The sequence below is a fragment of the Pseudophryne corroboree genome, chromosome 12 (assembly GCF_028390025.1).
Source record: "Pseudophryne corroboree isolate aPseCor3 chromosome 12, aPseCor3.hap2, whole genome shotgun sequence".
Classification (NCBI taxonomy): domain Eukaryota; kingdom Metazoa; phylum Chordata; class Amphibia; order Anura; family Myobatrachidae; genus Pseudophryne; species Pseudophryne corroboree.
Window position 1 is genome coordinate 97,927,357 of NC_086455.1, and position 72,089 is coordinate 97,999,445.

Here is a 72,089-nt window from a genome sequence, read left to right on the forward strand (position 1 = left end):
ACTGTCAGTGTTTGACAGTCTGCTGCCCTCTGGAGCCAGGGAAGGGGTGGGGACGACCTCAGTTTGTCAAAACAGAGGCGCGTCACCGCCGATGGTGGGAAGAGGACAGGGATCTCCGTCCTAAGAAGGAGTTTTCCTGTCCTCTGCGGGGGGGCGGCTTTAGCGGCACCATGGGTGCCCTAAGCCCCCCCGATGGTGACAGCAGGAGGCGTTTGCTTGTAGCAGACGCCCCCTGCTGCATCGCCATGCGGAGCTATCCCTGCTGCTTCCAAGGAAGCAGCAGAAATAGCAAACTCCAACCACTTCTTAATTAACCCGCGAGAAGGGTTAGGCTGCGGTGGGAGGTTAGGGTTAGGCTGCGGAGAGGAGGGAGGCGGGCGGCGGGGTTTAGGTTCCGGTAGCGCCGCGGGGATGGTCAAGGTTAGGCACGATAGGTTTAGGTAGAATAGATAAATATTTTTAGAAGCTAGAATAGATAAAAAAAATAAGATAGAAATAAGATAAATACATATATTTTTATAAGGTAGGTAGGTAGATAGATAGATAGATATCGATAGCTAATTGTAGATATATAGGAAGATATAGAGTTCTAGGTAGCTAAGATAGAAAGAACCACGTATCGTTCGCATCGTTTAGCGTTGCAGGCACCGACGGTAAGTGATGCGCGTCCCCGCCGTCGGTTTTTTTTTTCCCCCCCATGCGTTAGTTTGGACCATCAGATAGGTAGATACACAGTAGGTTGCTATAGATGGCAATCTCTATTCTACCTATCTACTTTTCTCTAACGTCCTAGTGGATGCTGGGGACTCCGTCAGGACCATGGGGAATAGCGGGCTCCGCAGGAGACAGGGCACATCTAAAAAAGCTTTTTAGGTCACATGGTGTGTATTGGCTCCTCCCCCTATGACCCTCCTCCAAGCCTCAGTTAGGTTTTTGTGCCCGTCCGAGAGGGTGCAATCTAGGTGGCTCTCTTAAAGAGCTGTTTAGAAAAGTTTTTTTTTAGGTTTCTAATCAGTGATTCCTGCTGGCGACAGGATCACTGCAACGAGGGACTTAGGGGAGAGACTTGCAACTCACCTGCGTGCAGGAGGATTGAAGTTTTAGGCTACTGGACACTGAGCTCCAGAGGGAGTCGGAACACAGGTCAGCCTGGGGTTCGTCCCGGAGCCGCGCCGCCGATCCCCCTTACAGACGCTGAAGAACGGCAGAACGGAGGTCCGGAAACAGGCGGCAGAAGACTCCTCAGTCTTCATGAAGGTAGCGCACAGCACTGCAGCTGTGCGCCATTGTTGCTACACGGCTCACTGATCTCGGTCACGGAGGGTGCAGGGCGCTGCTGGGGGCGCCCTGGGCAGCAATATAGATTACCTTAGAGGCAAATAAATACATCACATATAGCCATTAAGGCTATATGTATGTATTTAACCCAGGCCAGTTTTCCTAATAACCGGGAGAAAAGCCCGCCGTGAAAGGGGCGGAGCTTATTCTCCTCAGCACTCAGCGCCATTTTCCTGACCAGCTCCGCTGGTGAGGAAGGCTCCCACTCTCCCCTGCACTACAGAAACAGGGTTAAAGAGAAGGGGGGCATAAATTGGCGATATAATTATATATTAAGAGCCCATATATAGAAACAACACCTTCTAGGGTTGTTATATACATTATGGCGCTTTTGGTGTGTGCTGGCAAACTCTCCCTCTGTCTCCCCAAAGGGCTAGTGGGTCCTGTCCTCTATCAGAGCATTCCCTGTATGTGTGTGCTGTAGGTCGGTACGTGTGTGTCGACATGTATGAGGAAAATGTTGGTGAGGAGACGGAGAAAATTGCCTGTAATGGTGATGTCACTCTCTAGGGAGTCGACACCAGAATGGATGGCTTACTTATGGAATTACGTGATAATGTCAACACGCTGCAAGCCGGTTGACGACATGAGACAGCCGGCGGACAAATTAGTATCGGTCCAGGCGTCTCAGACACCGTCAGGGGCTTGTAAAAACGCCCATTTACCTCAGTCGGTCGACAGACACTGACACGGACACTGACCCCAGTGTCGACGGTGAAGAAACAAACGTAGTTTTCCTTTAGGGCCACAAGTTACATGTTAAGGGCAATGAAGGAGGTGTTACGTATTTCTGATACCACAAGTACCACAAATAAGGGTATTTTGTAGGGTGGGAATAAACTACTTGTAGTTTTGCCTGAATCAGATAAATTAAATGAAGTGTGTGATGATACGTGGGGTTCCTCCGACAGAAAGTTATGGGCGGTATACCCTTTTTCCCGCCAGTAGTAAGGGCGAGTTGGAAAACACACCTTAGGGTGGACAAGGCGCTCACACGCTTATAAAAAACATGGCGTTACCGTTTCCAGATACGGCCGCCCTCAAGGAGCCAGCTGATAGGAAGCTGGAAAATATCATAACAGTATATACACACATACTGGTGTTATACTACGACCAGCAATCGCCTCAGCCTGGATGTGCAGCGCTGAGGGGGCTTGGTCGGATTTCCTGACTGAAAATTTTGATACCCTTGACAGGGACAGGATTTTATTGTCTATAGAGCATTTTAAGGATGCATTTCTATATATGTGTGATGCGCAGAGGCATATTTGCATTCTGGCATCAAGAGTAAATGTGATGTACATATCTGCCAGACGAAGACACGACAGTGGTCAGGTGAGGCAGATTCCAGACGGCATATGGAAGTATTGCCGTATAAAGGGGCGGTCCATTGGACCTGGTGGCCATGGCAACAGCTGAAAAATCCACCTTTTGTTACCCCGAGTCACATATTGGCAGAAAAGGACACAGTCTTTTCAGTCTCAGTCCTTTCGTCCCCATACGGGCAGGCGGGCGAAGGCCAGTCATATCTGCCCAGGGGGAGAGGAAAGGGAAGAAGACTGCAGCAAGCAGCTCATTCCCAGGAACAGAAGCTCCTCACGGCTTCTGCCAAGTCCGCAGCATAACGCTGGGGCCGTACAAGCGGACTCAGGTGCGGTAGGGGGTCATCTCAAGAGTTTCAGCAACACTCGCAAGGGAACTCCGGGATCCTACATGTAATATCCCAGGTGTACATTGGAAATTCGAGACGTCTCCCCCTCACACAATTCACAGGCTGTATTCCCAGCAGGTGATAATCAAAGTACCCTTCTTACAACAAGGAAGGGGGTAGTATTCCACACTATATTGTGGTACTGAAGCCAACCGGCTCGGTGAGATCTGAAATATTTGAACACTTACATACAAGCGTTCAAATCAAGATGGAGTCACTCGGAGCAGTGATAGCGAACCAGGAAGAAGGGGACGATATGATGTCACTGGATATCAGGGACGTTTACCTACAGGTCCAAATTTGCCCTTCTCACCAAGGGTACTTCAGGTTCCTGGTACAGAACTGTCACTATCAGTTCAGACGCTGCCGTTTGGATTGTCCACGGCGCCCCGGGTCTTTACCAAGGTAATGGCCGGAATGATGATTTTTCTTAAAAGAAACATGGACGCTTTCCTGATAAGGGCAAGGTCCAGAGAACAGTTGGAGGTCGGAGTAGCACTATCTTAAGTAGTTCTACGACAGCACGAGTGGATTCTAAATATTCCAAAATCGCAGCTTTTTCCGACGACACGTCTACTGTTCCTAGGGAAGATTCTGGACACAGTCCAGAAAAACGTGTTTCTCCCAGTGGAGAAAACCAGGGAGTTATCCGAGCTAATCGGGATCCTCCTAAAACCAGGAAAAGTGTCAGTGCATCATTGCACAAGAGTCCTGGTAAAAATGGTGGCTTATTACGAAGCAATTCCATTCGGCAGATTTCCCGCAAGAACTCTTCAGTGGGATCTGCTGGACAAATGGTCCGGATCGCATCCTCAGATGCATCAGCGGATAACCCTATATCCAAGGAAAAGGGTGTCTCTCCTGTGGTGATTACAGAGTGCTCATCTTCTAGAGGGCCGCAGATTCGGCATTCAGGATTGGATGCCGGTGACCACGGAGGCCAGCCTGAGAGGCTGGGGAACAGTCACACAAGGAAAAAATTTCCAGGGAAGTGTGATTAAGTCTGGAGAATTCTCTCCGCATAAATAAGCTTAGAGCAAATTTATAATGCTCTAAACTTAGCTAGACCTCTGCTTCAAGGTCAGCCGGTATTGATCCAGTGGGATAACATCACGGCAGTCGCCCACGTAAACAGAAGGGCGGCACAAGAAGCAGGAGGGCAGTGAAAACTGCAAGGATTTTTCGCTAGGCGGAAAATCATGTGATAGCACTGTCAGCAGTGTTCTTTCCGGGAGTGGACGACTGGGAAGCAGACTTCCTCAGCAGGCATGACCTCCACCCGGGAGAGTGGAAACTTCATAGGGAAGTTTTTCAACATGATTGTGGACCGTTGGCAAAGACCAAAGGTGGACATGATGGCGTCCCGCCCGAACAAAAAACGGGACAGGTATTCCGCCAGGTCATGAGACCTTCAGGCGATAGCTGTGGATGTTCTGGTAACACCGTGGGTGTACCAGTCTGTGTATGTGTTCCCTCCTCTGTTTCTCATAACCAGGGTATTGAGAATTATAAGACAGAGAGGAGTATGAACTATACTAGTGGCTCCGGATTGGCCAAGAGGGACTTGGTACCCGGAACTTCAAGAAATGCTCACAGAGGACTAAGGGCCTGGGGAGCTAAGAAGGGACTTGATTCAGCAAGTACCATGTCTATTCCAAGACTTACCGCGGCTGCGTTTGACGGCATGGCGGTTGAATGCCGGATCCTGAGGGGAAAAGGCATTCCATAAGAGGTCATACCTACCCTGGTCAAAGCCAGGAAGGAGGTGACCGCACAACGTCATCACCACATGTGGTGAAAATATGTTGCGTGGGTGAGGCCAGGAAGGCTCCACGACGGAAATTCAACTAGGTCGATTTCTACACTTCCTGAAAACAGGAGTGTTTTGGACCTCAAATTGGGGTTCATTAACATTTAAATTTCGGCCCTGTAGATTTTCTTCCAGAAAGAATTGACTTCAGTTCCTGAAGTCCAGATTGTAAAGGATGTATTGCATATACAGCTTTTTTGTGCCCCTAGGGGCACCGTGAGATCTCAACATAGTGTTGGGATTTCTTAAAATCATATTGGTTTGAACCGCTCAAATCTGTGGATTTGAAATATCTCACATGGAAAGTGACCATGCTGTTGACAAATATCTCACATGGGAAGTGACCATGTTGTTAGCCCTGGCCTCGGCCAGGCGATTGTCAGAATGGGCGGCTTTGTCTTACAAAAGCCCATATTAAAATTTTCCATTTGAACAGGACAGAACTGGGACTCGTCTCCAGTTTCTTCAAAAAGGGGTGTCAGCGTTTTCACCTGAAACAACCTCTTGTGGTGCCTGCGGCTACTAGGGACTTGGAGGACTCCAAGTTACTAGACGTGGTCAGGGCCCTAAAAATATATATATATATATATATATATATAGTTAGGACGGCTGGAGTCAGAAAGTCTGACTTGCTGTTTATACTGTATACACCCAACAAGCTGGGTGCTCATGCTTCTAAGCAGTATATTGCACGCTGGATTTGTAGTACAATTCAGCTTGCACATTCTGTGGCAGGCCTGCCACAGACGAAATATGTAGATGCCCATTCCACAAGGAAGGTGGGCTCATCCTGGGCGGCTGCCCGAGGAGTCTCGGCATTACAACTTTGCCGAGCAGCTACGTGGTCAGGGGAGAACACGTTTGTAAAATTTTACAAATTTTGATACTCTGGCTAAGGAGGACCTGGAGTTCTCTCATTCGGTGCTGCAGAGTCATCCGCACTCTCCCGCCCGTTTGGGAGCTTTGGTATAATCCCCATGGTCCTGACGGAGTCCCCAGCATCCACTAGGACGTTAGAGAAAATAAGAATTTACTTACCGATAATTCTATTTCTCGTAGTCCGTAGTGGATGCTGGGCGCCCATCCCAAGTGCGGATTGTCTGCAATGCTTGTACATAGTTATTGTTACAAAAATCGGGTTATTACTATTGTTGTGAGCCATCTTTTCGGAGGCTACTTCGTTTTGTTATCATACTGTTAACTGGGTTCAGATCACAAGTTGTACGGTGTGATTGGTGTGGCTGGTATGAGTCTTACCCGGGATTCAAGATCCTTCCTTATTGTGTACGCTCGTCCGGGCACAGTACCTAACTGAGGCTTGGAGGAGGGTCATAGGGGGAGGAGCCAGTACACACCATGTGACCTAAAAAGCTTTTTTAGATGTGCCCTGTCTCCTGCGGAGCCCGCTATTCCCCATGGTCCTGACGGAGTCCCCAGCATCCACTACGGACTACGAGAAATAGAATTATCGGTAAGTAAATTCTTATTATCTTTACATACAATATAGGGCATGTGGTTGGAGCTGCGCCCCCAGACTTGCAAAGTACCGTTTTATTTTCGGTACTTAACGCATGAGCAGGACCCCTTCTGCACGTGCGCGACCGGTCCCGCGGAGCAAACAGACTGTCAGTGTTTGACAGTCTGCTGCCCTCTGGAGCCAGGGAAGGGGTGGGGACGACCTCAGTTTGTCAAAACAGAGGCGCGTCACCGCCGATGGTGGGAAGAGGACAGGGATCTCCGTCCTAAGAAGGAGTTTTCCTGTCCTCTGCGGGGGGGCGGCTTCAGCGGCACCATGGGTGCCCTAAGCCCCCCCGATGGTGACAGCAGGAGGAGTTTGCTTGTAGCAGACGCCCCCTGCTGCATCGCCATGCGGAGCTATCCCTGCTGCTTCCAAGGAAGCAGCAGTGATAGCAAACTCCAACCACTTCTTAATTAACCCGCGAGAAGGGTTAGGCTGCGGTGGGAGGTTAGGGTTAGGCTGCGGAGAGGAGGGAGGCGGGCGGCGGGGTTTAGGTTCCGGTAGCGCCGCGGGGATGGTCAAGGTTAGGCACGATAGGTTTAGGTAGAATAGATAAATATTTTTAGAAGCTAGAATAGATAAAAAAAATAAGATAGAAATAAGATAAATACATATATTTCTCTATCGTCCTAGTGGATGCTGGGGTTCCTGAAAGGACCATGGGGAATAGCGGCTCCGCAGGAGACAGGTCACAAAAAGTAAAGCTTTACGATCAGGTGGTGTGCACTGGCTCCTCCCCCTATGACCCTCCTCCAAGCCTCAGTTAGATTTTTGTGCCCGGCCGAGAAGGGTGCAATCTAGGTGGCTCTCCTAAAGAGCTGCTTAGAAAAGTTTAGCTTAGGTTTTTTATTTTACAGTGAGTCCTGCTGGCAACAGGATCACTGCAACGAGGGACTTAGGGGAGAAGAAGTGAACTCACCTGCGTGCAGGATGGATTGGCTTCTTGGCTACTGGACATCAGCTCCAGAGGGACGATCACAGGTACAGCCTGGATGGTCACCGGAGCCTTGCCGCCGGCCCCCTTGCAGATGCTGAAGTAAGAAGAGGTCCAGAATCGGCGGCAGAAGACTCCTCAGTCTTCTAAAGGTAGCGCACAGCACTGCAGCTGTGCGCCATTTTCCTCTCAGCACACTTCACACGGCAGTCACTGAGGGTGCAGGGCGCTGGGAGGGGGGCGCCCTGGGAGGCAAATGAAAACCTATTTTGGCTAAAAATACCTCACATATAGCCTCCGGAGGCTATATGGAGATATTTAACCCCTGCCAGAATCCGTTAAGAGCAGGAGACGAGGCAGCCGAAAAAGGGGCGGGGCCTATCTCCTCAGCACACAGCGCCATTTTCCCTCACAGAAAGGCTGGAGGGAAGGCTCCCAGGCTCTCCCCTGCACTGCACTACAGAAACAGGGTTAAAACAGAGAGGGGGGGCACTAATTTGGCGTTAGAAATATATAATAAAGATGCTATAAGGGAAAACACTTATATAAGGTTGTCCCTATATAATTATAGCGTTTTTGGTGTGTGCTGGCAAACTCTCCCTCTGTCTCTCCAAAGGGCTAGTGGGTCCTGTCCTCTATCAGAGCATTCCCTGTGTGTGTGCTGTGTGTCGGTACGTGTGTGTCGACATGTAGGAGGACGATGTTGGTGAGGAGGCGGAGCAATTGCCTGTAATGGTGATGTCACTCTCTAGGGAGTCGACACCGGAATGGATGGCTTATTTAGGGAATTACGTGATAATGTCAACACGCTGCAAGGTCGGTTGACGACATGAGACGGCCGACAAACAATTAGTACCGGTCCAGACGTCTCAAAAACACCGTCAGGGGTTTTAAAACGCCCGTTTACTTTAGTCGGTCGACACAGACACAGACAGGGACACTGAATCCAGTGTCGACGGTGAATAAACAAACGTATTCCTTATTAGGGCCACACGTTAAAGGCAATGAAGGAGGTGTTACATATTTCTGATACTACAAGTACCACAAAAGAGGGTATTATGTGGGATGTGAAAAAACTACCGTAGTTTTTCCTGAATCAGATAAATTAAATAAAGTGTGTGATGATGCGTGGGTTCCCCCCGATAGAAAATTAGGGGCGGTATACCCTTTCCCGCCAGAAGTTAGGGCGCGTTGGGAAACACCCCTTAGGGTGGCTAAGGCGCTCACACGCTTATCAAAACAAGTGGCGGTACCGTCTATAGATAGGGCCGTCCTCAAGGACCAGCTGACAGGAGGCTGGAAAATATCATAAAAAGTATATACACACATACTGGTGTTATACTGCGACCAGCGATCGCCTCAGCCTGGATGTGCAGAGCTGGGGTGGCTTGGTCGGATTCCCTGACTAAAAATATTGATACCCTTGACAGGGACAGTATTTTATTGACTATAGAGCATTTAAAGGATGCATTTCTATATATGCGAGATGCACAGAGGGATATTTGCACTCTGGCATCAAGAGTAAATGCGATGTCCATATCTGCCAGAAGATGTTATGGACACGACAGTGGTCAGGTGATGCAGATTCCAAACGGCACAAAGGTGTATTGCCGTATAAAGGAAGAGGAGTTATTTGGGGTCGGTCCATCGGACCTGGTGGCCACGGCAACTGCTGGAAAATCCACCGTTTTTACCCTAAGTCACATCTCTGCAGAAAAAGACACCGTCTTTTCAGCCTCAGTCCTTTCGTCCCTATAAGATCATATCTGCCCAGGGATAGAGGAAAGGGAAGAAGACTGCAGCAGGCAGCCCATTCCCAGGAACAGAAGCGTTCCACCGCTTCTGACAAGTTCTCAGCATGGCGCTGAGACCGTACAGGACCCCTGGATCCTACAAGTAGTATCCCAGGGGTACAGATTGGAATGTCGAGACGTTTCCCCTTCGCAGGCTCCTGAAGTCTGCTTTACCAAGGTCTCCCTCCGACAAGGAGGCAGTATGGGAAAAAAATTCACAAGCTGTATTCCCAGCAGGTGATAATTAAATTACCTCTCCTACTACAAGAAAAGGGGTATTATTCCACACTATATTGTGGTACTGAAGCCAGAAGGCTAGGTGAGACTTATTCTAAAAAATTTTTGAACACTTACAAGGGTTCAAATCAAGATGGAGTCACTCAGAGCAGTGATAACGAACCAGGAAGAAGGGGACTATATAGTGTCCCGGGACATCAGGGATGCTTACCTCTATGTCCCAAATTTGCCCTTCTCACTAAGGGTACCTCAGGTTCGTGGTGCAGAACTGTCACTATCAGTTTCAGACGCTGCCGTTTGGATTGTCCACGGCACCCCGGGTCTTTACCAAGGTAATGGCCGAAATGATGATTCTTCTTCGAAGAAAAGGCGTCTTAATTATCCCTTACTTGGACGATCTCCTGATAAGGGCATAGTCCAGGGAACAGTTGGAGGTCGGAGTAGCACTATCTCGGATACTGCTACAACAGCACGGGTGGATTCTAAATATTCCAAAATCGCAGCTGATCCCGACGACACGTCTGCTGTGCCTAGGGATGATTCTGGACACAGTCCAGAAAAAGGTGTTTCTCCCGGAAGAGAAAGCCAGGGAGTTATCCGAGCTAGTCAGGAACCTCCTAAAAACAGTGCATCATTGCACAAGGGTCCTGGTAAAAATGGTGGCTTCCTACGAAGCAATTCCATTCGGCAGATTTCACGCAAGAACTTTTCAGTGGGATCTGCTGGACAAATGGTCCGGATCGCATCTTCAGATGCATCAGCGGATAACCCTATATCCAAGGACAAGGGTGTCTCTCCTGTGGTGGTTATAGAGTGCTCATCTTCTAGAGGGCCGCAGATTCGGCATTCAGGATTGGATGCTGGTGACCACGGAGCCCAGCCCGAGAGGCTGGGGAGCAGTCACACAAGGAAAAAATTTCCAGGGAGTGTGATCAAGTCTGGAGACTTTTCTCCACATAAATATACTGGAGCTAAGGGTAAATTTATAATGCTCTAAGCTTAGCAAGACCTCTGCTTCAAGGTCAGCCGGTATTGATCCAGTGGGAAAAACATCACGGCAGTCGCCCACGTAAACAGACAGGGCGACACAAGAAGCAGGAGGGCAATGGCAAAAACTGCAAGGACTTTTCGCTGGGCGGAAAATCATGTGATAGCACTGTCAGCAGTGTTTCATCCCGGGAATGGAAACTGGGAAGCAGACTTCCTCAGCAGGCACGACCTCCACCCGGGAGAGTGGAAACTTCATCGGGAAGTTTTTTCCACATGATTGTAAACCGTTGGGAAATACCAAAGGTGGACATGATGGCGTCCCGTCTGAACAAAAAACGGGACAGGTATTGCGCCAGGTCAAGAGACCCTCAGGCAATAGCTGTGGACGTTCTGGTAACACCGTGGGTGTACCAGTCGGTGTATGTGTTCCCTCCTCTGCTTCTCATACCTAAGGTGCTGAGAATTATAAGACGTAGAGGAGTAAGAACTATACTCATGGCTCCGGATTGGCCAAGAAGGAGTTGGTACCCGGAACTTCAAGAGATGCTTACAGAGGTCTTATGGCCTCTGCTGCTAAGAAGGGATTTGCTTCAGCAAGTACCATGTCTGTTCCAAGACTTACCGCAGCTGCGTTTGTCGGCATGGCGGTGGAACGCCGGATCCTAAGGGAAAAAGGCATTCCGGAAGAGGTCATTCCTACCCTGGTCAAAGCCAGAAAGGAGGTGACCGCACAACATTATCACCACATGTGGCGAAAATATGTTGCGTGGTGTGAGGCCAGGATGGCCCCACAAAGAAATTTCAACTCGGTCGTTTCCTGCATTTCCTGCAAACAGGAGTGTCTATGGGCCGCAAATTGGGGTCCATTAAGGTTCAAATTTCGGCCCTGTCGATTTTCTTCCAGAAAGAATTGGCTTCAGTTCCTGAAGTCCAGAAGTTTGTCAAGGGAGTATTGCATATACAACCCCCTTTTGTGCCTCCAGTGGCACTGTGGGATCTCAACGTAGTTCTGGGATTCCTCAAATCACATTGGTTTAAAACCAGTCAAATCTGTGGATTTGAAGCATCTCACATGAAAAGTGACCATGCTCTTGGCCCTGGCCTGGACCAGGCGAGTGTCAAATTGGTGGTTTTTTCTCAAAAAAGCCCATATCTGTTTGTCCATTCGGACAGGGCAGAGCTGCGGACTCGTCCCCAGTTCTCTCCCTAAGGTGGTGTCAGTGTTTCACCTGAACCAGCTTATTGTGGTGCCTTGCACCTACTAGGGACTTGGAGGACTCCAAGTTGCTAGATGTTGTCAGGGCCCTGAAAATGTTCCAGGACGGCTGGAGTCAGGAAAACTGACTTGCTGTTATCCTGTATGCACCCAACAAACTGGGTGCTCTTGCTTCTAAGCAGACTATTGCTAGTTGGATGTGTAATACAATTCAGCTTGCACATTCTGTGGCAGGCCTGCCACAGCCAAAATATGTAAATGCCCATTCCACAAGGAAGGTGGGCTCATCTTGGGCGGCTGCCCGAGGGGTCTCGGCTTTACAACTTTGCCGAGCGGTTATTTAGTCAGGGGCAAACACGTTTGTAAAATCCTACAAATTTGATACCCTGGCTAAGGAGGACCTGGAGTTCTCTCATTCGGTGCTGCAGAGTCATCCGCACTCTCCCGCCCGTTTGGGAGCTTTGGTATTATCCCCATGGTCCTTTCAGGAACCCCAGCATCCACTAGGACGATAGAGAAAATAAGAATTTACTTACCGATAATTCTATTTCTCGGAGTCCGTAGTGGATGCTGGGCGCCCATCCCAAGTGCGGATTGTCTGCAATACTTGTACATAGTTACAAAAATCGGGTTATTATTGTTGTGAGCCATCTTTTCAGAGGCTCCGCTGTTATCATACTGTTAACTGGGTTCAGATCACAGGTTGTACAGTGTGATTGGTGTGGCTGGTATGAGTCTTACCCGGGATTCAAAATCCTTCCTTATTGTGTACGCTCGTCCGGGCACAGTACCTAACTGAGGCTTGGAGGAGGGTCATAGGGGGAGGAGCCAGTGCACACCACCTGATCGTAAAGCTTTACTTTTTGTGCCCTGTCTCCTGCGGAGCCGCTATTCCCCATGGTCCTTTCAGGAACCCCAGCATCCACTACGGACTCCGAGAAATAGAATTATCGGTAAGTAAATTCTTATTTTTTATAAGGTAGGTAGATAGATAGATATCGATAGCTAATTGTAGATATATAGGAAGATATAGAGTTCTAGGTAGCTAAGATAGAAAGAACCACGTATCGTTCGCATCGTTTAGCGTTGCAGGCACCGACGGTAAGTGATGCGCGTCCCCGCCGTCGGTTTTTTTTTCCCCCCCCATGCGTTAGTTTGGACCATCAGATAGGTAGATACACAGTAGGTTGCTATAGATGGCAATCTCTATTCTACATATCTACTTATCTTTACATACAATATAGGGCATGTGGTTGGAGCTGCGCCCCCAGACTTGCAAAGTACCGTTTTATTTTCGGTACTTAACGCATGAGCAGGACCCCTTCTGCACGTGCGCGACCGGTCCCGCGGAGCAAACAGACTGTCAGTGTTTGACAGTCTGCTGCCCTCTGGAGCCAGGGAAGGGGTGGGGACGACCTCAGTTTGTCAAAACAGAGGCGCGTCACCGCCGATGGTGGGAAGAGGACAGGGATCTCCGTCCTAAGAAGGAGTTTTCCTGTCCTCTGCGGGGGGGCGGCTTCAGCGGCACCATGGGTGCCCTAAGCCCCCCCGATGGTGACAGCAGGAGGAGTTTGCTTGTAGCAGACGCCCCCTGCTGCATCGCCATGCGGAGCTATCCCTGCTGCTTCCAAGGAAGCAGCAGTGATAGCAAACTCCAACCACTTCTTAATTAACCCGCGAGAAGGGTTAGGCTGCGGTGGGAGGTTAGGGTTAGGCTGCGGAGAGGAGGGAGGCGGGCGGCGGGGTTTAGGTTCCGGTAGCGCCGCGGGGATGGTCAAGGTTAGGCACGATAGGTTTAGGTAGAATAGATAAATATTTTTAGAAGCTAGAATAGATAAAAAAAATAAGATAGAAATAAGATAAATACATATATTTCTCTATCGTCCTAGTGGATGCTGGGGTTCCTGAAAGGACCATGGGGAATAGCGGCTCCGCAGGAGACAGGTCACAAAAAGTAAAGCTTTACGATCAGGTGGTGTGCACTGGCTCCTCCCCCTATGACCCTCCTCCAAGCCTCAGTTAGATTTTTGTGCCCGGCCGAGAAGGGTGCAATCTAGGTGGCTCTCCTAAAGAGCTGCTTAGAAAAGTTTAGCTTAGGTTTTTTATTTTACAGTGAGTCCTGCTGGCAACAGGATCACTGCAACGAGGGACTTAGGGGAGAAGAAGTGAACTCACCTGCGTGCAGGATGGATTGGCTTCTTGGCTACTGGACATCAGCTCCAGAGGGACGATCACAGGTACAGCCTGGATGGTCACCGGAGCCTTGCCGCCGGCCCCCTTGCAGATGCTGAAGTAAGAAGAGGTCCAGAATCGGCGGCAGAAGACTCCTCAGTCTTCTAAAGGTAGCGCACAGCACTGCAGCTGTGCGCCATTTTCCTCTCAGCACACTTCACACGGCAGTCACTGAGGGTGCAGGGCGCTGGGAGGGGGGCGCCCTGGGAGGCAAATGAAAACCTATTTTGGCTAAAAATACCTCACATATAGCCTCCGGAGGCTATATGGAGATATTTAACCCCTGCCAGAATCCGTTAAGAGCGGGAGACGAGGCAGCCGAAAAAGGGGCGGGGCCTATCTCCTCAGCACACGGCGCCATTTTCCCTCACAGAAAGGCTGGAGGGAAGGCTCCCAGGCTCTCCCCTGCACTGCACTACAGAAACAGGGTTAAAACAGAGAGGGGGGGCACTAATTTGGCGTTAGAAATATATAATAAAGATGCTATAAGGGAAAACACTTATATAAGGTTGTCCCTATATAATTATAGCGTTTTTGGTGTGTGCTGGCAAACTCTCCCTCTGTCTCTCCAAAGGGCTAGTGGGTCCTGTCCTCTATCAGAGCATTCCCTGTGTGTGTGCTGTGTGTCGGTACGTGTGTGTCGACATGTAGGAGGACGATGTTGGTGAGGAGGCGGAGCAATTGCCTGTAATGGTGATGTCACTCTCTAGGGAGTCGACACCGGAATGGATGGCTTATTTAGGGAATTACGTGATAATGTCAACACGCTGCAAGGTCGGTTGACGACATGAGACGGCCGACAAACAATTAGTACCGGTCCAGACGTCTCAAAAACACCGTCAGGGGTTTTAAAACGCCCGTTTACTTTAGTCGGTCGACACAGACACAGACAGGGACACTGAATCCAGTGTCGACGGTGAATAAACAAACGTATTCCTTATTAGGGCCACACGTTAAAGGCAATGAAGGAGGTGTTACATATTTCTGATACTACAAGTACCACAAAAGAGGGTATTATGTGGGATGTGAAAAAACTACCGTAGTTTTTCCTGAATCAGATAAATTAAATAAAGTGTGTGATGATGCGTGGGTTCCCCCCGATAGAAAATTAGGGGCGGTATACCCTTTCCCGCCAGAAGTTAGGGCGCGTTGGGAAACACCCCTTAGGGTGGCTAAGGCGCTCACACGCTTATCAAAACAAGTGGCGGTACCGTCTATAGATAGGGCCGTCCTCAAGGACCAGCTGACAGGAGGCTGGAAAATATCATAAAAAGTATATACACACATACTGGTGTTATACTGCGACCAGCGATCGCCTCAGCCTGGATGTGCAGAGCTGGGGTGGCTTGGTCGGATTCCCTGACTAAAAATATTGATACCCTTGACAGGGACAGTATTTTATTGACTATAGAGCATTTAAAGGATGCATTTCTATATATGCGAGATGCACAGAGGGATATTTGCACTCTGGCATCAAGAGTAAATGCGATGTCCATATCTGCCAGAAGATGTTATGGACACGACAGTGGTCAGGTGATGCAGATTCCAAACGGCACAAAGGTGTATTGCCGTATAAAGGAAGAGGAGTTATTTGGGGTCGGTCCATCGGACCTGGTGGCCACGGCAACTGCTGGAAAATCCACCGTTTTTACCCTAAGTCACATCTCTGCAGAAAAAGACACCGTCTTTTCAGCCTCAGTCCTTTCGTCCCTATAAGATCATATCTGCCCAGGGATAGAGGAAAGGGAAGAAGACTGCAGCAGGCAGCCCATTCCCAGGAACAGAAGCGTTCCACCGCTTCTGACAAGTTCTCAGCATGGCGCTGAGACCGTACAGGACCCCTGGATCCTACAAGTAGTATCCCAGGGGTACAGATTGGAATGTCGAGACGTTTCCCCTTCGCAGGCTCCTGAAGTCTGCTTTACCAAGGTCTCCCTCCGACAAGGAGGCAGTATGGGAAAAAAATTCACAAGCTGTATTCCCAGCAGGTGATAATTAAATTACCTCTCCTACTACAAGAAAAGGGGTATTATTCCACACTATATTGTGGTACTGAAGCCAGAAGGCTAGGTGAGACTTATTCTAAAAAATTTTTGAACACTTACAAGGGTTCAAATCAAGATGGAGTCACTCAGAGCAGTGATAACGAACCAGGAAGAAGGGGACTATATAGTGTCCTGGGACATCAGGGATGCTTACCTCTATGTCCCAAATTTGCCCTTCTCACTAAGGGTACCTCAGGTTCGTGGTGCAGAACTGTCACTATCAGTTTCAGACGCTGCCGTTTGGATTGTCCACGGCACCCCGGGTCTTTACCAAGGTAATGGCCGAAATGATGATTCTTCTTCGAAGAAAAGGCGTCTTAATTATCCCTTACTTGGACGATCTCCTGATAAGGGCATAGTCCAGGGAACAGTTGGAGGTCGGAGTAGCACTATCTCGGATACTGCTACAACAGCACGGGTGGATTCTAAATATTCCAAAATCGCAGCTGATCCCGACGACACGTCTGCTGTGCCTAGGGATGATTCTGGACACAGTCCAGAAAAAGGTGTTTCTCCCGGAAGAGAAAGCCAGGGAGTTATCCGAGCTAGTCAGGAACCTCCTAAAAACAGTGCATCATTGCACAAGGGTCCTGGTAAAAATGGTGGCTTCCTACGAAGCAATTCCATTCGGCAGATTTCACGCAAGAACTTTTCAGTGGGATCTGCTGGACAAATGGTCCGGATCGCATCTTCAGATGCATCAGCGGATAACCCTATATCCAAGGACAAGGGTGTCTCTCCTGTGGTGGTTATAGAGTGCTCATCTTCTAGAGGGCCGCAGATTCGGCATTCAGGATTGGATGCTGGTGACCACGGAGCCCAGCCCGAGAGGCTGGGGAGCAGTCACACAAGGAAAAAATTTCCAGGGAGTGTGATCAAGTCTGGAGACTTTTCTCCACATAAATATACTGGAGCTAAGGGTAAATTTATAATGCTCTAAGCTTAGCAAGACCTCTGCTTCAAGGTCAGCCGGTATTGATCCAGTGGGAAAAACATCACGGCAGTCGCCCACGTAAACAGACAGGGCGACACAAGAAGCAGGAGGGCAATGGCAAAAACTGCAAGGACTTTTCGCTGGGCGGAAAATCATGTGATAGCACTGTCAGCAGTGTTTCATCCCGGGAATGGAAACTGGGAAGCAGACTTCCTCAGCAGGCACGACCTCCACCCGGGAGAGTGGAAACTTCATCGGGAATTTTTTTCCACATGATTGTAAACCGTTGGGAAATACCAAAGGTGGACATGATGGCGTCCCGTCTGAACAAAAACCGGGACAGGTATTGCGCCAGGTCAAGAGACCCTCAGGCAATAGCTGTGGACGTTCTGGTAACACCGTGGGTGTACCAGTCGGTGTATGTGTTCCCTCCTCTGCTTCTCATACCTAAGGTGCTGAGAATTATAAGACGTAGAGGAGTAAGAACTATACTCATGGCTCCGGATTGGCCAAGAAGGAGTTGGTACCCGGAACTTCAAGAGATGCTTACAGAGGTCTTATGGCCTCTGCTGCTAAGAAGGGATTTGCTTCAGCAAGTACCATGTCTGTTCCAAGACTTACCGCAGCTGCGTTTGTCGGCATGGCGGTGGAACGCCGGATCCTAAGGGAAAAAGGCATTCCGGAAGAGGTCATTCCTACCCTGGTCAAAGCCAGAAAGGAGGTGACCGCACAACATTATCACCACATGTGGCGAAAATATGTTGCGTGGTGTGAGGCCAGGATGGCCCCACAAAGAAATTTCAACTCGGTCGTTTCCTGCATTTCCTGCAAACAGGAGTGTCTATGGGCCGCAAATTGGGGTCCATTAAGGTTCAAATTTCGGCCCTGTCGATTTTCTTCCAGAAAGAATTGGCTTCAGTTCCTGAAGTCCAGAAGTTTGTCAAGGGAGTATTGCATATACAACCCCCTTTTGTGCCTCCAGTGGCACTGTGGGATCTCAACGTAGTTCTGGGATTCCTCAAATCACATTGGTTTAAAACCAGTCAAATCTGTGGATTTGAAGCATCTCACATGAAAAGTGACCATGCTCTTGGCCCTGGCCTGGACCAGGCGAGTGTCAAATTGGTGGTTTTTTCTCAAAAAAGCCCATATCTGTTTGTCCATTCGGACAGGGCAGAGCTGCGGACTCGTCCCCAGTTCTCTCCCTAAGGTGGTGTCAGTGTTTCACCTGAACCAGCTTATTGTGGTGCCTTGCACCTACTAGGGACTTGGAGGACTCCAAGTTGCTAGATGTTGTCAGGGCCCTGAAAATATGTTCCAGGACGACTGGAGTCAGGAAAACTGACTTGCTGTTATCCTGTATGCACCCAACAAACTGGGTGCTCTTGCTTCTAAGCAGACTATTGCTAGTTGGATGTGTAATACAATTCAGCTTGCACATTCTGTGGCAGGCCTGCCACAGCCAAAATATGTAAATGCCCATTCCACAAGGAAGGTGGGCTCATCTTGGGCGGCTGCCCGAGGGGTCTCGGCTTTACAACTTTGCCGAGCGGTTATTTAGTCAGGGGCAAACACGTTTGTAAAATCCTACAAATTTGATACCCTGGCTAAGGAGGACCTGGAGTTCTCTCATTCGGTGCTGCAGAGTCATCCGCACTCTCCCGCCCGTTTGGGAGCTTTGGTATTATCCCCATGGTCCTTTCAGGAACCCCAGCATCCACTAGGACGATAGAGAAAATAAGAATTTACTTACCGATAATTCTATTTCTCGGAGTCCGTAGTGGATGCTGGGCGCCCATCCCAAGTGCGGATTGTCTGCAATACTTGTACATAGTTACAAAAATCGGGTTATTATTGTTGTGAGCCATCTTTTCAGAGGCTCCGCTGTTATCATACTGTTAACTGGGTTCAGATCACAGGTTGTACAGTGTGATTGGTGTGGCTGGTATGAGTCTTACCCGGGATTCAAAATCCTTCCTTATTGTGTACGCTCGTCCGGGCACAGTACCTAACTGAGGCTTGGAGGAGGGTCATAGGGGGAGGAGCCAGTGCACACCACCTGATCGTAAAGCTTTACTTTTTGTGCCCTGTCTCCTGCGGAGCCGCTATTCCCCATGGTCCTTTCAGGAACCCCAGCATCCACTACGGACTCCGAGAAATAGAATTATCGGTAAGTAAATTCTTATTTTTTATAAGGTAGGTAGATAGATAGATATCGATAGCTAATTGTAGATATATAGGAAGATATAGAGTTCTAGGTAGCTAAGATAGAAAGAACCACGTATCGTTCGCATCGTTTAGCGTTGCAGGCACCGACGGTAAGTGATGCGCGTCCCCGCCGTCGTTTTTTTTTTTTTCCCCCCCATGCGTTAGTTTGGACCATCAGATAGGTAGATACACAGTAGGTTGCTATAGATGGCAATCTCTATTCTACCTATCTACTTATCTTTACATACAATATAGGGCATGTGGTTGGAGCTGCGCCCCCAGACTTGCAAAGTACCGTTTTATTTTCGGTACTTAACGCATGAGCAGGACCCCTTCTGCACGTGCGCGACCGGTCCCGCGGAGCAAACAGACTGTCAGTGTTTGACAGTCTGCAGCCCTCTGGAGCCAGGGAAGGGGTGGGGACGACCTCAGTTTGTCAAAACAGAGGCGCGTCACCGCCGATGGTGGGAAGAGGACAGGGATCTCCGTCCTAAGAAGGAGTTTTCCTGTCCTCTGCGGGGGGGCGGCTTTAGCGGCACCATGGGTGCCCTAAGCCCCCCCGATGGTGACAGCAGGAGGCGTTTGCTTGTAGCAGACGCCCCCTGCTGCATCGCCATGCGGAGCTATCCCTGCTGCTTCCAAGGAAGCAGCAGTGATAGCAAACTCCAACCACTTCTTAATTAACCCGCGAGAAGGGTTAGGCTGCGGTGGGAGGTTAGGGTTAGGCTGCGGAGAGGAGGGAGGCGGGCGGCGGGGTTTAGGTTCCGGTAGCGCCGCGGGGATGGTCAAGGTTAGGCACGATAGGTTTAGGTAGAATAGATAAATATTTTTAGAAGCTAGAATAGATAAAAAAAATAAGATAGAAATAAGATAAATACATATATTTCTCTATCGTCCTAGTGGATGCTGGGGTTCCTGAAAGGACCATGGGGAATAGCGGCTCCGCAGGAGACAGGTCACAAAAAGTAAAGCTTTACGATCAGGTGGTGTGCACTGGCTCCTCCCCCTATGACCCTCCTCCAAGCCTCAGTTAGATTTTTGTGCCCGGCCGAGAAGGGTGCAATCTAGGTGGCTCTCCTAAAGAGCTGCTTAGAAAAGTTTAGCTTAGGTTTTTTATTTTACAGTGAGTCCTGCTGGCAACAGGATCACTGCAACGAGGGACTTAGGGGAGAAGAAGTGAACTCACCTGCGTGCAGGATGGATTGGCTTCTTGGCTACTGGACATCAGCTCCAGAGGGACGATCACAGGTACAGCCTGGATGGTCACCGGAGCCTTGCCGCCGGCCCCCTTGCAGATGCTGAAGTAAGAAGAGGTCCAGAATCGGCGGCAGAAGACTCCTCAGTCTTCTAAAGGTAGCGCACAGCACTGCAGCTGTGCGCCATTTTCCTCTCAGCACACTTCACACGGCAGTCACTGAGGGTGCAGGGCGCTGGGAGGGGGGCGCCCTGGGAGGCAAATGAAAACCTATTTTGGCTAAAAATACCTCACATATAGCCTCCGGAGGCTATATGGAGATATTTAACCCCTGCCAGAATCCGTTAAGAGCGGGAGACGAGGCAGCCGAAAAAGGGGCGGGGCCTATCTCCTCAGCACACAGCGCCATTTTCCCTCACAGAAAGGCTGGAGGGAAGGCTCCCAGGCTCTCCCCTGCACTGCACTACAGAAACAGGGTTAAAACAGAGAGGGGGGGCACTAATTTGGCGTTAGAAATATATAATAAAGATGCTATAAGGGAAAACACTTATATAAGGTTGTCCCTATATAATTATAGCGTTTTTGGTGTGTGCTGGCAAACTCTCCCTCTGTCTCTCCAAAGGGCTAGTGGGTCCTGTCCTCTATCAGAGCATTCCCTGTGTGTGTGCTGTGTGTCGGTACGTGTGTGTCGACATGTAGGAGGACGATGTTGGTGAGGAGGCGGAGCAATTGCCTGTAATGGTGATGTCACTCTCTAGGGAGTCGACACCGGAATGGATGGCTTATTTAGGGAATTACGTGATAATGTCAACACGCTGCAAGGTCGGTTGACGACATGAGACGGCCGACAAACAATTAGTACCGGTCCAGACGTCTCAAAAACACCGTCAGGGGTTTTAAAACGCCCGTTTACTTTAGTCGGTCGACACAGACACAGACAGGGACACTGAATCCAGTGTCGACGGTGAATAAACAAACGTATTCCTTATTAGGGCCACACGTTAAAGGCAATGAAGGAGGTGTTACATATTTCTGATACTACAAGTACCACAAAAGAGGGTATTATGTGGGATGTGAAAAAACTACCGTAGTTTTTCCTGAATCAGATAAATTAAATAAAGTGTGTGATGATGCGTGGGTTCCCCCCGATAGAAAATTAGGGGCGGTATACCCTTTCCCGCCAGAAGTTAGGGCGCGTTGGGAAACACCCCTTAGGGTGGCTAAGGCGCTCACACGCTTATCAAAACAAGTGGCGGTACCGTCTATAGATAGGGCCGTCCTCAAGGACCAGCTGACAGGAGGCTGGAAAATATCATAAAAAGTATATACACACATACTGGTGTTATACTGCGACCAGCGATCGCCTCAGCCTGGATGTGCAGAGCTGGGGTGGCTTGGTCGGATTCCCTGACTAAAAATATTGATACCCTTGACAGGGACAGTATTTTATTGACTATAGAGCATTTAAAGGATGCATTTCTATATATGCGAGATGCACAGAGGGATATTTGCACTCTGGCATCAAGAGTAAATGCGATGTCCATATCTGCCAGAAGATGTTATGGACACGACAGTGGTCAGGTGATGCAGATTCCAAACGGCACAAAGGTGTATTGCCGTATAAAGGAAGAGGAGTTATTTGGGGTCGGTCCATCGGACCTGGTGGCCACGGCAACTGCTGGAAAATCCACCGTTTTTACCCTAAGTCACATCTCTGCAGAAAAAGACACCGTCTTTTCAGCCTCAGTCCTTTCGTCCCTATAAGATCATATCTGCCCAGGGATAGAGGAAAGGGAAGAAGACTGCAGCAGGCAGCCCATTCCCAGGAACAGAAGCGTTCCACCGCTTCTGACAAGTTCTCAGCATGGCGCTGAGACCGTACAGGACCCCTGGATCCTACAAGTAGTATCCCAGGGGTACAGATTGGAATGTCGAGACGTTTCCCCTTCGCAGGCTCCTGAAGTCTGCTTTACCAAGGTCTCCCTCCGACAAGGAGGCAGTATGGGAAAAAAATTCACAAGCTGTATTCCCAGCAGGTGATAATTAAATTACCTCTCCTACTACAAGAAAAGGGGTATTATTCCACACTATATTGTGGTACTGAAGCCAGAAGGCTAGGTGAGACTTATTCTAAAAATTTTTTGAACACTTACAAGGGTTCAAATCAAGATGGAGTCACTCAGAGCAGTGATAACGAACCAGGAAGAAGGGGACTATATAGTGTCCCGGGACATCAGGGATGCTTACCTCTATGTCCCAAATTTGCCCTTCTCACTAAGGGTACCTCAGGTTCGTGGTGCAGAACTGTCACTATCCGTTTCAGACGCTGCCGTTTGGATTGTCCACGGCACCCCGGGTCTTTACCAAGGTAATGGCCGAAATGATGATTCTTCTTCGAAGAAAAGGCGTCTTAATTATCCCTTACTTGGACGATCTCCTGATAAGGGCATAGTCCAGGGAACAGTTGGAGGTCGGAGTAGCACTATCTCGGATACTGCTACAACAGCACGGGTGGATTCTAAATATTCCAAAATCGCAGCTGATCCCGACGACACGTCTGCTGTGCCTAGGGATGATTCTGGACACAGTCCAGAAAAAGGTGTTTCTCCCGGAAGAGAAAGCCAGGGAGTTATCCGAGCTAGTCAGGAACCTCCTAAAAACAGTGCATCATTGCACAAGGGTCCTGGTAAAAATGGTGGCTTCCTACGAAGCAATTCCATTCGGCAGATTTCACGCAAGAACTTTTCAGTGGGATCTGCTGGACAAATGGTCCGGATCGCATCTTCAGATGCATCAGCGGATAACCCTATATCCAAGGACAAGGGTGTCTCTCCTGTGGTGGTTATAGAGTGCTCATCTTCTAGAGGGCCGCAGATTCGGCATTCAGGATTGGATGCTGGTGACCACGGAGCCCAGCCCGAGAGGCTGGGGAGCAGTCACACAAGGAAAAAATTTCCAGGGAGTGTGATCAAGTCTGGAGACTTTTCTCCACATAAATATACTGGAGCTAAGGGTAAATTTATAATGCTCTAAGCTTAGCAAGACCTCTGCTTCAAGGTCAGCCGGTATTGATCCAGTGGGAAAAACATCACGGCAGTCGCCCACGTAAACAGACAGGGCGACACAAGAAGCAGGAGGGCAATGGCAAAAACTGCAAGGACTTTTCGCTGGGCGGAAAATCATGTGATAGCACTGTCAGCAGTGTTTCATCCCGGGAATGGAAACTGGGAAGCAGACTTCCTCAGCAGGCACGACCTCCACCCGGGAGAGTGGAAACTTCATCGGGAAGTTTTTTCCACATGATTGTAAACCGTTGGGAAATACCAAAGGTGGACATGATGGCGTCCCGTCTGAACAAAAAACGGGACAGGTATTGCGCCAGGTCAAGAGACCCTCAGGCAATAGCTGTGGACGTTCTGGTAACACCGTGGGTGTACCAGTCGGTGTATGTGTTCCCTCCTCTGCTTCTCATACCTAAGGTGCTGAGAATTATAAGACGTAGAGGAGTAAGAACTATACTCATGGCTCCGGATTGGCCAAGAAGGAGTTGGTACCCGGAACTTCAAGAGATGCTTACAGAGGTCTTATGGCCTCTGCTGCTAAGAAGGGATTTGCTTCAGCAAGTACCATGTCTGTTCCAAGACTTACCGCAGCTGCGTTTGTCGGCATGGCGGTGGAACGCCGGATCCTAAGGGAAAAAGGCATTCCGGAAGAGGTCATTCCTACCCTGGTCAAAGCCAGAAAGGAGGTGACCGCACAACATTATCACCACATGTGGCGAAAATATGTTGCGTGGTGTGAGGCCAGGATGGCCCCACAAAGAAATTTCAACTCGGTCGTTTCCTGCATTTCCTGCAAACAGGAGTGTCTATGGGCCGCAAATTGGGGTCCATTAAGGTTCAAATTTCGGCCCTGTCGATTTTCTTCCAGAAAGAATTGGCTTCAGTTCCTGAAGTCCAGAAGTTTGTCAAGGGAGTATTGCATATACAACCCCCTTTTGTGCCTCCAGTGGCACTGTGGGATCTCAACGTAGTTCTGGGATTCCTCAAATCACATTGGTTTAAAACAAGTCAAATCTGTGGATTTGAAGCATCTCACATGAAAAGTGACCATGCTCTTGGCCCTGGCCTGGACCAGGCGAGTGTCAAATTGGTGGTTTTTTCTCAAAAAAGCCCATATCTGTTTGTCCATTCGGACAGGGCAGAGCTGCGGACTCGTCCCCAGTTCTCTCCCTAAGGTGGTGTCAGTGTTTCACCTGAACCAGCTTATTGTGGTGCCTTGCACCTACTAGGGACTTGGAGGACTCCAAGTTGCTAGATGTTGTCAGGGCCCTGAAAATGTTCCAGGACGGCTGGAGTCAGGAAAACTGACTTGCTGTTATCCTGTATGCACCCAACAAACTGGGTGCTCTTGCTTCTAAGCAGACTATTGCTAGTTGGATGTGTAATACAATTCAGCTTGCACATTCTGTGGCAGGCCTGCCACAGCCAAAATATGTAAATGCCCATTCCACAAGGAAGGTGGGCTCATCTTGGGCGGCTGCCCGAGGGGTCTCGGCTTTACAACTTTGCCGAGCGGTTATTTAGTCAGGGGCAAACACGTTTGTAAAATCCTACAAATTTGATACCCTGGCTAAGGAGGACCTGGAGTTCTCTCATTCGGTGCTGCAGAGTCATCCGCACTCTCCCGCCCGTTTGGGAGCTTTGGTATTATCCCCATGGTCCTTTCAGGAACCCCAGCATCCACTAGGACGATAGAGAAAATAAGAATTTACTTACCGATAATTCTATTTCTCGGAGTCCGTAGTGGATGCTGGGCGCCCATCCCAAGTGCGGATTGTCTGCAATACTTGTACATAGTTACAAAAATCGGGTTATTATTGTTGTGAGCCATCTTTTCAGAGGCTCCGCTGTTATCATACTGTTAACTGGGTTCAGATCACAGGTTGTACAGTGTGATTGGTGTGGCTGGTATGAGTCTTACCCGGGATTCAAAATCCTTCCTTATTGTGTACGCTCGTCCGGGCACAGTACCTAACTGAGGCTTGGAGGAGGGTCATAGGGGGAGGAGCCAGTGCACACCACCTGATCGTAAAGCTTTACTTTTTGTGCCCTGTCTCCTGCGGAGCCGCTATTCCCCATGGTCCTTTCAGGAACCCCAGCATCCACTACGGACTCCGAGAAATAGAATTATCGGTAAGTAAATTCTTATTTTTTATAAGGTAGGTAGGTAGATAGATAGATATCGATAGCTAATTGTAGATATATAGGAAGATATAGAGTTCTAGGTAGCTAAGATAGAAAGAACCACGTATCGTTCGCATCGTTTAGCGTTGCAGGCACCGACGGTAAGTGATGCGCGTCCCCGCCGTCGTTTTTTTTTTTTTCCCCCCATGCGTTAGTTTGGACCATCAGATAGGTAGATACACAGTAGGTTGCTATAGATGGCAATCTCTATTCTACCTATCTACTTATCTTTACATACAATATAGGGCATGTGGTTGGAGCTGCGCCCCCAGACTTGCAAAGTACCGTTTTATTTTCGGTACTTAACGCATGAGCAGGACCCCTTCTGCACGTGCGCGACCGGTCCCGCGGAGCAAACAGACTGTCAGTGTTTGACAGTCTGCTGCCCTCTGGAGCCAGGGAAGGGGTGGGGACGACCTCAGTTTGTCAAAACAGAGGCGCGTCACCGCCGATGGTGGGAAGAGGACAGGGATCTCCGTCCTAAGAAGGAGTTTTCCTGTCCTCTGCGGGGGGGCGGCTTTAGCGGCACCATGGGTGCCCTAAGCCCCCCCGATGGTGACAGCAGGAGGCGTTTGCTTGTAGCAGACGCCCCCTGCTGCATCGCCATGCGGAGCTATCCCTGCTGCTTCCAAGGAAGCAGCAGAAATAGCAAACTCCAACCACTTCTTAATTAACCCGCGAGAAGGGTTAGGCTGCGGTGGGAGGTTAGGGTTAGGCTGCGGAGAGGAGGGCGGCGGGGTTTAGGTTCCGGTAGCGCCGCGGGGATGGTCAAGGTTAGGCACGATAGGTTTAGGTAGAATAGATAAATATTTTTAGAAGCTAGAATAGATAAAAAAAATAAGATAGAAATAAGATAAATACATATATTTTTATAAGGTAGGTAGGTAGATAGATAGATATCGATAGCTAATTGTAGATATATAGGAAGATATAGAGTTCTAGGTAGCTAAGATAGAAAGAACCACGTATCGTTCGCATCGTTTAGCGTTGCAGGCACCGACGGTAAGTGATGCGCGTCCCCGCCGTCGTTTTTTTTTTTTCCCCCCATGCGTTAGTTTGGACCATCAGATAGGTAGATACACAGTAGGTTGCTATAGATGGCAACCTCTATTCTACCTATCTACTTATCTTTACATACAATATAGGGCATGTGGTTGGAGCTGCGCCCCCAGACTTGCAAAGTACCGTTTTATTTTCGGTACTTAACGCATGAGCAGGACCCCTTCTGCACGTGCGCGACCGGTCCCGCGGAGCAAACAGACTGTCAGTGTTTGACAGTCTGCTGCCCTCTGGAGCCAGGGAAGGGGTGGGGACGACCTCAGTTTGTCAAAACAGAGGCGCGTCACCGCCGATGGTGGGAAGAGGACAGGGATCTCCGTCCTAAGAAGGAGTTTTCCTGTCCTCTGCGGGGGGGCGGCTTTAGCGGCACCATGGGCGCCCTAAGCCCCCCCGATGGTGACAGCAGGAGGCGTTTGCTTGTAGCAGACGCCCCCTGCTGCATCGCCATGCGGAGCTATCCCTGCTGCTTCCAAGGAAGCAGCAGTGATAGCAAACTCCAACCACTTCTTAATTAACCCGCGAGAAGGGTTAGGCTGCGGTGGGAGGTTAGGGTTAGGCTGCGGAGAGGAGGGAGGCGGGCGGCGGGGTTTAGGTTCCGGTAGCGCCGCGGGGATGGTCAAGGTTAGGCACGATAGGTTTAGGTAGAATAGATAAATATTTTTAGAAGCTAGAATAGATAAAAAAAATAAGATAGAAATAAGATAAATACATATATTTTTATAAGGTAGGTAGGTAGATAGATAGATATCGATAGCTAATTGTAGATATATAGGAAGATATAGAGTTCTAGGTAGCTAAGATAGAAAGAACCACGTATCGTTCGCATCGTTTAGCGTTGCAGGCACCGACGGTAAGTGATGCGCGTCCCCGCCGTCATTTTTTTTTTTTCCCCCCATGCGTTAGTTTGGACCATCAGATAGGTAGATACACAGTAGGTTGCTATAGATGGCAATCTCTATTCTACCTATCTACTTATCTTTACATACAATATAGGGCATGTGGTTGGAGCTGCGCCCCCAGACTTGCAAAGTACCGTTTTATTTTCGGTACTTAACGCATGAGCAGGACCCCTTCTGCACGTGCGCGACCGGTCCCGCGGAGCAAACAGACTGTCAGTGTTTGACAGTCTGCTGCCCTCTGGAGCCAGGGAAGGGGTGGGGACGACCTCAGTTTGTCAAAACAGAGGCGCGTCACCGCCGATGGTGGGAAGAGGACAGGGATCTCCGTCCTAAGAAGGAGTTTTCCTGTCCTCTGCGGGGGGGCGGCTTTAGCGGCACCATGGGTGCCCTAAGCCCCCCCGATGGTGACAGCAGGAGGCGTTTGCTTGTAGCAGACGCCCCCTGCTGCATCGCCATGCGGAGCTATCCCTGCTGCTTCCAAGGAAGCAGCAGTGATAGCAAACTCCAACCACTTCTTAATTAACCCGCGAGAAAGGTTAGGCTGTGGTGGGAGGTTAGGGTTAGGCTGCGGAGAGGAGGGAGGCGGGCGGCGGGGTTTAGGTTCCGGTAGCGCCGCGGGGATGGTCAAGGTTAGGCACGATAGGTTTAGGTAGAATAGATAAATATTTTTAGAAGCTAGAATAGATAAAAAAAATAAGATAGAAATAAGATAAATACATATATTTCTCTAACGTCCTAGTGGATGCTGGGGACTCCGTCAGGACCATGGGGAATAGCGGGCTCCGCAGGAGACAGGGCACATCTAAAAAGCCTTTTAGGTCACATGGTGTGTACTGGCTCCTCCCCCTATGACCCTCCTCCAAGCTTCAGTTAGGTTTTTGTGCCCGTCCGAGAGGGTGCAATCTAGGTGGCTCTCTTAAAGAGCTAGTTAGAAAAATTTTTTTTTAGGTTTCTAATCAGTGTCTCCTGCTGGCGACAGGAGCACTGCAACGTGGGACTTAGGGGAGAGACTGGCAACTCACCTGCGTGCAGGAGGATTGAAGTCTTAGGCTACTGGACACTGAGCTCCAGAGGGAGTCGGAACACAGGTCAGCCTGGGGTTCGTCCCGGAGCCGCGCCGCTGATTCCCCCTTACAGACGCTGAAGACGGCAGAGACGGAGGTCCGGAAACAGGCGGCAGAAGACTTCAGGGTCTTCATAGAGGTAGCGCACAGCACTGCAGCTGTGCGCCATTGTTGCTACACGGCTCACGGATCTCGGTCACGGAGGGTGCAGGGCGCTGCTGGGGGCGCCCTGGGCAGCAATATTAAATACCTTAGAGGCAAATAAATACATCACATATAGCCATTAAGGCTATATGTATGTATTTTACCCAGGCCAGTTTATTAAAAAAACCGGGAGAAAAGCCCGCCGGAAAAGGGGCGGAGCTTATTCTCCTCAGCACTCGGCGCCATTTTCCTGCACGGCTCCGCTGGTGAGGAAGGCTCCCACGACTCTCCCCTTCACTGCACTACAGAAACAGGGTAACAAAGAGAGAGGGGGGCATAAATTTGGCGATATAATTATATATTGAAAGCGCATATATATAAAAACAACACCTTTTAGGGTTGTTATATAGATTATAGCGCTTTTGGTGTGTGCTGGCAAACTCTCCCTCTGTCTCCCCAAAGGGCTAGGAGGTTCCTGTCTTCAATAGAGCATTCACTGTGTGGCTGCGGTGTGTGTCGGTACGTGTGTGTCGACATGTTTGAGGACGATGTTGGTGTGGAGGCAGAGCAATTGCCGATGATGGTAATGTCACCCCCTAGGGAGTCGACACCGGAATGGATGGCGTTGGTTATGGAATTACGTGATAATGTCAGCACATTACAAAAGTCAGTTGACGAAATGAGACGCCCGGCAAACCAGTTAGTACCGGTTCAGGCATCTCAGACACCGTCAGGGGCTGTAAAACGTCCCTTACCTCAGTCAGTCGACACGGGTACCGACACAGATGAATCTAGTGTCGACGGTGAGGAGGTAAACGTATTTTCCAATAGGGCCACACGTTATATGATCACGGCAATGAAGGAGGCTTTGCAGCTCTCTGATACTACTGGTACCTCAAAAAGGGGTATTATGTGGGGGGTTAAAAAACTGCCTGTATTTTTCCCAGAATCAGAGGAATTGAATGATGTGTGTGATGAAGCGTGGGTTACCCCCGATAGAAAATTGCCAATTTCAAAGAAGTTATTGGCATTATACCCTTTCCCACCAGAGGTTAGGGCCCGCTGGGAAACACCCCCTAGGGTGGATAAGGCGCTCACACGTTTATCAAAGCAAGTGGCGTTACCGTCTCCTGATACGGCCGCCCTCAAGGATCCAGCAGATAGGAGGCTGGAAACTACACTGAAAAGTATGTACACGCATACTGGTGTTATACTGCGACCGGCAATAGCCTCAGCCTGGATGTGCAGCGCTGGGGTAGTGTGGTTGGATTCTCTGACTGAAAATATTGATACCCTGGATAGGGACAGTATTTTATTGACTCTAGAGCAATTAAAGGATGCTTTTCTTTATATGCGAGATGCTCAGAGGGATGTTTGTACTCTAGCATCAAGAGTAAGCGCGATGTCCATATCTGCCAGAAGAAGTTTATGGACGCGACAGTGGTCAGGTGATGCGGATTCCAAGAGGCATATGGAAGTATTGCCATACAAGGGAGAGGAATTGTTTGGGGTCGGTCTTTCGGACTTGGTGGCCACGGCAACTGCAGGCAAATCCACCTTTTTACCTCAGACTCCTTCCCAACAGAAAAAGACACCGTCTTTTCAGCCGCAGTCCTTTCGCTCCTATAAGAAGCGACCAAAAGGACAGTCTTATCTGCCGCGAGGCAGAGGAAAGGGTAAGAAAGGGCAGCATGCAGCCCCTACCCAGGAACAGAAGCCCGCCCAGGCTTCTACAAAGCCATCAGCATGACGCTGGGGCTGTACAAGTGGACTTAGGAACGGTGGGGGGTCGGCTCAAAAATTTCAGCAATCAATGGGATTACTCACAAGTAGACCCGTGGGTCCTGCAGATAATATCTCAGGGGTACATGCTGGAGTTCGAAAGGTCTCCTCCTCGCCGGTTCCTAAAGTCTGCTTTACCAACGTCTCCCTCAGAAAGGACGTTGGTTTTGGAAGCCATTCACAAGCTGTACTCTCAGCAGGTGATAGTCAAGGTACCCCTCCTACAACAGGGAAAGGGGTATTATTCCACACTATTTGTGGTACGGAAACCGGACGGTTCGGTAAGACCTATTCTAAATCTGAAATCCTTGAACCTGTACATACAGAAATTCAAGTTCAAGATGGAGTCACTCAGAGCAGTGATAGCGAATCTGGAAGAGGGGGACTTCATGGTTTCCTTGGACATAAAAGATGCTTATCTACATGTCCCAATTTACCCTTCACACCAAGGGTATCTCAGGTTCGTGGTACAAGACTGTCATTATCAGTTTCAAACGCTGCCGTTTGGTTTGTCCACGGCTCCTCGGGTCTTTACCAAGGTAATGACCGAAATGATGGTTCTTCTACGAAGAAAAGGCGTATTAATTATCCCGTACTTGGACGATCTCCTAATAAGGGCAAAGTCCAGAGAACAGCTGGAAGCCAGTGTGACACTATCACAAGTAGTGCTTCGGCAACATGGGTGGATTCTAAATCTTCCAAAATCTCAATTGACTCCGACAACACATCTGTTGTTTTTGGGCATGATTCTGGACACGGTTCAGAAAAAGGTATTTCTCCCAGAGGAGAAGGCAAAGGAGCTATCCGAACTTGTCAGGAACCTCCTAAAACCAGGAACTGTGTCAGTACATCAATGCACGAGAGTCCTGGGAAAGATGGTGGCTTCATACGAAGCAATTCCGTTCGGCAGGTTCCATGCACGGACATTCCAGTGGGATCTACTGGACAAATGGTCCGGATCGCATCTGCACATGCATCAGAGGATAACATTGTCACCAAGAACAAGATTGTCTCTCCTGTGGTGGTTACAGACGGCCCATCTGTTAGTGGGCCGCAGATTCGGCATACAGGACTGGGTCCTGGTGACTACGGATGCCAGCCTACGAGGTTGGGGAGCAGTCACGAAGGGAAGAAACTTCCAGGGCGTGTGGTCAAACCTGGAAAAGTCTCTTCACATAAATATTCTGGAGCTAAGAGCGATATACAATGCCCTAAGCCAAGCAAGACCTCTGCTTCAGGATCAGCCGGTGCTGATCCAGTCCGACAACATCACGGCAGTCGCCCACGTCAACCGACAAGGCGGCACGAGAAGCAGAAGTGCAATGACGGAAACTGCACGGATTCTGCGCTGGGCGGAGAATCATGTCATAGCACTGTCAGCAGTGTTCATCCCGGGAGTGGACAACTGGGAAGCAGACTTCCTCAGCAGACACGACCTTCACCCGGGAGAGTGGGGACTTCATCCAGAAGTCTTCAACATGATGGTGAACCGTTGGGAAAAACCAAAGGTGGACATGATGGCGTCTCGCCTCAACAAAAAGTTGGACAGGTATTGCGCCAGGTCAAGAGACCCACAGGCAATAGCTGTGGACGCTCTGGTAACACCATGGGTGTACCAGTCAGTATATGTGTTTCCTCCTCTGCCTCTCATACCAAAGGTACTGAGAATTATACGGAAAAGAGGAGTAAGAACAATACTGGTAGCTCCGGACTGGCCAAGAAGAACTTGGTATCCAGAACTTCAAGAGATGCTCACGGAGGATCCGTGGCCTCTACCTCTAAGAAGGGACCTGCTTCAACAGGGACCTTGTATGTTCCAAGACTTACCGCGACTGCGTTTGACGGCATGGCGGTTGAACGCCGGATTCTAAAAGAAAAGGGCATTCCTGAGGAAGTTATTCCTACTTTAATTAAAGCCAGGAAAGATGTGACCGCACAACATTATCACCGTATTTGGAGAAAATATGTTGCGTGGTGTGAAGCTAAGAAGGCTCCAACGGAAGAATTTCAATTGGGTCGATTCTTACATTTCCTGCAAGCAGGATTGTCTATGGGCCTAAAATTGGGGACCATTAAAGTTCAAATTTCGGCCTTATCAATTTTCTTCCAGAAAGAACTGGCGTCAGTGCCTGAAGTACAGACTTTTGTAAAAGGTGTACTACATATACAACCCCCAATAGTGCCTCCAGTGGCACCGTGGGATTTGAACGTGGTTCTAAATTTTCTCAAATCTCATTGGTTTGAGCCTTTAAAATCGGTAGATTTAAAATACCTTACATGGAAGGTAACCATGCTATTGGCCCTGGCTTCAGCCAGGAGAGTGTCAGAATTGGCGGCTTTGTCGTACAAAAGCCCATATCTGATTTTCCATTCGGACAGGGCAGAATTGCGGACACGTCCTCAATTTCTCCCTAAGGTGGTTTCAGCTTTTCACTTGAACCAGCCTATTGTGGTGCCTGCGGCGACTAGCGACTTGGAGGACTCCAAGTTACTGGACGTTGTCAGAGCATTGAAAATATATATTTCAAGGACAGCTGGAGTCAGAAAATCTGACTCGTTGTTTATATTGTATGCACCCAACAAGATGGGTGCTCCTGCGTCTAAACAGACGATTGCACGTTGGATATGTAGCACAATCCAACTTGCACATTCTGTGGCAGGCCTGCCACAGCCTAAATCTGTAAAGGCCCACTCCACAAGGAAAGTAGGCTCATCCTGGGCGGCTGCCCGAGGGGTCTCGGCATTACAACTTTGCCGAGCAGCTACGTGGTCAGGGGAGAACACGTTTGTAAAATTTTACAAATTTGATACTCTGGCTAAGGAGGACCTGGAGTTCTATCATTCGGTGCTGCAGAGTCATCCGCACTCTCCCGCCCGTTTGGGAGCTTTGGTATAATCCCCATGGTCCTGACGGAGTCCCCAGCATCCACTAGGACGTTAGAGAAAATAAGATTTTACTTACCGATAAATCTATTTCTCGTAGTCCGTAGTGGATGCTGGGCGCCCATCCCAAGTGCGGATTGTCTGCAATGTTTGTACATAGTTATTGTTACAAAAATCGGGTTATTACTATTGTTGTGAGCCATCTTTTTAGAGGCTACTTCGTTTTGTTATCATACTGTTAACTGGGTTCAGATCACAAGTTGTACGGTGTGATTGGTGTGGCTGGTATGAGTCTTACCCGGGATTCAAGATCCTTCCTTATTGTGTACGCTCGTCCGGGCACAGTACCTAACTGAAGCTTGGAGGAGGGTCATAGGGGGAGGAGCCAGTACACACCATGTGACCTAAAAGGCTTTTTAGATGTGCCCTGTCTCCTGCGGAGCCCGCTATTCCCCATGGTCCTGACGGAGTCCCCAGCATCCACTACGGACTACGAGAAATAGATTTATCGGTAAGTAAAATCTTATTTTTTATAAGGTAGGTAGGTAGATAGATAGATATCGATAGCTAATTGTAGATATATAGGAAGATATAGAGTTCTAGGTAGCTAAGATAGAAAGAACCACGTATCGTTCGCATCGTTTAGCGTTGCAGGCACCGACGGTAAGTGATGCGCGTCCCCGCCGTCGTTTTTTTTTTCCCCCCCATGCGTTAGTTTGGACCATCAGATAGGTAGATACACAGTAGGTTGCTATAGATGGCAATCTCTATTCTACCTATCTACTTATCTTTACATACAATATAGGGCATGTGGTTGGAGCTGCGCCCCCAGACTTGCAAAGTACCGTTTTATTTTCGGTACTTAACGCATGAGCAGGACCCCTTCTGCACGTGCGCGACCGGTCCCGCGGAGCAAACAGACTGTCAGTGTTTGACAGTCTGCTGCCCTCTGGAGCCAGGGAAGGGGTGGGGACGAACTCAGTTTGTCAAAACAGAGGCGCGTCACCGCCGATGGTGGGAAGAGGACAGGGATCTCCGTCCTAAGAAGGAGTTTTCCTGTCCTCTGCGGGGGGGCGGCTTTAGCGGCACCATGGGTGCCCTAAGCCCCCCCGATGGTGACAGCAGGAGGCGTTTGCTTGTAGCAGACGCCCCCTGCTGCATCGCCATGCGGAGCTATCCCTGCTGCTTCCAAGGAAGCAGCAGTGATAGCAAACTCCAACCACTTCTTAATTAACCCGCGAGAAGGGTTAGGCTGCGGTGGGAGGTTAGGGTTAGGCTGCGGAGAGGAGGGAGGCGGGCGGCGGGGTTTAGGTTCCGGTAGCGCCGCGGGGATGGTCAAGGTTAGGCACGATAGGTTTAGGTAGAATAGATAAATATTTTTAGAAGCTAGAATAGATAAAAAAAATAAGATAGAAATAAGATAAATACATATATTTTTATAAGGTAGGTAGGTAGATAGATAGATATCGATAGCTAATTGTAGATATATAGGAAGATATAGAGTTCTAGGTAGCTAAGATAGAAAGAACCACGTATCGTTCGCATCGTTTAGCGTTGCAGGCACCGACGGTAAGTGATGCGCGTCCCCGCCGTCGTTTTTTTCCCCCCCCCCCATGCGTTAGTTTGGACCATCAGATAGGTAGATACACAGTAGGTTGCTATAGATGGCAATCTCTATTCTACCTATCTACTTATCTTTACATACAATATAGGGCATGTGGTTGGAGCTGCGCCCCCAGACTTGCAAAGTACCGTTTTATTTTCGGTACTTAACGCATGAGCAGGACCCCTTCTGCACGTGCGCGACCGGTCCCGCGGAGCAAACAGACTGTCAGTGTTTGACAGTCTGCTGCCCTCTGGAGCCAGGGAAGGGGTGGGGACGACCTCAGTTTGTCAAAACAGAGGCGCGTCACCGCCGATGGTGGGAAGAGGACAGGGATCTCCGTCCTAAGAAGGAGTTTTCCTGTCCTCTGCGGGGGGGCGGCTTCAGCGGCACCATGGGTGCCCTAAGCCCCCCCGATGGTGACAGCAGGAGGCGTTTGCTTGTAGCAGACGCCCCCTGCTGCATCGCCATGCGGAGCTATCCCTGCTGCTTCCAAGGAAGCAGCAGTGATAGCAAACTCCAACCACTTCTTAATTAACCCGCGAGAAGGGTTAGGCTGCGGTGGGAGGTTAGGGTTAGGCTGCGGAGAGGAGGGAGGCGGGCGGCGGGGTTTAGGTTCCGGTAGCGCCGCGGGGATGGTCAAGGTTAGGCACGATAGGTTTAGGTAGAATAGATAAATATTTTTAGAAGCTAGAATAGATAAAAAAAATAAGATAGAAATAAGATAAATACATATATTTCTCTATCGTCCTAGTGGATGCTGGGGTTCCTGAAAGGACCATGGGGAATAGCGGCTCCGCAGGAGACAGGGCACAAAAAGTAAAGCTTTACGATCAGGTGGTGTGCACTGGCTCCTCCCCCTATGACCCTCCTCCAAGCCTCAGTTAGATTTTTGTGCCCGGCCGAGAAGGGTGCAATCTAGGTGGCTCTCCTAAAGAGCTGCTTAGAAAAGTTTAGCTTAGGTTTTTTATTTTACAGTGAGTCCTGCTGGCAACAGGATCACTGCAACGAGGGACTTAGGGGAGAAGAAGTGAACTCACCTGCGTGCAGGATGGATTGGCTTCTTGGCTACTGGACATCAGCTCCAGAGGGACGATCACAGGTACAGCCTGGATGGTCACCGGAGCCTTGCCGCCGGCCCCCTTGCAGATGCTGAAGTAAGAAGAGGTCCAGAATCGGCGGCAGAAGACTCCTCAGTCTTCTAAAGGTAGCGCACAGCACTGCAGCTGTGCGCCATTTTCCTCTCAGCACACTTCACACGGCAGTCACTGAGGGTGCAGGGCGCTGGGAGGGGGGCGCCCTGGGAGGCAAATGAAAACCTATTTTGGCTAAAAATACCTCACATATAGCCTCCGGAGGCTATATGGAGATATTTAACCCCTGCCAGAATCCGTTAAGAGCGGGAGACGAGGCAGCCGAAAAAGGGGCGGGGCCTATCTCCTCAGCACACAGCGCCATTTTCCCTCACAGAAAGGCTGGAGGGAAGGCTCCCAGGCTCTCCCCTGCACTGCACTACAGAAACAGGGTTAAAACAGAGAGGGGGGGCACTAATTTGGCGTTAGAAATATATAATAAAGATGCTATAAGGGAAAACACTTATATAAGGTTGTCCCTATATAATTATAGCGTTTTTGGTGTGTGCTGGCAAACTCTCCCTCTGTCTCTCCAAAGGGCTAGTGGGTCCTGTCCTCTATCAGAGCATTCCCTGTGTGTGTGCTGTGTGTCGGTACGTGTGTGTCGACATGTATGAGGACGATGTTGGTGAGGAGGCGGAGCAATTGCCTGTAATGGTGATGTCACTCTCTAGGGAGTCGACACCGGAATGGATGGCTTATTTAGGGAATTACGTGATAATGTCAACACGCTGCAAGGTCGGTTGACGACATGAGACGGCCGACAAACAATTAGTACCGGTCCAGACGTCTCAAAAACACCGTCAGGGGTTTTAAAACGCCCGTTTACTTTAGTCGGTCGACACAGACAGGGACACTGAATCCAGTGTCGACGGTGAATAAACAAACGTATTCCTTATTAGGGCCACACGTTAAAGGCAATGAAGGAGGTGTTACATATTTCTGATACTACAAGTACCACAAAAGAGGGTATTATGTGGGATGTGAAAAAACTACCGTAGTTTTTCCTGAATCAGATAAATTAAATAAAGTGTGTGATGATGCGTGGGTTCCCCCCGATAGAAAATTAGGGGCGGTATACCCTTTCCCGCCAGAAGTTAGGGCGCGTTGGGAAACACCCCTTAGGGTGGCTAAGGCGCTCACACGCTTATCAAAACAAGTGGCGGTACCGTCTATAGATAGGGCCGTCCTCAAGGACCAGCTGACAGGAGGCTGGAAAATATCATAAAAAGTATATACACACATACTGGTGTTATACTGCGACCAGCGATCGCCTCAGCCTGGATGTGCAGAGCTGGGGTGGCTTGGTCGGATTCCCTGACTAAAAATATTGATACCCTTGACAGGGACAGTATTTTATTGACTATAGAGCATTTAAAGGATGCATTTCTATATATGCGAGATGCACAGAGGGATATTTGCACTCTGGCATCAAGAGTAAATGCGATGTCCATATCTGCCAGAAGATGTTATGGACACGACAGTGGTCAGGTGATGCAGATTCCAAACGGCACAAAGGTGTATTGCCGTATAAAGGAAGAGGAGTTATTTGGGGTCGGTCCATCGGACCTGGTGGCCACGGCAACTGCTGGAAAATCCACCGTTTTTACCCTAAGTCACATCTCTGCAGAAAAAGACACCGTCTTTTCAGCCTCAGTCCTTTCGTCCCTATAAGATCATATCTGCCCAGGGATAGAGGAAAGGGAAGAAGACTGCAGCAGGCAGCCCATTCCCAGGAACAGAAGCGTTCCACCGCTTCTGACAAGTTCTCAGCATGGCGCTGAGACCGTACAGGACCCCTGGATCCTACAAGTAGTATCCCAGGGGTACAGTTTGGAATGTCGAGACGTTTCCCCTTCGCAGGCTCCTGAAGTCTGCTTTACCAAGGTCTCCCTCCGACAAGGAGGCAGTATGGGAAAAAAATTCACAAGCTGTATTCCCAGCAGGTGATAATTAAATTACCTCTCCTACTACAAGAAAAGGGGTATTATTCCACACTATATTGTGGTACTGAAGCCAGAAGGCTAGGTGAGACTTATTCTAAAAATTTTTTGAACACTTACAAGGGTTCAAATCAAGATGGAGTCACTCAGAGCAGTGATAACGAACCAGGAAGAAGGGGACTATATAGTGTCCCGGGACATCAGGGATGCTTACCTCTATGTCCCAAATTTGCCCTTCTCACTAAGGGTACCTCAGGTTCGTGGTGCAGAACTGTCACTATCAGTTTCAGACGCTGCCGTTTGGATTGTCCACGGCACCCCGGGTCTTTACCAAGGTAATGGCCGAAATGATGATTCTTCTTCGAAGAAAAGGCGTCTTAATTATCCCTTACTTGGACGATCTCCTGATAAGGGCATAGTCCAGGGAACAGTTGGAGGTCGGAGTAGCACTATCTCGGATACTGCTACAACAGCACGGGTGGATTCTAAATATTCCAAAATCGCAGCTGATCCCGACGACACGTCTGCTGTGCCTAGGGATGATTCTGGACACAGTCCAGAAAAAGGTGTTTCTCCCGGAAGAGAAAGCCAGGGAGTTATCCGAGCTAGTCAGGAACCTCCTAAAAACAGTGCATCATTGCACAAGGGTCCTGGTAAAAATGGTGGCTTCCTACGAAGCAATTCCATTTGGCAGATTTCACGCAAGAACTTTTCAGTGGGATCTGCTGGACAAATGGTCCGGATCGCATCTTCAGATGCATCAGCGGATAACCCTATATCCAAGGACAAGGGTGTCTCTCCTGTGGTGGTTATAGAGTGCTCATCTTCTGAATGCCGAATCTGCGGCCCTCTAGGATTGGATGCTGGTGACCACGGAGCCCAGCCCGAGAGGCTGGGGAGCAGTCACACAAGGAAAAAATTTCCAGGGAGTGTGATCAAGTCTGGAGACTTTTCTCCACATAAATATACTGGAGCTAAGGGTAAATTTATAATGCTCTAAGCTTAGTGACAATACTAAATTCCTTTTGTCGTAATTATAACCCTTTATGAAGTCTAAGAACACTGTACGCTGTTTGCTTAAGAAGTACCGTAATGGTACGCTATTTGCGTAACGATCGCTCCGCCGTAGGCGAGACGCTCAAGCGTCACGTTCGCTCACGGCCCAGTGATCACAGGACACGTTATTGGTTATGACTAGAGTAATGATTCGCTATGGCGTAGCATACGCTCGAGACCACGAGGAGGTCACCAGCGGCGCAGACGCTCACAACGCTATACCTTAATGTTTAAACCTTATACCAATGAAATACACAGAATACCTTAATGTGAGTACAGGGTGTAAGTGCAACCTTGTGTAACCTGACTAACTACAAGGCTGCTTGAGCGTCACCGACGCTCAAGTGAACACTTAATACTATAGAAAATACACAGATACTGGTTTAGGTTCCAAAGCCTATTAACTGTATTATATCTAATATATTTGAAAAAGGGGATAACAGTACAAATGATACACTACAATATAACAGAGACTTCCTAACCACAGAACTAAACAATAAATACAAAAAGACAATACTACACTGACCTAAATGCAATACAATACAATACTATCTAATACAATACAATACTAGCCTAGTCTAGGGGAGATATGAGAGAACAGAACAGAGAGAGAGAGAGAGATGAGAGAAATTGGCTCACAGAAAGACAATGATTACGGAGAGAAACTTACGCACAAAGGGTATGATCGCCTGCGCCTCGATATCCAGCTCCCGGCTATCAGCAGATAACCGTTGATGAGAGAGTGAGAGCTGGATGTGGTCGGCCTGCCTATTTATGCCCCACACACAATGCAATCTCATGGTCCTACAATCCCATTGTCCATTGGCCGAAGGAATTCGGCCCTGCATCATAACAAAAGGTCATAGGGTGATTCATACAGGTGGGCTGTGACGATTTCCAACAGCTCAGGTGGGTGGGAAACTGGGTTTCCCGCCGCATACCTGAGTATGTGTAAATAATAGAAATGGACATAAACTTCTTATGTCCATAACTATTCGCACGAGCGATTAATACGCTCCAAACCAACACCGGAATATTACTAATTAAATACTCTTCCGATGGGTACCAAACACTGCTGTATGATTCCTGTCAGACCCTTCGTACAATACAAAGAGGGATTCCTTTAAACAGGGACCTTCTATTTTAACCAGACTTTCAGAATCTATCAAGGTGACCATGATCTACAAACTACATTAATTGTGAACATTTGTAACGAATGAGTCGCACGCTACGACTACATAAACTCTACCGTAAATACGCATACCGCGCCTGCGAGTGCACGCTATCGCGGGTATGCGCCTTCACGGGAGAGCGTACGCATGCGCAGCGCGGACCAGTGTGCGGTGCAAATATGGCAACGTGCATAGAGACATTTTTCTGACTTTGACAGTCCACCCTTTGGCAGTCAATAATAACTGCCACCTTCTAAAATATTTAAGGAGAAAAATGTAAGTCAGGGGTTAATTGATTTCCATGGTTGGGTAGGGGAGAAGAGTGGAGTAGGTGTGAAGAGGGTATGACCTAGTGAGAAAGTAGAAGCATGTGTGTATGAGTCCATGTTTGGAGGGTCATGTATCATCGTGCCGTACGTGTGGTAAATCAAGCTTCGAGGTATTGCGAAGTATACATTTGAATTCCTTCTTATCCTGTGGTACAGGTCTGTGGATGGGCTGTCAAACTCTACCGAGCTCATTTCGGCTGTGGTTGTAACAAAATGGGGATGCACATTTTAGTTGATGATACATGAATGGGGGAGGTATGTGGTTGCTGCTATCTGTGCCTGTATTCCCTATCGTCTATGTGTGTCGTTACCTGGGGGTTGTAGAGATGAAGATAAAGAACACTTACGAAAAATGCAATGATATTCTAGGTCAGGGAAATGTACATCTGTTGTTGAAGTTGTGTTCGGTATCTGTTGAGAGTCGTCTTCTTTGCGCTGTATTGCTCCTTGGGCATGAGCAAATAGCTTTGTCTGAGCCATCAGATTTACAAAAAAATGTTGGGCTAGCGTGAGTTTAAAAGTACTAGGGAAACTGGGGATCCATGGCAAAGTTCATCAAGTGTCCATATTTAAAGTTGTCAAATCTTCTTCTTTGGTGCTTGTCTGTTGTCTGTATAGCGTCTCGTCAACTTCCTCGTCCAAGGGGGTCTTTGTATCTTGGAGAAAAGCAGAAAAACAGGTGAAAGAAACGGACCGTATAATCGCATTTTCATCACATTCTGGTTTCTATCATTGGGTCATAAATCAAATCCAGGTTAATTACAGTTTCCTCGCTCCTCAAGCTCATCACTTTTGTACTTTGTTTGCACCTCATTAAAGCCTGCCCGCATCTAAATATCAATCCAATCGATATAACGACACCCAAGATACATAGTAGAAACTTTCCAACATCCATTATGACTCCTTGAGCCCAGTCTCCTAAACCGGAGAACCAATTTCGCGGGTTCAACCATGACACCCAACCAGTCAGCTCATTACCTACAGCAGCAAGGGTGAGATTGTGTTTTTGACGAAATTCCCACTTCAATTGGAGAATATCGTCCATCTTTTGGTCTATGACCTCTACCGGATCCTCGGTGCTATTTGTGATATACGTGCAACACTTTATGCCGTACTGTGTTGCCAATGTAACACAATATCCGCCTGTTACTGCTGTAAGATAATTAAGAACCATCCTATGCTGAACTAGTTCTGTTTTGTAGGCTTGAAGTTCTCTTCCAGTGTATCTAAACGTGTCATCATACATTTCAGTGATATTATCTAACAAATTGGCGAGTGCGGAAATGTATCTATAATTCATCACACCTCGAGCGGTGCGAGTGAAATCTAACGCTACCAGAACCTGAATCCCGGTGGATTCATGGATAAGATCAGAGGCCGGATGCTCTAACCTTTCTGACAGTTGTCTTTTAACTCGGTGCTCGTAATGAGTGTGAGTATAAGGAGCTTGGGCACCACGGTGTATGTCCTTCATTTTGTCATGTGTAACAGTCATCACTTCAGGCAATACTTTTCCAATATAACACAATCCTTCAGAGTTTGGGGCAAGCCACTTGTACGCCTTTCTCCCGCATATGAAATATGCATCATCGGGGAGAACATAAGGGACGGAGAAGGACATGACCATGTTACAAACCTTCCAGGTGAAATCTCCTGACCCTAATTCTTCCATCTGCTTAATGCACGTATCAGTTTGTACGATATGTGCACAGTATCCTGGTGATACCTCTCCAACTCTAGTAATCCTATTTCCTAAGGTATATCGATACCGAAAAGATTTTCCTCTACTGGCTATATGGCGTACGAGCTCTGTATCTGTAGGCATTCTATCTGCTCTGTGTGAAAAGGTCATGGTAAGGTTGCTCCATGACACTTCCCAATTTCCCGGTTTTCTGGGATTGGAGATGTTAAAACATATGAGGGACCTATCCACATGGTATTGGTGGAGCTTCAAACTAGGAGGGCTGGAGATGTTAAACCTCCGATCCACCGGTCTCCCACCACTTAGCTCAAGTACCTCCCCTAACGTTAAAGGAAATGGTACTAGCCCTGATTTGCTGTGACCCTGAGGTACTTGAGAGCATACCCAACAATCTGTTTGGTTTAACACGTTACCCACTAAGGAGTGATAGTCACTCAATGGATGCCGGTCCATATGGATATTAAAACTAGATTGGCATTTCTTTATGCATCCATCTTCAACCAGATTATCACAGAGCCTACAGATACAATTTTCTTCAGCTAACAATCCATCACAATTTCTTCTATCGGATCGTTTTCTGATACTCGCCTTTGCTTGTTGGTTTGGTTGATCTTGGAAAACTACGCCTCCATCATCATAATCGGAACCCATTCCAGAACCTCTCTCGACCTCTATGGTACTCTCGCCGGAACAGACTGCTCTGGTCAACATCATGGTTAACATCAAAATCCGGATCACAGTCTCTTGGGGCAAGTCCATCTTTGAGGAGGAAATAGAGAAGAATGAGAAGGGGGAAAAAGAAAATTTAAGGGAGAGGGGCTGGGAAGTGGAGAAAAACAATAAAAGGGAGAAGGGAGTCGACAACTGCTTTCGGTCTTCAAGGCTCAGGTGCCGCCTCAGTCCTCCTGGAACAGACACTCCAGTGATACAACCTCTACCGTCTGTTCCTTATCACGGGACTTCTCTGGATCGGCAACCTTTTTGCAGTGGGATGAATGGACCCAAGTCTCTCTCTCAGCCACCTTCAATGCTGTGGTGCTAGTCAATAAGACCTGGTATGGTCCTTCCCATCTATCAATAAGACAACCTGAGCGTAGAAAATTTCGTATCATTACATAATCCCCAGGTTCAATGTCATGACAATTACTACCTGGTAAATCAGGAATCACCAACTTCAGATTATCATTTTGATTCCTCAACTGTTTACTCATGTTAATTAAGTATTTTACAGTTACTTCATTGTTACATTTCAAATCATCCTGAGGGTTAATCATGACATGCGGTTGTCGACCAAACAAGATTTCAAAAGGAGACAGATTAAGGGGGGGCCTGGGAGTGGTTCTGATGCTATACAAAACAATGGGTAAAGCTTCTGGCCACGTCAATCCTGTCTCTGTCATTACTTTACTCAATTTATTTTTAATAGTGCTGTTCACTCTTTCGACCTTCGCGCTCGCCTGTGGACGGTACGGAGTGTGCAGCTTGCTATCAATACCCATTAATTTACACATTCCTTGAAAGACATCACCTGTAAAATGGGTACCCCTATCACTTTCAATGATTCTAGGGATACCATATCTACATACAAATTCCTGCACAATTTTCTTAGCTGTAAACATAGCAGTATTTGTAGCTGCTGGAAATGCTTCGACCCAATTCGAGAAAACATCTATACAGACAAGTACATATTTCAAATTTCGACATGGGGGTAATTGAATGAAGTCAATTTGTATTACCTGGAAAGGGCCGCCGGCAGGTGGGATATGGGATGGTTCTGTAGGTATTGCTTTTCCAATATTCTTTCTCAGACAGGTAAGGCATGACATTGCTCTTTTACTCGCATGAGAGGAGAATCCTGGGGCGCACCAGTATGCTCTTACCAATTTGCACATCCCCTCCTTGCCTAGATGAGTCAGCCCGTGAGCTGCTTCAGCCAGACATGGAAGGTATGCCCTGGGGGCCACCGGTTTACCATGTCCATCCGTCCAGAGCCCTGAGGACTCCTGGCCATATCCCTTTGCCTTCCAGACTGCTCTTTCCTGTGTGGAACACAAATTCTGCATCTCACACAACTTCTGTGTGTTGATGGTATTAAATACCATCAGTTGTGTGGTGTCTGTCTGTATGGGGGTAGCAGCTGCAAGCTTTGCGGCTTCGTCTGCTCGGCTGTTACCAAGTGACACTGGGTCTTGACTATATGTATGTGCTTTACATTTGATAACAGCCACTCTGTCGGGTTCCTGTATCGCTGTTAGAAGCCTTTTTATATGAGCTGCATGCGCTATCGGTGTGCCAGCTGCCGTCATGAAATTTCTGAGCCGCCATAGGGCTCCGAAATCATGGACTACCCCGAAGGCGTATCTAGAATCGGTGTAGATATTGGCTGACTTACCCTTAGCCAATTCACATGCTCTGGTTAGGGCGACCAGTTCAGCAACCTGGGCTGAGTGAGGTGGGCCTAGCGGTTCCGCTTCTATGGTGTCTTGGTCATCTACGACTGCGTATCCAGTACACAAGTCTCCCGAGTCTGACTGTCTGTGACAACTACCGTCCGTGTAGAACGTGAGTTCTGCATCTTCCAGTGGATTGTCACTGATGTCAGGCCTTGCGGTAAAATTTTGGGTCAAATATTCCATACAATCATGTGTATCTTCCTTTGCATTAAATCCTCCTTCCCCATCACTCTCACCTCCCACCCTTTGTGCCTGACCAGGCACACCTGGGAGAAATGTTGCAGGGTTTAATGCACTGCATCTCCTTATGGTGATGTTTACTGGGGCCATTAATGCCAATTCCCATCTTGTAAACCTTGCTGATGAGACGTGTCTGGTTTGGGCAGAATTCAATAAGGCAGATACCGCATGCGGTGTATGGATTGTGAGGTTGTGGCCTAGCACGACATCTTCGCTTTTTGTCACTAGCAATGCTATCGCCGCAACGCTACGCAAGCATGTGGGGAGGGATCGCGCTACCGTATGTAGCTGAGCGCTGTAATATGCAACTGGCCTGCTGGCATCACCGTGTTTTTGTGTTAGTACACCTGCTGCGCACCCAGCACTTTCTGTTCCGTATAGTTCAAAGGGTTTCCCATAGTCTGGCATACCTAGTGCTGGTGCCTGCGTTAGACACTGTTTGAGTCTCTCAAATGCTGTTTCGGATTCGTCTGTATGCGAAATCCGATCAGGTTTGTTTGAGGAGACCATTTCCTGCAAAGGTAGCGCCAATATGGAAAACCCTGGGATCCAATTACGGCAATACCCACACATTCCTAAAAACGTCCTGATCTGTTGCTGGGTTTGTGGCAGTGTCATGTCTCTAATGGCTTGGATTCTATCAGCGGTCAGGTGTCTCAGTCCTTGTGTTAGACAGTGTCCCAAATATTTTACCTTAGCTTGGCATAATTGCAACTTGTCTTTGGAAACCTTGTGACCTGTGTCTGAAAGATGAAACAGGAGCTGTTTCGTATCCTTCATGGATGCCTCCAATGAATCAGAACACAGTAGTAGATCATCCACGTACTGTATCAACACTGATCCACTCTCCGGTTGGAAAGACTGTAAACAATCATGCAAAGCCTGAGAAAATATACTTGGACTATCTATGAAACCTTGGGGTAACCGAGTCCACGTGTATTGGACTCCTCTGTATGTGAATGCAAACAAATATTGGCTGTCAGGGTGCAGAGGTACCGAAAAGAATGCGGAGCAGAGGTCAATAACAGTGAAAAATTTGGCAGTGGGAGGAATTTGCATTAGGATGACAGCTGGATTAGGCACTACGGGGAACTGACTCTCAACTATTTTGTTAATCCCCCTTAGATCTTGCACTAGCCTGTAACCCCTCCCCCCACTCTTTTTAACAGGGAAGATGGGACTATTTGCTGTGCTGGACGTTCTTACTAGAATGCCCTGTTGTAGCAAGCGCTCTATTACTGGGAAAACTCCTAACTCCACCTCTGGCTTCAGAGGATACTGTGGGATTTTTGGAGCTATCCTACCATCTTTTACTTGTACAACTACTGGAGCTACATTTGCCATTAATCCAGTGTCCTGTCCATCTTTTGTCCAAAGTGACTCTGGTATCTGAGATGTCATCTCTTCTACTTGGGATGGATTCCTATTTGTCATAATGGAATGTGACATTAATTTTGATGGGGAGTCTAACATGTCTCGTACTTCCTGAGCGTGATTCTCAGGGATGTCCAAGAATACACCTTCAGGAGTACAATAAATGACGCAACCCATTTTACATAGTAAGTCTCTACCCAGGAGATTAGTTGGTGCCGATGCAGCCAGCAAAAAGGAATGCTTGGTATGCAAAGGCCCTATTGTAATCTCGGCTGGTTTGCTAACAGGGTAGTGCTGGACTACTCCTGTTACTCCCATGGCTGGAATTGTCCTACCAGTGGTTCTCATGCCCACTGTCGAATTTATCACTGACTTGGCCGCCCCTGTGTCTACAAGAAAGTTTAAAGTTTTACCAGCTACATTGATTGCAATTTCTGGTTCGCTTCCAAGACTAGCAATCAACTTAGCTGGGTGCAGATTACAGGTATGGCCACACCCCTATTGGGTATGCTGACCTCCCTGAATCCCGCTGGCAGCGACTACTTGTGCGGGGGTTAGCTGGGAACTACCAGAGGCATGCCAATCTCTGTTCGGGGGATATCTTTTTGTTTCCCCTGTATGTGGCTCAAAACTCCGCCTCTGTGGACCCTGCTCCCAATGTCGTGTGTTGTGTTGTTGTCTAGGGGGTTGAAAAGATCTTTGTACATTCTTTGTTCTACATTCTCGTGCAAAGTGTCCCGGTCTGTTACAAGAAAAACATGTTATTACACTTGCCTTACCCACAGGATTCGGTGGTACATACGCAGGCTGCTTTGTGGTCAGCGCCTGTATACTTACTGACATCAACTTATCACTTTGCGACTCCCTGTGCCTAGTGATATTTCTGTCGTGATCAATAGCAGCCTCTCTCAATGTGGACACTGACAGACCTCGCCAGCATGGTTGCGTGGTCTGTACCCTAGCTTTTAATGTTTCTTTCAAACCATCCATCAGTACAGATACTGCTACTTCTCGATGGTTTGGGTTGGTCTTAATGTCTTCTATACCAGTGTACTTTGCCATTTCTAATAGTGCCCGGTGAAAATATTCTGTTGCCGTTTCGGACTCCTTTTGCTTAATGGAAAATATTTTATTCCATTTAACAACGGCAGGGAAATACTCCTTTAGCTGTAAATTTATCCTTTTTACATTATCCTTGTTGTACACGTCTGTAAGCGGTACATCTTTATCCAATGCACAGTCAGCTAAAAATTGAGTTGCGTCAACATTGGAAGGTAAACAAGCTCTTAGCAGTATCTGCCAATCCTTGTTGTTGGGTTCTACAGTGTTACCTAGATCCCTGATGTATTTTTGGCTAGCAACTAAATCCTTCCTGGGGTCAGGAAATTCGGACACTATTGTTCTTAATTCCATTCTGGAAAATGGAGTGTACATGGCAATGTTCCTTATGGGAGTGGCTCCAGACACATCTGTTTTTCCATTGGGAACTGCTATTACCCTTACAGGAGCAATTCTAACAGCCTCTTCCTGTGTAGATTCTACTGCTTGTTGTGGTACAATTGTTTCAGTGTAGTGCATGGTGCCGTACTTACCCGTTGACACGACCTCACCTATCCCTCCGCTAGGGGCTTTCACTAATCTCGTGGGTGTCGCTGTGCCTACTGTGGTCTCTGCTATGGTGGCTGCAAGAGAGAGAGCTGAAATTGTTGCTGAATCGTCTTCTTGATCACACTCCTGAGGAAGGTTCAAAACAGGGTACATCTTGCACGGGTTAATACTTGCATGAGTTATTTGGTTAACATCATTAACATTTACAAGGTTACTAAGAGTTTTTGTTTTATAACCCAGTGCGTTTCTCTCCGTAATCAACTTCTCTCCTGCAATGTATGGTGGAGGAGGAGCTGTGGCTATCAGCTTCCTGACTGCCCCAGATCCTGCCGCCAGAGCCAAACCTCTCTGTATCTCACCTTCCTGGTGCCATAACTGTAAATAATCATGATGCTGAATTCGTCTCTTTGCTGATTTTACGAGACATATCCTCCTCCTTAAATTTTGTAACACTTCTGGACTAAAGCTACCTATTCTTGGGAATTTGTCCCTGTCTTGTACAGTCATTCTCTCCCATTCATCACATAAAGATTCGGTGTGACTTCCATATTTTTCACACATTACATATCGTGCCGACCCAACTGGTCGGTTCACAGAATCAACCTGAACCAGGGTTGATCGCCCCCTACCTGAGCAACTGGCCCCCATAGTCTGCAGGTGTTGCTTAGTCCTCCTTGGATTTCTGTGTCAAGGTTTTCAGCAAGCCTTTACAGACAACCAAATTACTCCACAGTAGGCCGGCGGTGGCGGTTTACCGAGTACCCCACTCACTCGCCCACCTCGACCAATACGACCTGATCACACCGACGTGGTGCTGGCGTACTCGATACAGGGCCCCTATGGAACCTTCAGTTTACTGGAACATATGAGGGTTACCCGCAGGACACTTACTCTTTCCAGTAAAGTTGGGGTTGTTAGATAGTTCCTGAGTGACCAGCGAACTTCCCTTCCAAAAATAAAAAATTACACAAATCACGTCAGAATGTACAAATAGCGTTTGTGACCACTTTACTCTAATGGTATTAGGTCAGATTACTAACTACTGCACACAATTACGTGTGGTCCAATCGTTCAGTACACAAGCACTACTTGTTATGTACTGAAAGATCAATGGAATCGATGTTTCCGGCCGCGATTCCTTCAGCAAGAGCTTGTATGGCCTATATGGGTTCTGCACCAACACCCCAGGCGTTGTGCCACTGGACTTTTATAGCGGACCTTTTACCTTACGACCTCCTGGTCTTGTTACCTTATGACCTCCTGGTCTTGTTACCTTATGGTCCGCTATACTCTAATGCTCAAAATAAGATTTTACTTACCGATAAATCTATTTCTCGTAGTCCGTAGTGGATGCTGGGGACTCCGTCAGGACCATGGGGATATAGCGGCTCCGCAGGAGACAGGGCACAATAATAAAAGCTTTAGGATCAGGTGGTGTGCACTGGCTCCTCCCCCTATGACCCTCCTCCAAGCCTCAGTTAGGATACTGTGCCCGGACGAGCGTGCATAATAAGGAAGGATATTGAATCCCGGGTAAGACTCATACCAGCCACACCAATCACACCGTACAACCTGTGATCTGAACCCAGTTAACAGTATGATAACAACGAAGGAGCCTCTGAAAAGATGGCTCACAACAAGAATAACCCGATTTTTGTAACAATAACTATGTACAAGTATTGCAGACAATCCGCACTTGGGATGGGCGCCCAGCATCCACTACGGACTACGAGAAATAGATTTATCGGTAAGTAAAATCTTATTTTCTCTGACGTCCTAGTGGATGCTGGGGACTCCGTCAGGACCATGGGGATTATACCAAAGCTCCCAAACGGGCGGGAGAGTGCGGATGACCCTGCAGCACCGAATGAGAGAACTCCATGTCCTCCTCAGCCAGGGTATCAAATTTGTAGAATTTAGCAAACGTGTTTTCCCCTGACCAAGTAACTGCTCGGCAAAGTTGTAAAGCCGAGACCCCTCGGGCAGTCGCCCAAGATGAGCCCCCTTCCTTTTGGAATGGGCTTTTACCGATTTTGGCTGTGGCAGGCCTGCCACAGAATGTGTAAACTGAATTGTATTACAAATCCAGCGAGCAATCGTCTGCTTAGAAGCAGGAGCACCCATCTTGTTGGGTGCATACAGGCTAAACAGCGAGTCAGATTTTCTGACTCCAGCCTTCCTGGAAACATATTTTTCAGGGCCCTGACAACGTCAAGTAACTTGGAGTCCTCCAAGTCCCTAGTACCCGCAGGTACCACAATAGGTTGGTTCATGTGAAAAACAGAAAACACCTTAAGGAGAAATTGAGGACGAGTCCTCAATTCTGCCCTGTCAGAATGAAAAATTAAGTAAGGGCTTTATATATGATAAAGCCGCCAATTCTGACACACGCCTGGCTGAAGCCAGGGCTAATAGCATCGTCACCTTCCATGTGAGATATTTTAAGTCCACAGTGGTGAGTGGTTCAAACCAATGTGACTTTAGGAAACTCAAAACAACATTGAGATCCCAAGGTGCCACTGGGGCACAAAAGGAGGCTGTATATGCAGTACCCCTTTTACAAACATCTGAACGTCAGGCACTAAAGCCAGTTCTTTCTGGAAGAAATTCGACAGGGCCGAAATTTGAACCTTAATGGACCCTAATTTTAGGCCCATAGACAGTCCTGTTTTCAGGAAATGTAGGAAACGACCCAGTTGGAATTCCTCTGTAGGGGCCTTCTTGGCCTCACACCACGCAACATATCTTCGCCAAATGCGGTGAAAATGTTTTGCGGTTACATCCTTCCTGTCTTCGACCAGGGTAGGGATGACTTCATCTGGAATGCCCTTTCAGGATCCGGCGTTCAACCGCCATGCCGTCAAACGCGGCCGCGGTAAGTCTTGGAACAGACAAGGCCCCTGCTGGAGCAGGTCCTTTCTTAAAGGTAGAGGCCACGGGTCTTCCGTGAACATCTCTTGAAGTTTCGGGTACCAAGTCCTTCTTGGCCAATCCGGAACCACGAGTATCATTCTTACTCATCTCCCTCTTATGATTCTCAGTACTTTTTGTATGAGAGGCATAGGAGGGAACACATACTCTGACTGGTACATCCACAGTGTTACCAGAGCGTCCACCGCTATTGCCTGAGGGTCCCTTGACCTGGCGCAATATCTAGTTTTTTTTTTTTCAGGCGGGACGCCATCATGTCCACCTTTGGTTTTTCACAACGGTTTACAATCATGTGGAAGACTTCCCGATGAAGTCCCCACTCTCCCGGGTGGAGGTCATGCCTGCTGAGGAAGTCTGCTTCCCAGTTTTCCACTCCCGGAATGAACACTGCTGAGAGTGTTATCACATGATTTTTCGCCCAGCGAAGAATCCTTGCAGTTTCTGCCATTTCCCTCCTGCTTCTTGTGCCGCCCTGTCTGTTTACGTGGGCGACTGCCGTGATGTTGTCCCACTGGATCAATACCGGCTGACCTTGAAGCAGAGGTCTTGCTAAGCTTAGAGCATTGTAAATTGCCCTTAGCTCCAGTATATTTATGTGGAGAGAAGTCTCCAGACTCGATCACACTCTCTGGAAATTTTTTCCTTGTGTGACTGCTCCCCAGCCACTCAGGCTGGCATCCGTGGTCACCAGGACCCAGTCCTGAATGCCGAATCTGCGGCCCTTTCATAGATGAGCACTCTGCAGCCACCGCAGAAGAAACACCCTTGTCCTTGGAGACAGGGTTATCCGCTGATGCATCTGAAGATGCGATCCGGACCATTTTTCCAGCAGATCCCACGTAAAGGTTCTTGCGTGAAATCTACCGAATGGGATCGCTTTGTAAGAAACCACCATTTTTCACAGGATCCTTGTGCAATGATGCACTGATACTTTTCCTGGTTTTAGGAGGTTCCTGACTAGCTCGGATAACTCCCTGGCTTTCTTCTCCGGGAGAAAACATCCTTTTCTGGACTGTGTCCAGAATCATCCCTAGGAACAGTAGACGTGTCGTCGGAAAAAACTGCGATTTTGGAATATTTAGAATCCACTCGTGCTGTCGTAGAACTACTTAAGATAGTGCTACTCCGACCTCCAACTGTTCTCTGGACCTTGCCCTTATCAGGAAAGCGTCCATATTTCTTTTAAGAAGAATCATCATTTCGGCCATTACCTTGGTAAAGACCCGGGGTGCCGTGGACAATCCAAACGGCAGCGTCTGAACTGATAGTGACAGTTCTGTACCACGAACCTGAGGTACCCTTCGTGAGAAGGGCAAATTTGGACATGTAGGTAAGCGTCCCTGATATCCAGTGACACCATATCGTCCCCTTCTTCCTGGTTCGCTATCACTGCTCTGAGTGACTCCATCTTGATTTGAACGCTTGTATGTAAGTGTTCAAATATTTCAGATCTCACCTAGCCGTCTGGCTTCAGTACCACAATATAGTGTGGAATAATACCCCTTCCCTTGTTGTAGAAGGGGTACTTTGATTATCACCTGCTGGGAATACAGCCTGTGAATTGTTCCCAATACTGCCTCCCTGTCGGAGGGAGACGTTGGTAAAGCAGACTTCAGGAACTTGTGAGGGGGAGAGGTCTCGAATTTCCAATGTACACCTGGGATACTACGTGTAGGATCCAGGAGTCCACTTGTGAGTGAGCCCACTGCGTGCTGAAACTCTTGAGATGACCCCCTACCGCACCTGAGTCCGCTTGTACGGCCCCAGCGTCATGCTGCGGACTTGGCAGAAGCTGTGGAGGGCTTCTGTTCCTGGGAATGGGCTGCCTGCTGCAGTCTTCTTCCCTTTCCTCTACCCCTGGGCAGATATGACTGGCCCTTTTGCCCGCCTGCCCTTATGGGGACGAAAGGACTGAGACTGAAAAGACTGTGTCCTTTTCTGCTGAGATGTGACTTGGGGTAACAAAAGGTGGATTTTTCAGCTGTTGCCATGGCCACCAGGTCCGATGGACCGCCCCTTTATACGGCAATACTTCCATGTGCCGTCTGGAATCTGCATCACCTGACCACTGTCGTCTGGCAGATATGGACATCACATTTACTCTTGATGCCAGAATGCAAATATCCCTCTGCGCATCTCGCATATATAGAAATGCATCCTTAAAATGCTCTATAGTCAATAAAATCTTGTCCCTGTCAAGGGTATCAATATTTTCAGTCAGGAAATCCGACCAAGCCCCCTCAGCGCTGCACATCCAGGCTGAGGCGATTGCTGGTCGTAGTATAACACCAGTATATGTGTATATACTTTTAGGATATTTTTCAGCTTCCTATCAGCTGGCTCCTTGAGGGCTGCCGTATCTGGAGACGGTAACGCCACTTGTTTTTATAAGCGTGTGAGCGTTACAAGCCCCTGACGGTGTCTGAGACGCCTGGACAGGTACTAATTTGTTTGCCGGCCGTCTCATGTCGTCAACCGACCTTGCAGCGTGTTGACATTATCACGTAATTCCTAAATAAGCCATCCATTCCAGTGTCGACTCCCTAGAGAGTGACATCACCAATACAGGCAATTTGCTCCGCCTCCTCACCAACATCGTCCTCCTACATGTCGACACACACGTACCGACACACAGCACACACACAGGGAATGCTCTGACAGAGGACAGGACCCCACTAGCCCTTTGGGGAGACAGAGGGAGAGTTTGCCAGCACACACCAAAAACGCTATAATTATACCGGGACAACCCCTTATACAAGTGTTTTCCCTTATAGCATTTTTATATATGTAATCATATCGCCAAATAAGTGCCCCCCCTCTCTGTTTTAACCCTGTTTCTGTAGTGCAGTGCAGGGGAGAGCCTGGGAGCCTTCCTCACAGCAGAGCTGAGCAGGAAAATGGCGCCGTGTGCTGAGGAGAATAGGCCCCGCCCCCTTTTCGGCGGGCTCTTCTCCCGGAGTTTGTGAGATCTGGCAGGGGTTAAATACATCCATATAGCCTCAAGGGCTATATGTGATGTATTTTAGCCATAAAAGGTATAATACATTGCTGCCCAGAGCGCCCCCCCCAGCGCCCTGCACCCTCAGTGACAGTTGGTGACTGTTGGTGAAGTGTGCTGACAACAATGGCGCACAGCTGCAGTGCTGTGCGCTACCTTATGAAGACTGAAAGTCTTCTGCCGCCTGTTTCTGGACCTCTTCAACTTCGGCATCTGTAAGGGGGGTCGGCGGCACGGCTCCGGGACGAACCCCAGGGTGAGACCTGTGTTCCGACTCCCTCTGGAGCTAATGGTGTCCAGTAGCCTAAGAAGCAAATCCATCCTGCACGCAGGTGAGTTTTCTTCTCTCCCCTAAGTCCCTCGTAGCAGTGAGCCTGTTGCCAGCAGGACTCACTGAAAATAAAAAACCTAACATAAACTTTTATTCTAAGCAGCTCAGGAGAGCCACCTAGATTGCACCCTTCTCGTCGGGCACAAAAATCTAACTGAGGCTTGGAGGAGGGTCATAGGGGGAGGAGCCAGTGCACACCACCTGATCCTAAAGCTTTTATTATTGTGCCCTGTCTCCTGCGGAGCCGCTATATCCCCATGGTCCTGACGGAGTCCCCAGCATCCACTAGGACGTCAGAGAAATATTATTTAACCAGGGATGCCTCCCTAGCCACCGTATATGTCACTTACACGTATGTCCCTTGACGAGTACCCGGCTTTCCTTTTGGTTCCACCTTAAAGTTGTATAAACTTATGTATACAAAACCACACTCACTCAACACATGTACACTTTGTTTCTATATCTATTTCTGCGCAGAAATTGTCTTCAGTCCAACAGTGTTACCAATTAGGAGCAGGATCTGTTAAACTAAATTTCAGATTTTTTCCAAAAATAGATTTGCGTTATTTACCGCTTCGCGTTATCTACCGCTGTGCGTTACTTATCGCCTTTGCGCTAATTCTCGCTTTGCGCTAATTCACCTTTTTCGTGACTTGAGCTACGTGAGCGTAACCGGACGCTACGTTGCGTAATGTACGCTGCGTGCGTCTGCCTTTTGGATTGCGTACGCTAGTCTTTGTTAGCGACACGTGTACGCAATGCAAAGATCCACCGTAACACAATATACACTTTTATCAATGTAAATGATCCCTGATCATCTACCGCAATCCACACTGACTGCCTTGTCTCCTAGACAAATCGTGTGTTGTTCTATACTTTAACTATTACCTTTACTATGAAATAACAGCAAATCTCTTTTTAGCACTTTCTATCAACTATAAAAATTGGCAAACAGGAATAGTGATATACGAAATTGAAAAAGAAATGCAGATAAATGTATGCGTGCGTGTATACGCAAGACAGAAGAGAAATAAACAGTTTTAAAAGACACAAGCGTTTTGTTCTTACTTCCGGTTCCCGGATTCCTTCAGCACTCTTTATCTAAGCGAAGCAGACGCTTATCCCGTCAGCACTGGGAGACAACCTCCCACCCTTTGCTGGGGGATAATGTCTGCTGATCTACCTAGTGCAGATATGAGAAGGATAGGACGAGTCCCCAATTGACAATACTAAATTCCTTTTGTCGTAATTATAACCCTTTATGAAGTCTAAGAACACTGTACGCTGTTTGCTTAAGAAGTACCGTAATGGTACGCTATTTGCGTAACGATCGCTCCGCCGTAGGCGAGACGCTCAAGCGTCACGTTCGCTCACGGCCCAGTGATCACAGGACACGTTATTGGTTATGACTAGAGTAATGATTCGCTATGGCGTAGCATACGCTCGAGACCACGAGGAGGTCACCAGCGGCGCAGACGCTCACAACGCTATACCTTAATGTTTAAACCTTATACCAATGAAATACACAGAATACCTTAATGTGAGTACAGGGTGTAAGTGCAACCTTGTGTAACCTGACTAACTACAAGGCTGCTTGAGCGTCACCGACGCTCAAGTGAACACTTAATACTATAGAAAATACACAGATACTGGTTTAGGTTCCAAAGCCTATTAACTGTATTATATCTAATATATTTGAAAAAGGGGATAACAGTACAAATGATACACTACAATATAACAGAGACTTCCTAACCACAGAACTAAACAATAAATACAAAAAGACAATACTACACTGACCTAAATGCAATACAATACAATACTATCTAATACAATACAATACTAGCCTAGTCTAGGGGAGATATGAGAGAACAGAACAGAGAGAGAGAGATGAGAGAAATTGGCTCACAGAAAGACAATGATTACGGAGAGAAACTTACGCACAAAGGGTATGATCGCCTGCGCCTCGATATCCAGCTCCCGGCTATCAGCAGATAACCGTTGATGAGAGAGTGAGAGCTGGATGTGGTCGGCCTGCCTATTTATGCCCCACACACAATGCAATCTCATGGTCCTACAATCCCATTGTCCATTGGCCGAAGGAATTCGGCCCTGCATCATAACAAAAGGTCATAGGGTGATTCATACAGGTGGGCTGTGACGATTTCCAACAGCTCAGGTGGGTGGGAAACTGGGTTTCCCGCCGCATACCTGAGTATGTGTAAATAATAGAAATGGACATAAACTTCTTATGTCCATAACTATTCGCACGAGCGATTAATACGCTCCAAACCAACACCGGAATATTACTAATTAAATACTCTTCCGATGGGTACCAAACACTGCTGTATGATTCCTGTCAGACCCTTCGTACAATACAAAGAGGGATTCCTTTAAACAGGGACCTTCTATTTTAACCAGACTTTCAGAATCTATCAAGGTGACCATGATCTACAAACTACATTAATTGTGAACATTTGTAACGAATGAGTCGCACGCTACGACTACATAAACTCTACCGTAAATACGCATACCGCGCCTGCGAGTGCACGCTATCGCGGGTATGCGCCTTCACGGGAGAGCGTACGCATGCGCAGCGCGGACCAGTGTGCGGTGCAAATATGGCAACGTGCATAGAGACATTTTTCTGACTTTGACATTAGCAAGACCTCTGCTTCAAGGTCAGCCGGTATTGATCCAGTGGGAAAAACATCACGGCAGTCGCCCACGTAAACAGACAGGGCGACACAAGAAGCAGGAGGGCAATGGCAAAAACTGCAAGGACTTTTCGCTGGGCGGAAAATCATGTGATAGCACTGTCAGCAGTGTTTCATCCCGGGAATGGAAACTGGGAAGCAGACTTCCTCAGCAGGCACGACCTCCACCCGGGAGAGTGGAAACTTCATCGGGAAGTTTTTTCCACATGATTGTAAACCGTTGGGAAATACCAAAGGTGGACATGATGGCGTCCCGTCTGAACAAAAAACGGGACAGGTATTGCGCCAGGTCAAGAGACCCTCAGGCAATAGCTGTGGACGTTCTGGTAACACCGTGGGTGTACCAGTCGGTGTATGTGTTCCCTCCTCTGCTTCTCATACCTAAGGTGCTGAGAATTATAAGACGTAGAGGAGTAAGAACTATACTCATGGCTCCGGATTGGCCAAGAAGGAGTTGGTACCCGGAACTTCAAGAGATGCTTACAGAGGTCTTATGGCCTCTGCTGCTAAGAAGGGATTTGCTTCAGCAAGTACCATGTCTGTTCCAAGACTTACCGCAGCTGCGTTTGTCGGCATGGCGGTGGAACGCCGGATCCTAAGGGAAAAAGGCATTCCGGAAGAGGTCATTCCTACCCTGGTCAAAGCCAGAAAGGAGGTGACCGCACAACATTATCACCACATGTGGCGAAAATATGTTGCGTGGTGTGAGGCCAGGATGGCCCCACAAAGAAATTTCAACTCGGTCGTTTCCTGCATTTCCTGCAAACAGGAGTGTCTATGGGCCGCAAATTGGGGTCCATTAAGGTTCAAATTTCGGCCCTGTCGATTTTCTTCCAGAAAGAATTGGCTTCAGTTCCTGAAGTCCAGAAGTTTGTCAAGGGAGTATTGCATATACAACCCCCTTTTGTGCCTCCAGTGGCACTGTGGGATCTCAACGTAGTTCTGGGATTCCTCAAATCACATTGGTTTAAAACCAGTCAAATCTGTGGATTTGAAGCATCTCACATGAAAAGTGACCATGCTCTTGGCCCTGGCCTGGACCAGGCGAGTGTCAAATTGGTGGTTTTTTCTCAAAAAAGCCCATATCTGTTTGTCCATTCGGACAGGGCAGAGCTGCGGACTCGTCCCCAGTTCTCTCCCTAAGGTGGTGTCAGTGTTTCACCTGAACCAGCTTATTGTGGTGCCTTGCACCTACTAGGGACTTGGAGGACTCCAAGTTGCTAGATGTTGTCAGGGCCCTGAAAATATGTTCCAGGACGGCTGGAGTCAGGAAAACTGACTTGCTGTTATCCTGTATGCACCCAACAAACTGGGTGCTCTTGCTTCTAAGCAGACTATTGCTAGTTGGATGTGTAATACAATTCAGCTTGCACATTCTGTGGCAGGCCTGCCACAGCCAAAATATGTAAATGCCCATTCCACAAGGAAGGTGGGCTCATCTTGGGCGGCTGCCCGAGGGGTCTCGGCTTTACAACTTTGCCGAGCGGTTATTTAGTCAGGGGCAAACACGTTTGTAAAATCCTACAAATTTGATACCCTGGCTAAGGAGGACCTGGAGTTCTCTCATTCGGTGCTGCAGAGTCATCCGCACTCTCCCGCCCGTTTGGGAGCTTTGGTATTATCCCCATGGTCCTTTCAGGAACCCCAGCATCCACTAGGACGATAGAGAAAATAAGAATTTACTTACCGATAATTCTATTTCTCGGAGTCCGTAGTGGATGCTGGGCGCCCATCCCAAGTGCGGATTGTCTGCAATACTTGTACATAGTTACAAAAATCGGGTTATTATTGTTGTGAGCCATCTTTTCAGAGGCTCCGCTGTTATCATACTGTTAACTGGGTTCAGATCACAGGTTGTACAGTGTGATTGGTGTGGCTGGTATGAGTCTTACCCGGGATTCAAAATCCTTCCTTATTGTGTACGCTCGTCCGGGCACAGTACCTAACTGAGGCTTGGAGGAGGGTCATAGGGGGAGGAGCCAGTGCACACCACCTGATCGTAAAGCTTTACTTTTTGTGCCCTGTCTCCTGCGGAGCCGCTATTCCCCATGGTCCTTTCAGGAACCCCAGCATCCACTACGGACTCCGAGAAATAGAATTATCGGTAAGTAAATTCTTATTTTTTATAAGGTAGGTAGGTAGATAGATAGATATCGATAGCTAATTGTAGATATATAGGAAGATATAGAGTTCTAGGTAGCTAAGATAGAAAGAACCACGTATCGTTCGCATCGTTTAGCGTTGCAGGCACCGACGGTAAGTGATGCGCGTCCCCGCCGTCGTTTTTTTTTTTTTCCCCCCATGCGTTAGTTTGGACCATCAGATAGGTAGATACACAGTAGGTTGCTATAGATGGCAATCTCTATTCTACCTATCTACTTATCTTTACATACAATATAGGGCATGTGGTTGGAGCTGCGCCCCCAGACTTGCAAAGTACCGTTTTATTTTCGGTACTTAACGCATGAGCAGGACCCCTTCTGCACGTGCGCGACCGGTCCCGCGGAGCAAACAGACTGTCAGTGTTTGACAGTCTGCTGCCCTCTGGAGCCAGGGAAGGGGTGGGGACGACCTCAGTTTGTCAAAACAGAGGCGCGTCACCGCCGATGGTGGGAAGAGGACAGGGATCTCCGTCCTAAGAAGGAGTTTTCCTGTCCTCTGCGGGGGGGCGGCTTCAGCGGCACCATGGGTGCCCTAAGCCCCCCCGATGGTGACAGCAGGAGGCGTTTGCTTGTAGCAGACGCCCCCTGCTGCATCGCCATGCGGAGCTATCCCTGCTGCTTCCAAGGAAGCAGCAGTGATAGCAAACTCCAACCACTTCTTAATTAACCCGCGAGAAGGGTTAGGCTGCGGTGGGAGGTTAGGGTTAGGCTGCGGAGAGGAGGGAGGCGGGCGGCGGGGTTTAGGTTCCGGTAGCGCCGCGGGGATGGTCAAGGTTAGGCACGATAGGTTTAGGTAGAATAGATAAATATTTTTAGAAGCTAGAATAGATAAAAAAAATAAAATAGAAATAAGATAAATACATTTCTCTAACGTCCTAAGTGGATGCTGGGGACTCCGTCAGGACCATGGGGTTTAGCGGCTACGCAGGAGACAGGGCACAATAATAACCACCCCTTCCCTGGCTCCAGAGGGCAGCAGACTGTCAAACACTGACAGTCTGTTTGTTCCGCGGGACCGGTCGCGCACGTGCAGAAGGGGTCCTGCTCATGTGTTAAGTACCGAAAATAAAACGGTACTTTGCAAGTCTGGGGGCGCAGCTCCAACCACATGCCCTATATTGTATGTAAAGATAAGTAGATAGGTAGAATAGAGATTGCCATCTATAGCAACCTACTGTGTGTCTACCTATCTGATGGTCCAAACTAACGCATGGGGGGGGGAAACGACGGCGGGGACGCGCATCACTTACCGTCGGTGCCTGCAACGCTAAACGATGCGAACGATACGTGGTTCTTTCTTAGCTACCTAGAACTCTATATCTTCCTATATATCTACAATTAGCTATCGATATCTATCTATCTACCTACCTACCTACCTTATAAAAATATATGTATTTATCTTATTTCTATCTTATTTTTTTTATCTATTCTAGCTTCTAAAAATATTTATCTATTCTACCTAAACCTATCGTGCCTAACCTTGACCATCCCCGCGGCGCTACCGAAACCTAAACCCCGCCGCCCGCCTCCCTCCTCTCCGCAGCCTAACCCCCCACCGCAGCCTAACCCTTCTCGCGGGTTAATTAAGAGGTGGTTGGAGTTTGCTATCACTGCTGCTTCCTTGGAAGCAGCAGGGATAGCTCCGCATGGCGATGCAGCAGGGGGCGTCTGCTACAAGCAAACGCCTCCTGCTGTCACCATCGGGCGGCTTAGGGCACCCATGGTGCCGCTGAAGCCGCCCCCCGCAGAGGACAGGAAAACTCCGTCTTAGGACGGAGATCCCTGTCCTCTTCCCACCACCGGCGGTGACGCGCCTCTGTTTTGACAAACTGAGGTCGTCCCCACCCCTTCCCTGGCTCCAGAGGGCAGCAGACTGTTGACAATGCTAAATTCCCTTGTCGTATAAACAACCCTTTATGAAGCTAAGAACACTGTACGCTGTTTACTTAAGAAGTACCGTAATGGTACGCTAGTTGCGTAACGATCGCTCAGCCGTAGGCGAGACGCTCAAGCGTCACGTTCGCTCACGGCCCAGCGATCACAGGACACGTTATTGGTTATGTCTAGGGTAATGATTCGCTATGGCGTAGCTTACGCTCGAGACCACGAGGAGGTCACCAGCGATGCAGACGCTCACAACACTATACCTTTATGATAAAACCTTATACCAATGAAATACACTAAATACCTTAATGTGAGTACAGGGTGTAAGTGCAACCTTGTGTAACCTGACTAACTACAAAGCTGCTTGAGCGTCACCGACGCTCAAGTGAACACTTAACACTATAGAAAATACACAGATACTGGTTTAGGTTCCAAGGCCTATTAACTGTATTATATCTAATATACTTGTAAAAGGGGATAACAGTACAAATGATACACTACAATATAACAGAGACTTCCTAACCACAGAACTAAACAATAAATACAAAAAAAACAATACTACACTGACCTAAATGCAATACAATACAATGCTATAATACTATGAGAGATATAAGAGAAAAGAGGAGAGAGAGAGATAGAGAGAGAGAGAGAGATTGGCTCACAGAAAGACTATGATTACGGAGAGAAACTTACGCACAAAGGGTATGATCGCCTGCGCCTCGATATCCAGCTCCCGGCTATCAGCAGATAACCGTTGATGAGAGAGTGAGAGCTGGATGTGGTCGGCCTGCCTATTTATGCCCCACACACAATGCAATCTCCTGGTCCTACAATCCCATTGTCCATTGGCCGAAGGAATTCGGCCCTGCATCATAACAAAAGGTCATAGGGTGATTCATACAGGTGGGCTGTGACGATTTCCAACAGCTCAGGTGGGTGGGAAACTGGGTTTCCCGCCGCATACCTGAGTATGTGTAAATAATAGAAATGGACATAAACTTCTTATGTCCATAACTATTCGCACGAGCGATTAATACGCTCCAAACCAACACCGGAATATTGCTAATTAAATACTCTTCCGATGGGTACCAAACACTGCTGTATGATTCCTGTTAGACCCTTTGTACGATATAAAAAGGGATTCCTCAGCTCTGGGACATTGTATTTTAACCAAACTTTCAGAATCTATCAAAGGGACCATGATCTATAAACTACATTAATTGTGAACATTTGTAACGAGTGAGTCGCACGCTACGACTACATAAACTCTACCGTAAATACGCATACCGCGCCTGCGAGTGCACGTTATTGCGGGTATGCGAATCCACGGGAGAGCGCATGCACGCGCAGCGCGGACCAGTGTGCGGTGCAAATATGGCAACGTGCATTGAGACATTTTTCTGACTTTGACAGTCCACCCTTTGGCAGTCAATAATAACTGCCACAAAACATTTAAGGAGAAAAATGTAAGTCAGGGGTTAATTGATTTCCATGGTTGGGTAGGGGAGGAGAGAGGAGAAGGTGTGAAGAGGGTATGACCTAGTGAGATAGCAGAAGCATGTGTGTATGAATCCATGTTTGGGGGGTCATGTATCATCGTGCCGTACGTGTTGTAAATCAAGCTTCGAGGTATTGCGAAGTATACATTTGAATTCCTTCTTATCCTGTGGTACAGGTCTGTGGATGGGCTGTCAAACTTTACCGAGCTCTTTTCGGATTTTGAACAAAATGGGGAGCACATTTTAGTTGATGATACATGAATGGGGGAGGTATGTGGTTGCTGATATCTGTGCCTGTATTCCCTATCGTCTATGTGTGTCGTTACCTGAGGGTTGTAGAGATGAAGATAAAGAACACTTACGAAAAATGCAATGATATTCTATGTCAGGGAAATGTACATCTGTCGTCGAAGTTGTTTTCGGTATCTGTTGAGAGTCGTCTTCTTTGCGCTGTATTGCTCCTTAGGCATGAGCAAATAGCTTTGTCTGAGCCATCAGATTTACAAAAATGTTGGGCTAGCGTGAGTTTAAAGATACTAGGGAAACTGGGGATCCATGGCAAAGTTCATCAAGTGTCCATATTTAAAGTTGTCAAATCTTCTTCTTTGGTGCTTGTCTGTTGTCTGTATACATCTCGTCTCGTCAGCTTCCTCGTCCAAGGGGGTCTTTGTATCTGGGAGAAAAGCAGAAAAACAGGTGAAAGAAACGGACCGTATAATCGCATTTTCATCACATTCTGGTTTCTATCATTGGGTCATAAATCAAATCCAGGTTAATTACAGTTTCCTCACTCCTCAAGCTCATCACTTTTGTACTTTGTTTGCACCTCATTAAAGCCTGCCCGCATCTAAATATCAATCCAATCGATATAACGACACCCAAGATACATAGTAGAAACTTTCCAACATCCATTATGACTCCTTGAGCCCAATCTCCTAAACCGGAGAACCAATTTCGCGGGTTCAACCATGACACCCAACCAGTCAGCTCATTACCTACAGCAGCAAGGGTGAGATTGTGTTTTCGACGAAATTCCCACTTCAATTGGAGAATATCGTCCATCTTTTGGTCTATGACCTCTACCGGATCCTCGGTGCTATTTGTGATATACGTGCAACACTTTATGCCGTACTGTGTTGCCAATGTAACACAATATCCGCCTGTTACTGCTGTAAGATAATTAAGAACCATCCTATGCTGAACTAGTTCTGTTTTATAAGCTTGAAGTTCTCTTCCAGTGTATCTAAACGTGTCATCATACATTTCAGTGATATTATCTAACAAATTGGCGAGTGCGGAAATGTATCTATAATTCATCACTCCCCGAGCGGTGCGAGTGAAATCTAACGCTACCAGAACCTGAATCCCGGTGGATTCATGGATAAGATCAGAGGCCGGATGCTCTAACCTTTCTGACAGTTGTCTTTTAACTCGGTGCTCGTAATGAGTGTGAGTATAAGGAGCTTGGGCACCACGGTGTATGTCCTTCATTTTGTCATGTGTAACAGTCATCACTTCAGGCAATACTTTTCCAATATAACACAATGCTTCAGAGTTTGGGGCAAGCCACTTGTACGCCTTTCTCCCGCATATGAAATATGCATCATCGGGGAGAACATAAGGGACGGAGAAGGACATGACCATGTTACAAACCTTCCAGGTGAAATCTCCTGACCCTAATTCTTCCATCTGCCTAATGCACGTATCGGTTTGTACGATATGTGCACAGTATCCTGGTGATACCTCTCCAACTCTAGTAATCCTATTTCCTAAGGTATATCGATACCGAAAAGATTTTCCTCTACTGGCTATGTGGCGTACGAGCTCTGTATCTGTAGGCATTCTATCTGCTCTGTGTGAAAAGGTCATGGTAAGGTTGCTCCATGACACTTCCCAATTTCCCGGTTTTCTGGGATTGGAGATGTTAAAACATAAGAGGGACCTATCCACATGGTATTGGTGGAGCTTCAAACTAGGAGGGCTGGAGATATTAAACCTCCGGTCCACCGGTCTCCCACCACTTAGCTCAAGTACCTCCCCTAACGTTAAAGGAAATGGTACTAGCCCTGATTTGCTGTGACCCTGAGGTACTTGAGAGCATACCCAACAATCTGTTTGGTTTAACACGTTACCCACTAAGGAGTGATAGTCACTCAATGGATGCCGGTCTATATGGATATTAAAACTAGATTGGCATTTCTTTATGCATCCATCTTCAACCAGATTATCACAGAGCCTACAGATACAATTTTCTTCAGCTAACAATCCATCACAATTTCTTCTATCGGATCGTTTTCTGATACTCGCCTTTGCTTGTTGGTTTGGTTGATCTTGGAAAACTACGCCTCCATCATCATAATCGGAACCCATTCCAGAACCTCTTTCGACCTCTATGGTACTCTCGCCGGAACAGACTGCTCTGGTCAACATCATGGTTAACATCAAAATCCGGATCACAGTCTCTTGGGGCAAGTCCATCTTTGAGGAGGAAATAGAGAAGAATGAGGAGGGGGAAAAAGAAATTTTAAGGGAGAGGGGCTGGGAAGTGGAGAAAAACAATAAAAGGGAGAAGGGAGTCGACAACTGCTTTTGGTCTTCAAGGCTCAGGTGCCGCCTCAATCCTCCTGGAACAGACACTCCAGTGATACAACCTCTACCGTCTGTTCCTTATCGCGGGACTTCTCTGGATCAGCAACCTTTTTGCAGTGGGATGAATGGACCCAAGTCTCTCTCTCAGCAACCTTCAATGCTGTGGTGCTAGTCAATAAGACCTGGTATGGTCCTTCCCATCTATCAATAAGACAACCTGAGCGTAGAAAATTTCGTATCATTACATAATCCCCAGGTTCAATGTCATGACAATTACTATCTGGTAAATCAGGAATCACCAACTTCAGATTATCATTTTGATTCCTCAACTGTTTACTCATGTTAATCAAGTACTTTACAGTTACTTCATTGTTACATTTCAAATCATCCTGAGGGTTAATCATGACATGCGGTTGTCGACCAAACAAGATTTCAAAAGGAGACAGATTAAGAGGGGACCTGGGAGTGGTTCTGATGCTATACAAAACAATGGGTAAAGCTTCTGGCCACGTCAATCCTGTCTCTGCCATTACTTTACTCAATTTATTTTTAATAGTGCTGTTCACTCTTTCGACCTTCGCACTCGCCTGTGGACGGTACGGAGTGTGCAGCTTACTATCAATTCCCATCAACTTACACATTCCTTGAAAGACATCACCTGTAAAATGGGTACCCCTATCACTTTCAATGATTCTAGGGATACCATATCTACATACAAATTCCTGCACAATTTTCTTAGCTGTAAACATAGCGGTATTTGTAGCTGCTGGAAAAGCCTCGACCCAATTCGAGAAAACATCTATACAGACAAGTACGTATTTCAAATTTCGACATGGGGGTAATTGAATGAAGTCAATTTGTATTACCTGGAAAGGGCCGCCGGCAGGTGGGATATGGGATGGTTCTGTAGGTATTGCTTTTCCAATATTCTTTCTCAGACAGGTAAGGCATGACATTGCTCTTTTACTCGCATGAGAGGAGAATCCTGGGGCGCACCAGTATGCTCTTACCAATTTGCACATCCCCTCCTTGCCTAGATGAGTCAGCCCGTGAGCTGCTTCAGCCAGACATGGAAGGTATGCCCTGGGGGCCACTGGTTTACCATGTCCATCCGTCCAGAGCCCTGAGGACTCCTGGCCATATCCCTTTGCCTTCCAGACTGCTCTTTCCTGTGTGGAACACAAATTCTGCATCTCACACAACTTCTGTGTGTTGATGGTATTAAATACCATCAACTGTGTGGTGTTTGTCCGTGTGGGGGTAGCAGCTGCAAGCTTTGCGGCTTCGTCTGCTCGGCTGTTACCAAGGGATACTGGGTCTTGGCTATATGTATGTGCTTTACATTTGATAACAGCCACTCTGTCGGGTTCCTGTATCGCTGTTAGAAGCCTTTTTATGTGAGCTGCATGCGCTATCGGTGTACCAGCTGCCGTCATGAAATTTCTGAGCCGCCATAGGGCTCCGAAATCATGGACTACCCCGAACGCGTATCTGGAATCGGTGTAGATATTGGCTGACTTACCCTTAGCCAATTCACATGCTCTGGTTAGGGCGACCAGTTCAGCAACCTGGGCTGAGTGAGGTGGGCCTAGCGGTTCCGCTTCTATGGTGTCTTGGTCATCTACGACTGCGTATCCAGTACACAAGTCTCCCGAGTCTGACTGTCTGTGACAACTACCGTCCGTGTAGAACGTGAGTTCTGCATCTTTCAGTGGATTGTCACTGATGTCAGGCCTTGCGGTAAAATTTTGGGTCAAATATTCCATACAATCATGTGTATCTTCCTTTGCATTAAATCCTCCTTCCCCATCACTCTCACCTTCCACCCTTTGTGTCTGACCAGGCACACCTGGGAGAAATGTTGCAGGATTTAATGCGCTGCATCTCCTTATGGTGATGTTTACGGGGGCCATTAATGCCAATTCCCATCTTGTAAACCTTGCTGATGAGACGTGTCTGGTTTGGGCAGAATTCAATAAGGCAGATACCGCATGCGGTGTATGGATTGTGAGGTTGTGGCCTAGCACGACATCTTCGCTTTTCGTCACTAGCAATGCTATCGCCGCAACGCTACGCAAGCATGTGGGGAGGGATCGCGCTACCGTGTCTAGCTGGGCGCTGTAGTATGCAATTGGCCTGCTGGCGTCACCGTGTTTTTGTGTTAGTACACCTGCTGCGCACCCAGCACTTTCTGTTCCGTATAGTTCAAAGGGTTTCCCATAGTCTGGCATACCTAGTGCTGGTGCCTGCGTTAGGCACTGTTTGAGTCTCTCAAATGCTGTTTCAGATTCGTCTGTATGCGAAATCCGATCAGGTTTGTTTGAAGAGACCATTTCCTGCAAAGGTAGCGCCAATATGGAAAACCCTGGGATCCAATTACGGCAATACCCACACATTCCTAAAAACGTCCTGATCTGTTGCTGGGTTTGTGGCAGTGTCATGTCTCTAATGGCTTGGATTCTATCAGCAGTCAGGTGTCTCAGTCCTTGTGTTAGACAGTGTCCCAAATATTTTACCTTAGCTTGGCATAATTGTAACTTGTCTTTGGAAACCTTGTGACCTGTGTCTGAAAGATGAAACAGGAGCTGTTTCGTATCCTTCAGAGATGCTTCCAGTGAATCTGAACACAGTAATAAATCGTCCACATACTGTATCAATACTGATCCACTGTCTGGTTGGAAAGACTGTAAACAATCATGCAAAGCCTGAGAAAATATACTTGGACTATCTATGAAACCTTGGGGTAACCGAGTCCACGTGTATTGGACTCCTCTGTATGTGAATGCAAACAAATATTGGCTGTCAGGGTGCAGAGGTACCGAAAAGAAAGCGGAGCAGAGGTCAATAACAGTGAAAAATTTGGCAGTGGGAGGAATTTGCATTAGGATGACAGCTGGATTAGGCACTACGGGGAACTGACTCTCAACTATTTTGTTAATCCCCCTTAGATCCTGCACTAGCCTGTAACCCCTCCCCCCACTCTTTTTAACAGGGAAGATGGGACTATTTGCGGTGCTGGACGTTCTTACTAGAATGCCCTGTTGTAGCAAGCGCTCTATTACGGGAAAAACTCCTAACTCCACCTCTGGCTTCAGAGGATACTGTGGGATTTTTGGAGCTATCCTACCAGCTTTTACCTGCACAACTACTGGAGCTACGTTTGCCATTAATCCAGTGTCCTGTCCATCTTTTGTCCAAAGTGACTCTGGTATCTGAGATATCATCTCTTCTACTTGGGATGGATTCCTATTTGTCATAATGGAATGTGACATTAATTTTGATGGGGAGTCTAGCATGTCCCGTACTTCCTGAGCGTGATTCTCAGGAATGTCCAAGAATACACCTTCAGGAGTACAATAAATGACGCACCCCATTTTACATAGTAAGTCTCTTCCCAGGAGATTGGTTGGTGCCGATGCAGCCAGCAAAAAGGAATGCTTGGTATGCAAAGGCCCTATTGTAATCTCGGCTGGTTTGCTAACAGGGTAGTGCTGGACTACTCCTGTTACTCCCATGGCTGGAATTGTCCTACCAGTGGTTCTCATGCCCACTGTCGAATTTATCACTGACTTGGCCGCCCCTGTGTCTACAAGAAAGTTTAAAGTTTTACCAGCTACATTGATTGCAATTTCTGGTTCGCTTCCAAGACTGGCAATCAACTTAACTGGGTGCAGATTACAGGTATGGCCACACCCCTATTGGGTATGCTGACCTCCCTGAATCCTGCTGGCAGCAACTACTTGTGAGGGAGTTAGCTGGGAACTACCAGAGGCATGCCAATCTCTGTTCGGGGGATATCTTTTTGTTTCCCCTGTATGTGGCTCAAAACTCCGCCTCTGTGGACCCTGCTCCCAATGTCGTGTGTTGTGTTGTTGTCTAGGGGGTTGAAAAGACCTTTGTACATTCTTTGTTCTACATTCTCGTGCAAAGTGTCCCGGTCTGTTACAAGAAAAACATGTTATTACACTTGCCTTACCCACAGGATTCGGTGGTACATACGCAGGCTGCCTTGTGGTCAGCGCCTGTATACTTACGGACATCAACTTATCACTTTGCGATTCCCTGTGCCTAGTGATGTTTCTGTCGTGATCAATAGCAGCCTCTCTCAAGCCGGACACTGACAGACCTCGCCAGCATGGTTGTGTGGTCTGAACCCTAGTCTTTAATGTTTCCTTTAAACCATCCATCAGTACAGATACTGCTACTTCTCGATGGTTTGGGTTGGTCTTAATGTCTTCTATACCAGTGTACTTTGCCATTTCTAATAGTGCCCGGTGAAAATATTCTGTTGCCGTTTCGGACTCCTTTTGCTTAATGGAAAATATTTTATTCCATTTAACAACGGCTGGGAAATACTCTTTTAGCTGTAAATTTATCCTTTTTACATTATCCTTGTTGTACACGTCTGTAAGCGGTACATCTTTATCCAATGCACAATCAGCTAAAAACTGAGTTGCATCAACATTGGAAGGTAAACAAGCTCTTAGCAGTATCTGCCAATCCTTGTTGTTGGGTTCTACAGTGTTACCTAGATCCCTGATGTATTTTTGGCTAGCAACTAAATCCTTCCTGGGGTCAGGAAATTCGGACACTATTGTTCTTAATTCCATTCTGGAAAATGGAGTGTACATGGCAATGTTCCTTATGGGAGTGGCTCCAGACACATCTGTTTTTCCATTGGGAACTGCTATTACCCTTACAGGAGCAATTCTAACAGCCTCTTCCTGTGTAGATTCTACAGCTTGTTGTGGTACAATTGTTTCAGTGTAGTGCATGGTGCCGTACTTACCCGTTGACGCGACCTCACCTATCCCTCCGCTAGGGGCTTTCACTAATCTCGTGGGTGTCGCTGTGCCTACTGTGGTCTCTGCTATGGTGGCTGCAAGAGAGAGAGCTGAAATTGTTGCTGAATCGTCTTCTTGATCACACTCCTGAGGAAGGTTCAAAACAGGGTACATCTTGCACGGGTTAATACTTGCATGAGTTATTTGGTTAACATCATTAACATTTACAGGGTTACTAAGAGTTTGTGTTTTACAACCCAGTGCGTTTCTCTCCGCAATCAACTTCTCTCCTGCAATGTATGGTGGAGGAGGAGCTGTGGCAATCAACTTCCTGACTGCCCCAGATCCTGCCGCCAGAGCCAAACCTCTCTGTATCTCACCTTCCTGGTGCCATAACTGTAAACAATCATGATGTTGAATTCGTCTCTTTGTTGATTTTACGAGACATATCCTCCTCCTTAAATTTTGTAACACTTCTGGACTGAAGCTACCTATTCTTGGGAATTTGTCCCTGTCTTGTACAGTCATTCTCTCCCATTCATCACATAAAGATTCGGTGTGAATTCCATATTTTTCACACATTACATATCGTGCCGACCCAACTGGTCGGTTCACAGAATCAACCTGAACCAGGGTTGATCGCCCCCTACCTGAACAAATGGCCCCCATAATCTGCAGGCGTTGCTTATTCCTCCTTGAATATCAAGGCTTTCAGCGAACCCTTACAAACAAACCAAGATGTCCTTGGGCAGGCCGGCGGTGGTGGTTTATCAAGTACCCCACTTACTTCTCGCCCACGTTGGCCTGTGCTGCAATCACTGTAGCCAGAGCTGCTGTACCCAACTTAGGGCCCCTGTGAACCTTTATTTACTGGGGCGTGCTGGACCTACCAGTCCCCAGTAAGTATCGGTTGTTGGATAGTTCCCGAGTGACCAGCGAACTTCCCTTCCAAAAATAAAAAATTACACAAATCACGTCAGAATGTACAAATAGCGTTTGTGACCACTTTACTCTAATGGTATTAGGTCAGATTACTAACTACTGCACACAATTACGTGCGGTCCAATCGTTCAGTATACGAGCACTACTTGTCATGTACTGAAAGATCAATGGAATCTATGTTTCCGGCTGCGATTCCTTCAGCCAGAGCTTGTATGGCCTATATGGGTTCTGCACCAACACCCCAGGCGTTGTGCCACTGGACTTTTATAGCGGACCTCTTTGTTACCTTATGACCTCCTGGTCTGTTACCTTTACCTTATGACCTCCTGGTCTTGTTACCTTATGACCTCCTGGTCTTGTTACCTTATGGTCCGCTATACTCTAATGCTCAAATATTATTTAACCAGGGATGCCTCCCTAGCCACCGTATATGTCACTTACACGTATGTCCCTTGACGAGTACCCGGCTTTCCTTTTGGTTCCACCTTAAAGTTATATAAACTTTTGTATACAAAACACACTCACTCAACACATGTACACTTTTGTTTCTATATCTATTTCTGCGCAGAAATTGTCTTTAGGCCAAAAGTGTTACCAATTAGGAGCAGGATCTGTTAAACTAAATTTCAGATTTTCCAAAAATAGATTTGCGTTATTTACCGCTTCGCGTTATCTACCGCTGTGCGTTACTTATCGCCTTGCGCTAATTATCGCTTTGCGCTAATTCAACTTTTTTCGTGACTTGAGCTACGTGAGCGTAACCGGACGCTACGTTGCGTAATGTACGCTGCGTGCGTCTGCCTTTTGGATTGCGTACGCTAGTCTTTGTTAGCGACACGTGTACGCAATGCAAAGGATCCACCGTAACACAATATATTTTTATCAATGTAAATGATCCCTGATCATCTACCGCAATCCACACTGACTGCCTTGTATCTCAGACAAACCGTGTGTTTGTTCTATACTTTAACTATCACCTCTACTATTAAATAACAGCAAATCTCTTTTTAGCACTTTCTATCAACTATAAAATTGGCAAACAGGAATAGTGATATACGAAAAATGAAACAGAAATGCAGATATATGTATGCGTGCGTGTATACGCAAGACAGAAGAGAAATAAAAGTTTTAAAAGACACAAGCGTTTTGTTCTTACTTCCGGTTCCCGGATTCCTTCAGCACTCTTTATCTAAGCGAAGCAGACGCTTATCCCGTCAGCACTGTGAGACAACCTCCCACCCTTTGCTGGAGGGATAATGTCTGCTGATCTACCTAGTGCAGATATGAGAAGGATAGGACGAGCCCGCAATTGACAATGCTAAATTCCCTTGTCGTATAAACAACCCTTTATGAAGCTAAGAACACTGTACGCTGTTTACTTAAGAAGTACCGTAATGGTACGC